The 72,089-nt window shown below is 44.7% G+C and overlaps 1 long non-coding RNA gene across 1 annotated transcript; it reads left to right on the top strand.

The window, feature by feature from the left end:
• Window positions 1-3,716: 3,716 nt before the first annotated feature.
• On the top strand, window positions 3,717-26,259 carry LOC137322551 (uncharacterized). The gene is made up of 3 exons (XR_010963169.1): window positions 3,717-3,835; window positions 24,926-24,983; window positions 26,191-26,259. It is a non-coding gene; the product is annotated as an uncharacterized lncRNA (long non-coding RNA).
• The last annotated feature ends 45,830 nt before the right edge of the window (window positions 26,260-72,089 follow it).

Consider the following 72,089-nt stretch of genomic DNA (forward strand, 5'->3'; position numbering starts at 1 on the left):
AGGAGGCTGTTGTCTAATGAAGGCTGTGCAGAAAGAGGGAAGAAAGGAAGGCTGTGTGAAAGGAAGGAAGTCTGGTTAATTCACCCTACTTCCTTCACCATTGTTCCTCTGTTTCTCTGTCCTTAAATCTCATTGGTTAAGGAGATACACTGTTGGTCCGCTCATTCGCTAATGTCCCAGAATCCCCATCAACCTCGCTATGCTCTTATCAGCTCGCACTTCCAGCAATTTACAGCGCAAAAAATTTCAAGCTGAAGGGTGAGGAAAGATATCTAACAAACAGTGAATGCCACCAGATGCCACACTCCAGCAAATTCAGGGCCATTATCTTTTCTTTGGAAAAATAGACCAAATATGAAGTCACACCCATACTACGCTCCTTTCTCTCATTACAAACCCGCAAGGGCCCACAGGGCATCTGTGTGATAACAGGGAGCCACCACTTAATAGCACCATGCCTTCTAGTCGCCAGCCACATAAGTGCTGGTTCAGAGACACATTCTGCAAGAAATTTAGGTCATAACGAGCAGGAGAAGCTGCAGGGCAAAGCTCAGTTAATCTACTGAAGGAATGCCAGGCACCTGCAGTATCAAGGACCAACACATTCACCAGCCTAGAAGAGCCCATTCCAGATATGGGCCTCTTGGGTCCTTCTTTCAACGGGAGGATTTTGCACCATCAGCAAAGTGTGCACAAATCACTTGTGGCCATGGTCAGTAGGATGCAAGGTCATATGGAAAAGTCTACCAACTGTCTTGTTTCTATTGTAATGGAGCAGGGCTCTCTGAGGAATTCTGCCAGGAGGAGGCAGTCTTACTCCAAGTCAATCTGGAGCCAGGTCAGGCCCTAGCTGTGTTATCTTTTACCCGACAATGTGGAAAATTGCCCAGGTATGTCCTGTCCACAAAAAGCAGGACAAATCCAATCCAGCCAATTACCGCCCCATCAGTCTACTCTCAATCATCAGAAAAGTGATGGAAGGTGTCATCGACAGTGCTATCAAGTGGCACTTACTCACCAATAACCTGCTCACTGATGCTCAGTTTGGGTTCCGCCATGACCACTCGGCTCCAGACCTCTCTACAGCCTTGGTCCAAACATGAACAAAACAGCTGAATTCGAGAGGTGAGGTGAGAGTGACTGCACTTGACATCATGGCAGCATTTGACCGTGTGAGGTATAAAGGAGCCCTAGTAAAATTGAAGTCAATGGGAATCAGGGGGAAAACTCTTCAGTGGCTGGAGTCATCTCTAGCACAAAGGAAGATGGTAGTGGTTGTTGGAGGCCAATCATCTCTGCACCAGGACATTGCTGCAGGACTTCCTCAGGGCAGTGTCCTCGGCCCAATCATCTTCAGCTGCTTCATCAATGACCTTCCCTCCATCATAAGGTCAGAAATGGGTATGTTCGCTGATGATTTCACAGTGTTCAGTTCCATTCACGACCCGTCAGATAATGAAGCAGTCCGTGCCTGCATGCAGCAATACCTGGACAACATGCAGGCTTGGGCTGATAAGTGGCAAGTAACATTCGCGCCAGACAAGTGCCAGGCAATGACCACCTCCCCTTGACATTCAATGGCATTACCATCGCCGAATCCCCCACCATCAACATCCTAGGGGTCACCATTGACCAGAAACTTAACTGGACTAGCCACATAAATACTGTGGCTACAACAGCAGGTCAGAGGCTGGGTATTCTGTGGCGAGTGACTCACCTCCTGACTCCCCAAAGCCTTTCCACTGTCTACAAGGCACAAGATGTGGAGATGCCGGTGATGGACTGGGGTTGACAAATGTAAGGAATCTTACAACACCAGGTTATAGTCCAACTGTTTTATTTGAAAATCACAAGCTTGTGGAGGCTTTCTCCTTCGTTACGTGAGCGAGTGTGGGATTCCATGGAAGATTACCGCATTTATATTCAGAGAACAATACCTGGTGATTACAGATAATCTTTCCAACTGCCCGTTGTCAAGGCAATCAAAGTGTTCAGACAGAGTGATGTTACCTACAGGACCACCGAATACACAAACGGCCAGAACACAAAACAGAGAGAGAGAGGGAGAGAAACATCTGAAAGGAAGAGAAAGACAGAGAATGACCCATTGTGTTAAAAACAGATAACTTTTTTTCGCTGGTGGGGTTACGTGTAGCGTGACATGAACCCAAGATCCCGGTTGAGGCCGTCCTCATGGGTGCGGAACTTGGCTATCAATTTCTGGTCGACGATTTTGCGTTGTGTGTCTCGAAGGACGCCTTGGAGAACGCTTACCCGAAGATCGGTGGCTGAATGTCCTTGACTGCTGAAGTGTTCCCCGACTGGGAGGTTTCTCTCCCTCTCTCTCTCTGTTTTGTGTTCTGGCTGTTTGTGTATTCGGTGGTCCTGTAGGTAACATCACTCTGTCTGAACACTTTGATTGCCTTGACAACGGGCAGTTGGAAAGATTATCTGTAATCACCAGGTATTGTTCTCTGAATATAAATGCGGTAACCTTCCATGGAATCCCACACTCACTCACCTGACGAAGGAGAAAGCCTCCGAAAGCTTGTGATTTTCAAATAAAACAGTTGGACTATAACCTGGTGTTGTAAGATTCCTTACATTTATAAGGCACAAGTCAGGAGTGTGATGGAATACTCTCCACTTGCCTGGATGAGTGCAGCTCCAACAACACTCAAGAAGCTCGACATCATCTAGGACAAAGCAGCCCGCTTGATTGGCATCCCATCCACCACCAAAAAAATTCACTCCCTTCACCACCGGCGCACTGTGGCTGCAGTGTGTACCATCCACAGGATACACTGCAGCAACTTGCCAAGGCTTCTTCGACAGCACTTCCCAAACCCATGACCTCTACCACCTAGAAGGACAAGGGCAGTAGGCACATGGGAACAACACCACCTGCACGTTCCCCTCCAAGTCACACACCATCCCGACTTGGAAATATATCGCCGTTCCTTCATCGTTGCTGGGTCGAAATCCTGGAACTCCCTACCTAACAGCATTGTGGGAGAACCTTCACCACACGGACTGCAGCGGTTCAAGAAGGCGGCTCACCACCACCTTCTCAAGGGCAATTAGGGATGGGCAATAAATGCTGGCCTTGCCAGCGATGCCCACATCCCATGAACGAATAAAAAAAAATGTTGCAAAATTGCAGACATGCTATGAAGTGAAACCACTTCACACTGATGCCACTGTTCGTAGTGTAAATGCAATCACAGTGACATCTGTACTGGATAGTGCTATGACTTACATGTACAGCTTTGTGTCTTGGGAACATTAGCATTGTTACTGAAGGTTTTTGGACTTTTCAATATAGACTTTTAATACTTGTTTTTAAAGAAGGCTAAAAGAATGGACTTGAAATCCTTGATTACTTGGTAACAGAACAAAGAACTGTCAACTTAAGCAAAATCAGAATGCCGGGAAATTAAGCCATTGACATGCCTTGAAAAGGATCATATGATTTTTGTTTACTATAATACTGGCAGAATGCAGTTTTGCTGAGACAGTAGGTAGGACTGACTCTGGTAAAAAGAAACAATGCTGCCAGTTGCAAAAACAGGAAGCAGGGCCTGGAAACTGATAAGAAATTCTTTAGTGATAGAATTAGAAAACAACCCATATATGGTATGATGTTTAACAGCAGATTTTGAAGGGAAAACATATAAAAGCCAATTCTACAAGTGTTTTCAGGCGAACCACTTGCGACATCAGAACAAGATGGTGTAGGAGAGGAACCTTCTTATTTGCCAATCCTGATCAATCCTTTATCTTGAATAATATTCACTAGAAAAAAGTTGAATGAGAAGCTACTACTTTCTTTCAGGTAAAAGCTGTCATGTCTGTGTGTTAATTTAAATTCTTTAAAGTTAGAAAATAACTAGTTTCATGCTTGATCCATGAACTTCTGTATTCTGAACAAGAGAGAGGAGAAATCCTACAATACTGTTGTGCCTTTATAGACAGGGTATCACAGACCTCATAAAAGGCCAAAAACTTTTACTCTGTGAAATCAAAAGCCTTTATAAGGAATTAGCCTCCAGCAAGGGAACATACGTTGGCTTGTAGCATCTGTCACCTACTTCTCTGGTGGGTGGCACTACAATTCCCCTAAGGAAGAGTGCAGAGCTTTTGGATGATGGCCAACATTGCAGGCAAATCTGCAGGTCCCAATGTGACCGCAACATCTGGAGGTGTTGCCGCAATCCAGTGGGACTCAGTAGCAGGTCTTCCAGGCAGTCACACATGAAGTAGATTCCATGGCACTTCTACATGGAGTGCAAAAGGGAGAAATGGTGGGGCGTTAATGTTAAATAACTAAAGGCACTGTACATTGCAAAAATAAACAGGATGTGAAGTACTGAAATGTTGCTTGGATTCTTTATTTACGTATCTAAGTCTCAATACTAAACTATACCAAATGTGCCAGCATGGGCAGGTTTTGCACTTCACTGCAATATGCAAATAATAAACATTGTTTGGTTGCTAACTGGGAAAACAGCAGTTCAGTCAGACAACTGATGAAACTGTGATCAGGAAATAATAGCTGTAGCTACCATAAAACATACTAATGGGATTAAACACTATTTTACAGCTATTTTGTATGAAAGACATATTTCCAAGAGCATTGTGATTACAGGGAGATTGAAAAATCTAGTTTGGATATTTGCATATTTTGAAAGCAATAACAACTGCTTAAAAATTCAACTGTGATGGGAAGCTATATAGTATGTATAGTGAGCTACTGTTAATAGCTGCCGTATCTCTTTGTTTCTCAATTGTGTTTTACAACACAGGGCACATAATTGAATAAGGAAAGAAATCTTTATGTCTTTCTTAGGCCAATAACTCCAACTGCTTTCTCTTGATCATCTTCATAATCTTCCTCATCTGCGTCATGCTCCAGCTACTGTGCTCCCTTCCCACGACCTGTCTGACATGTTTGGGGACATATTTTAAAGTATCTTCTCACTGATTTAGACAGCAGGAAACATTGCTTCAGGACCCTGAAAAGCTGTTCTCTGATAGTCAGCCCTTTGTTTTCATTCCTATTCACAGCCTCAGTATGAGGTTTCTCAGTGGAGACTTGAGCCACACTAACGTAAGCATAACTCTTATTCACCAGAGGTCTTCCTTCCATTCTACCATGCCCACTGAAAAGAAAGGGCGCACAAAATTGATTTAAACAGGACTGAAAGCAAAGATAGTAAAAAATAAATAAATCGCCCAGGGAATGATGGTATTGATCCCAGAGAGTACTAAGAAAGACAAGGGAGGAGATTAGTGAGGCACTGACAGTCATTATGAGGGAATCAAGCACTATGGAGGTCCCAGTGGATTAAAAGTAGGCTAACATGATGCATGCTTTCAGAAACAGTGACAAAGTAGGCACAGGTGACCCATTAGTCTTACTTAAATACAGTGACAAATAATGGGATTACTTCTCAGGGGTAAATTTAAGGACCAGCTGTGTAATAACCTAATAAATTGCAGCCAATGTGAATTTAGAAGGGGAAGATTCTGCTTGGAAAACCTTATGTTAAAGTCTATCTAGTCTTCAAAAACTATTTGACAAAGTTCCTCATAAAAGGCTACAAGTTAAGCACAAAGCAATGGGGATATAGGGTAAAAGGTAGGAATGGATAAGAAATGGGCTAAGCAGCAGGTACCTGTTAAAGCAGTTATATCAGGGTGGGGTAGGGGCTGTTGATTGGGGTTCCCAATGATTGGTGTTGGGTCTCCTAATATTTCTAATTTACATTAACTACTGGATTCAGAAACTCAACAAAAATTAGTCAAATTTGCAGATGATATCAAACTAGACAGAACCGCCGATACTGACAACCTACAAAATGAGTTAGACGAAGTATGTTATGTGGGAGTCAATGGCAGATGAAATTTGATCTGAGCAAATATGACATGCTTACATAAGAAGAAAAAATGGGGAATCTATCTACTCAATGAATGCTGTTGCAGCTTCCTCAAGCATTGCTCCTTTGACACTGGCGATATACCCGCTGGATAGAGTAATTCTAAATGCGGCTGATACGTTTCTGATGGGTGCCTGATTTCATGCTCCCTGAAGCCTCTCCTGCCTCTGCTCTTGCAGCTCAATAAGGAGGCTGGTTCCATGCCTCAGGAAAAACAAAATAAGGGAAACGTACGTAGATTTAAATTAGTAGGGGAAAAGCAAAGGGAGAAAATCCACATAGCGACAGCAAAAATATTCACAGCGAAGAAAAGGCAAACAAATAAAAAGCAGTATATGCTATATTAAGGGAAAAAAGTTAAATTATACAATACTTAAATGATACGCAAATGCCCTTCTGCCAGTTAAAGTCACTCTGCTAGCTATAAACACAGCTCTACAGTCATCTTTTATTGTGAGAGATTCTTGCATGATTTGTTGAGAAGTGGGAATTCCAATGAAGTGTCTGAAATGTCCATCGACTCCATAAACAGTCGGACTTTGTGGCTAATGAAATTAATTTTCTTTAAGTACACCTAGTGACTTTTGGTTTCAGACTATCTGCATTCTGGTTTGGAATTAGTGGGGAATATTGAAGTCAGCAATGTTTAAATCTACAGATTGCTAGTTAGAATACAGTAAGCGTGCATTTCATTTCAATATGAAAGTAATAACTGATCTGCCAGTTTAAAATGCAACCTGTATACTGTTCTGAAGACCAGAGATTACAGATGTCCTTATGCCTCGGGATATGAGCGTATAAAATGAGTGCTGATGATATTACTGTCCAAATGCTTAATGTGTCCGTGTGACATTCTGCAGCCGCTATTTTAATTGATGTATTAACCAATACAAAATAAAGCACATAACGCCTGCCTTAAAGTAGCAGAAAGAGGACTATCAGTTTTAATACATCAGGGAACTCTTTCTGATTATTTGAACGTAAATGAATTTTGCATGGCAACCATATCCTGGAAATCATTGTTAGCGATGTTCTAATTTTGGATTAGTGTGAATATTAAAGTCGGTATTTCTTAAATTTCTACAGTGACGATACTAGCGGTGAGTGCCTAACTGTTTACTCACTAATATCGCCAACAATGATTTCTAGGCTGTGGTTACTATGCAAAATTAATATCCATTCAAAGAATGAAAAACATTTCCCTTGTGTACAAACTGGTACTTTTAAATTAATTTTCCGTGCATAATCAAATAAAAATCTTCTTGCATAACCTCTCACTACTCTCATCAGGACCATCGTATAAATAAACTGAATCTCATATTGTTATTCCCCTTTCTCTCTCTGTAACTCTCTCCCTGTCAATTTCTTTCTATTATTTTTCATCATTTATTCCATTTTATTCTTATGTCTCCATTCGCCTGTTTAATTATGCTGTTTTCCCCCTCTCTTTCTGCTTGGAGCTCAATTCTCTCTTCATGGTTTCTTCCATTTAAAAAGAAAACTTCAACCGCAACAAAGTCCGATTCGGAATCATTAAAATGAGCTTTACACCTCCTTGGTGTCTCAGATGAATTACTACTGCTTTTGGCAAGTTTCCTGAGAACCTCAGAACGCACACTGACTCTTTGTTGCATTGTATGCACCATTAGAACACATTACGGACCAATTTCCCCCCTAAATATAATTGAAACATATGCTAAAGTGGAAAAATGCAGGATAGAATATATGTGATGTGACACATACGCAATACACTTTGCCACAAAAATCTGTATATGCACAAAAAGAATGCAACTTAGCTCAGCGACTCCAACACTGAGAACAAATTTGTTAAACAAGGTCACTTGGCTAATTAACATGTTCATCATAGCCTCTTATAGGAGCAGTAGTTGCTTGTTTAGCTTATGTTAAATCACAGCGCTATTGAACTAATTAGTATAAGATACATCTACTCCCCTTCAACCTATTACCATTCAACTAATGAAATCAATTTTAAATGATCTGTCACCATATTTAAGCTTCTGAAGAAAACAATACTCAACACATTCTGAAAAGCTCCATGAAATTTCCCAGAACTGTTAATCGCAGTACATCATGTACTAAACCTTACTAATCAGTACAAAAATACAAGCAAATGTACCCAGTAAAAATAATACGTTCTAGACTGTGGCGAAGCCAGTTGGTGGCCAGGGGGTCAAAATATCCTCCCCAAATCATTTTGAGGTTGGATAAAGTGGCTCTGGAGGACCACCTCCATTTCACTCCCAGAAGCCTCTGTCACCCATCTTCAACCTCCAGGTGCGGCCTGCAAGTCTGCATGGTTTCCCAGAGCTCAGCTTTCAGACTAGGTAAGTCAGCACTCCCCAATCTTGCGTTTGCCACCCCCCCCAAGTTGGCCAAAAGTAACCGTGCCACTGGCTTTAGACCAAAATCCTTCTTGCTTTATTTTGTAAGATCCTTGTCTTCTCTAGATAGCTTCTTCCTTTCTCTGATTTCATTGAATCTATCTTGAATGTGTTGAAAGAAACCCAGGGTCACAAGTATGCTTTTGTTAGAAGCAAAGATTTCATAAAGTGTGTGGTCTCGTTAGTGATCAAGGAGATGAGTTTTCTAGATCCAGTAATTTTTTATGACTGCCTACAGACAAAGAATCATAGATTTTTACAGCATAAAAGGAAGCCATTCGGTCCATCATGCCTGTGCAGGCTTTCTGAAAGAGCTATCCACTTTGTCCTATTTCCCCTGCCCTTTCTCCATTCCCTTTCACATTTTTCCATTTCAAATATTTATCCACTTCCTTCCTAAAAGCAATTATGGATTCTACTACCACCATTGTTTCTGGAGGGGTATCCCACGTCCTAATAATACTGTACGTAAAAAAAATTCAAATTTCTCCGTTTGTTTTTTTAGTAATGATCCTAAAGTTATGCTCTCTAGTGACCAACTCACTGAGCAGTAGAAATAGTTTTTCTCATTTACCTCATCAACCCCTCACAAATTTGAACATCTCTATCAGATCTCTTCATAAGCATCTTGCTTCTGATAAAAAAGGGACCCAGTTTCTCTAAGCTCTCCTCAAAACTAAAGCTTCTCATCCCAATATTACTTCAGTGAATCTCTTCTGCATCATCTCGATGGCCTTGATAGTCTTCCTAAAGTACAGTTGCCAAAATTGGATACAATATTCTCACTGCAGCCTAACTAATAATTTGTATAAGTTTAGCATTGTATCTTCGCTTTTGCATTCTGTGCCCTTATCTATAAAACCTAAGATCCCATACATTTTTTTTACAGCTTTAAAATCTGGAAATAGCAAATCTATGCTCAGTAAAATAATTGTTCAGTGCAATTCCCATTTCAAATGTGGGTTTCAAATTTTGACATTAGCAGGAGTTAAGGCCATTGTTCAATGTATGAATCCAGTCGATTATAGTCACATTGCAGTTTCCCAGTACTGAAATGGACTGCTTTAAGTGGATCCACAACTATCTTGCATCAGCCAAATGTTTCAATAAACTAGTAGGAGGATTACAACATAACATTAGTTTTATCATGGCTTCCAGTGTTCCATTGTTCTTTTGCTGGCGATACAGGAAAAATGGGATGTCACGGAAAAATCTGACCAGTGCCCACATTAGTTAAGGGAATCTCCCATGCCAAGGTGGAAAATATCATTCACTGGTATGGCTAATTTTAGGTCATATCTACAAACTCATCATTCAAATCTTGCACCCACATGAAAGATTATACATGTACATAGAACTATTGCAGGATAAAATAAATGATCTGCAATAGGACTTTATCTTACTCCTTTCAGTAATCATTCCCATCAACTGAATATACTTTTACCTCTACACCTACTGAAAAGTATATGTAATAAAGAGGATAAAGGCAAAGAAGGTAATATAGACCAATGTATTGATTCTGTGAATGTGTTAAATGTGCCAAATCCCTATGACACCAATGTACTTTTCATCTTGTACCCATGTACCTGTGATGTGTCCTTTATGCCCCCCTTCTGGCAGCAGTATGACTGGTTCATCCAACTGTAAACATGCCATCTGGGGTGAGATGATGATGAAGGGATGTGTTTTGGAATGACACCCCTTTGTTACTTTGATCACTGGAGGATTCCATTACTGCCATCGTGTTGGTTGACATTCTCTCCAGTGTGCACTGCAGTGCTGTCAATTAGTGCTCCAACACATTATGAGGTCAGATGAAAATTTTCATCTCTGAGTTGGATCTTTATGCCCTTTCCAGCCTCTTGCTCATCACTGTGTGAATGGTAATCTTGACAGTATAAATATTTTGTTGGTGGACCAACACCAATCTCACATTGAGGGTGGACATTACTGATCACTACATCTCCTGCTCCTTCTATTTACCCATCAGGTTCATTAGGCCTGCAAGTTCTCTATAGGGATCCTGATACCAAAAGAGAAGCTATATCCTCCGACAGCGATTCACTACGTTATGCTGTTTGTGTGAATGGCTTATGTTTCAATTTGTGGTATGCCATTGCAGATCTTCTCAGATACTCTAGTGTCTTCTGTGGAGAGAACTAAAGGGTAGGTATCAATAGGGTATGACGCAGGTAGACTTTCACAATCAAAGCTATTGCTTATCTGTAAGTACTGAAAAACAGATATGTTTTTTCCAATTGTCACTCTCACCAACCTGCAAAGAGAGCAACTTCTTTGGGATGAGTTTTGGCCTGGCTGCACAAAAATAAAATTAAAAATTTCTTTGACCTTTTTTGAGTGGTTTCCTATGGACAGTCCGCCCATTTGTAACTGAAATTTGCAATCAGGGTCCTACAACTGACATAGGTCTCCTATTTGCATATTTAGGCAGCATCCCTTGGAAAATAGGCAGGTGAGTTACTCACCCATTTGCATCGGGCAGGCAATTTAATTTCTTTTAAATTCCTGTGGCCCTGTGATGTTGGTCCTCTTGGCACTGCCTTCGAAGGCAAGTTTTTGGTAGATTTGCTGACATGAGGAAACCTTCTCCCTATTGCTCGGTGGTAGTGATTGCATTCACCTGGCTTGTTATACCTTCCAAGGCGTGCTGCTTGGGAAGCCAATTGTGGGAGTGATGCTCCCAAGCCAAAGATCGTCACCTTCCTGGACATAACCTCCTGAACAACATGTCCAAGAAGCACAACTTCCTTGATCCGCTGTTCATCAGTTTCCAATCAAAGTTACGATGGGAGTAGGCTGGAATGGCTGTGGATTTTAGGGGCCACTAACTCCAAAGTCTGAAGCATTTACATCAGGTGTTGCATTAACACATAAAGGGATGAGTGAGAGAACACTGCAATTTGCAATAATAAGGAAAATCTGCTTTCTAGTAATTGCCTTCTTTTATTTTGCCTCAAGTAATAACTATTGATTTTCATTGCTGATGTGAGAATGAGAGAACTGACCTCAGTATAGACACGGATTAAATTGAGTGTATAAATTACTGGACAAGCTGTGTGTTAAGAGGTCGGGAGGCTGATCTGTGCTTGTTCATGTGCCAAACTGTGATTGTCATATATGAGCTCTGATTAGATGTTTTAAATTCTCACAAGATGGGTTTCAAACTGCTGCTGATTGGAAATTGCTGCATTCTTGCTGTCGTTTGTACAAACAATATCATCATTAAGGAACATAATGTTCGATACTTGGAAACCTCCCTACCCAAAGAGTCTCTCCTGTCAGTCTTTTCATTGTAATAACTCGACTGAGTGTGAATCAATTCGACCTTGGTTCTGTAGGGAAGCATTCTGTGGAAAAATCAATTAAATTCTTTCTACAAAGAAAGAAAAACCTAGAGGTGAAGAGATCTGAAGAATTTTTAAAAAAATTAAAGCATCCAAGCTAAAGGAATGCATGTATAACTGAATGTCTAATTTAAAACTAAAAACCAACTTCAAAGATCAATGCACAGACAGCTGGAGTGATGAAGGCTTTGACTTGTGCATTTGCTGAGCATGATTGATCTAAGGCCAACAACCTCTGCCATCCCCTTACTGGCCCTGAAAATCCACACTGGGGCGAGATGCGCCCACTGGGAAAATGAAAAGAAAGACTTGCATTTATATAACGCCTTCCATGACCTCAGGATGTCCCAAAGCACTTCACAGCCAATGAATTAATTTTGAAGTGTAGACATTGTTGTAATGAGGGAAACGCGGCAGCCAATTTTTGCACAGCAAGATCCCACAAACAGAAATGAGATAATGACCAGATCATCTCATTTTAGTGATGTTGGTTGAGGGATCAATATTGGCCAGGACATCGGGAAGAAATTCCCTGCTCTTGTTCAGAATAGTATCATGGGATCTTTTATGTCCACCTGAGAGGGCAGACGGGTCTTCGGTTTAATGTCTCATGTGAAAGACTGCACTGGTAGGTCGCAGCCGGGGAGCGGAGAGGAGGGAGGGAGAAATCATGGGTTGGGGGAGATTGTGGAGGTCGGAGGCCTGGGGGAGAGATTGAAGGAGAAATCGTGGAGGCCAAGGGGGAAATTGGAGCTCAGGGGGGCAATCGGAGGTTGGGTGAAGATTGTGGAGGCCAGGAGGATATTATGGATGTCAGGGGGGGAGATCATGGAGGCTGGGGTTAGATCGTATAGTAGGGGGGAGGGAGGATGATCGGGAGGGGGGTCGGTGGAATATGGAGGGCAGGATCAGGATTAATTAATGATCTCAAAGTAAAGGATGCCTTGGGAAGCAGTGATCATAACATGATAGAATTTCACATCCAGTTTGAGAGCGAGGATCTTGGGTCTGAAACTACTGTATTAAACTTAAATAAGGGCAATTATAAAGGATTGAGGGTGGAATTGGCTATAGTGGACTGGGTAAACAGATTAGATGGCATGATGGTGGATAAGCAGTGGCAAACATTTAAAAAGATATTTTATGACTCGCAACAAAAATATATCCCTGTGAGGAGGAAAGACTCCACAAAAAGGGTGAACCAACCGCGGCTAACTAAGGAAGTCAAGGATGGTATCAGGTTAAAAGAAAGAGCATACAACATGGCAAAGATTACTGGTAAGCCCGAAGATTAGGAAAACTTTAAAAACCAGCAAAGGATGACTAAAAGAATAATAAAGCGGGAGAAAATAAATTATGAGAGTAAACTAGCAAGAAATATAAAAACTGACAGTAAAAGCTTCTACAAGTATACAAAAAGGAAGAGCGTAGCTAAAGTAAACATTGGTCCCTTAGAGGATGAGACTGGGGAAATAATAATAGAAAAGGAGGAAATGGCAGAGGAATTTGTATCTGTCTTCACAGTAGAAGACACTAATAATATACCGATAATGGTAGAAAATCAAGGGGCAAAGGGGAGGGAGGAACTAAAAACAATCACGATCACTGGAGAATAAGTACTAGGCAAACTAATGGGTCTAAAGGCTGACAAGTCCCCTGGACCTGATGGCTTGCATCCGAGGGTCTTAAAGGAAGCGGCTACAGAGATAGTGGATGCCTCGGGTGTAATCTTCCAGAATTCACTAGATTCTAGAAAGGTCCCAGCGGATTGGAAAACTGCAAACGTAACACCCCTATTCAAGAAGGGAGTGAGACAGAAAGCAGGTAACTATAGACCAGTTAGCCTAACATCTGTCATTGGGAAAATGCTAGAATTCATTAAGGAAGTAGTAGCAGGACATTTGGAGACTCATAATACAATCAAGGAGAGTCAATATGGTTTTATGAAGGGGAAATCATATCTGACAAATTTATTAGAGCTCTTTGAGGAAGCAACGGGCAGGGTGGATAAAGGGGAACCAATGGATGCAGTATATTTGGATTTCCAAAAGGCATTTGATAAGGTGCCACATAAAAGATTACTGCACAAGATAAGAGCTCATGGTGTTGGGGGTAATATACTGGTATGGATAGAGGATTGGCTAACTAACAGAAAACAAAGAGTCGGGATAAAAAGGTCATTTTCAAAATGGCAATCTGTAACTAGTGGGGTGCCGCAGGGCTCAGTGCTGGGGCCTCAACTACTTAAAATATATATCAATGACTTGGATGAAGGAACAGAGTGTCTTGTGGCCAAATTTTCTGATGATATAAAGATAGGTGGAAAAGCAAGTTGCGATGAGGACACAAAGTGTCTGCAAAGGGATATTGGCAGGTTAAGCGAATGGGCAAAAATTTGGCAGATGGAATATAATGTGGGAAAATGTGAAGTCATCCACTTTGGGAGGAAAAACAAAAAAGCAATATATTATTTGAATGGAGAAATACTACAAAATGCTGCAGTACAGAGGGATCTGGATGTCCTCGTACATGAAACACAAAAAGTCAACATACAGGTGCAGCAGGTAATCCGGAAGGCAAACGGAATATTGGCCTTTATTTCTAGGGGGATGGAGTATAAAAGCAGGGAAGTCATGCTACAACTGTACAGGGTGCTGGTGAGACCACACCTGGTGCACTGCATACACTTCTGATGCCCTTATTTAAGGAAGGACATACTTGCATTGGAGTCAGTTCAGAAAAGGTTCACTGGTTGATTCAGGGCATGGAAGGGTTGTCTTATGAGGAAAGATTGAACAGGTGTGGTCCACACTCATTGGAGTTTAGAAGAATGAGAGGAGATCTTATTGAAACAGACAAGATTCTGAGGGGACTCGATAGGGTAGATGCTGAGAGAATGGGGGAATCTAAAACTAGGGGGCGTAGTCTCAGAATAAGGAGTCGCCCGTTTAAGACGGAAATGAGGAGGAATTTATTCTCCCAGAGGGTCATGAATCTTTGGAATTCTTTACCTCAAAAAGCTTTGGAGGCTGAGTCATTGAATACATTCAAGGCTGAGTTAGACTAATTTTTGATTAGCAAGGGAGTCAATGGATTTGGGGAAAGAGCGGTAAAGTGGAGTTGAGGTAAAAATCAGATCAGCCATGATCTCATTAAATGGCGGAGCAGCCTCGAGGGGCTGAATGGCCTACTCCTGCTCCTATCTCCTATGGATCGCAGGAAGGGAAGCAGGATTGCTAGAGAGGCCAGGGTCGGGGTGGGGTGGGGGCAGGAGATCGTGGAGGCAGGGGAAGAGATCATGGAGGTAGGGGAGGTGATCGTGGAGGTCGGAGGTTGGAGGGGAGATCAGAGGTCGGAGGGGAGATCGGAGGTCGTGGGAAGATCATGGAGGTTGAAGGGGAGATCATGGTGGTCGTGGGGGAGATTGTGGAGGCCGGGGTGGAGATTGGAGGTCGTGGGAAGATCATGGAAGTTGGCGGGGAGATTGTGGAGGTCGGGGGGGGAGATCGTGGAGGCTGGGGTGGAGATCAAATCGTGGGATGGGAGGCCAATCACGGGGAGGGGTCGGCAGGAAGCACACCTGCTCCTCTAGGCCCGCAAGCAGTGCTGGAAAGGCACTTACCTTGTGGATCCGACCGTTCTCACCTCCCTTCAGCTGCCGGGTTTCCTGAGCCCTGGGAAATCCGGCCCGCAGCTGTTAAATGTTAAACTCTGGTAAAATTTGAGGCATGCAGTCTCATTTAACAGATTTAAATAACTGACCCGCCCCTCGAGAGCAGGTTACTCGTCCGCTCTCCCCAACCTGCCTCCGTTAAAACTAAAAGTGAGTGCTTTGGAGGCGGGTTGGGATCGGGTTTCCGATTTTTGAAATTTTATCCTCCCCCCACCCCTCTGCCCATTCCATCCTGAGGTGGGTAAAAATTCCCCCAATAATTTGTACACAAACAAAACAGGTTCTTCCTGGGTTTGCCTCTTGCCCCAACCAGTTAATTGTTTACACCAGAATGAGCTGGCTCATCTTGATCTGAGACCTTGAACTGCAACTCACGTTCACCATTCCGATGCTCACCAGTACATTTATTGAACTTACTCCATTTGTACTGCTGACGATCTCCACCAAATGCTTGCACACTTTTTTTGTTTTCTCTGCCTTTTTACAGAACTTGTTTTGTCATTTTTCCTGCTCTCCTTGAGGGGCATGTTGTCAATTGTCCTCTGGTATCTGCCACAAAGGTCATTCTTCAAGTTAGGTTGGGTCATGACACACCAGTGGACATGTTTTGTTCTTTAGGGATCTTCCCTGACCGAGGTTTCCTTAGGAACTGAACTTTGATTCATCGGGCATAATGCTAGCCTGGAGCCAGGTAGGCTGGGGGGAGCGGCGGTGTATGCTTTTGACGTAAGGACGTCTTTTATTTATTTTTTGATGGCTTCCTGGCCAACAGGCCGGCCTGATTGACAGGCTGGTCTCAGTCGGATGGGAGAAGAGCAAGGAAGTGGTATGTGAACAGGTAAGTCTTAGATTATATGGATGGGGGCAGAGGGCATGGGGGGCATTGAGGGGCATGGCTGGGTATGGAGGGGCATGGGGGTCACCGGTGGACAATTGGTCACCGGTGGGGGGGGGGGTCAGTCATCGGTGGGGTCAGTCATTGGGGTCAGACATCGGGGGGGGGGGTCAGTCAGCGGGTGTCAGTCATCGGTGGAGGGGTCAATCATCGGAGAGTCAGTCATTGGGGTCAGACATCGGGGTTCAGTCAGTGGGGGTCAGTCATCGGGTGAGGGGTCAGTCATCCGGGGGTTCAGTCATCGGGGGGGTCAGTCATTGGGGTTAGACATTGGGGGGGGGGGTCAGTCAGCGGGGGTCAGTCATCGGTGGAGGGGTCAATCATCGGGGAGTCAGTCATTGGGGTCAGACATCGGGGGGTCAGTCAGTGGGGGTCAGTCATCGGGGGAGGGGTCAGTCATCCAGGGGTTCAGTCATTGGGGGTCAGTCATCGGGGGGGTCAATTATTGGGGTCAGACGTCAGGGGGTCAGTCAGTGAGGTTCAGTCATTGGGGGTCAGTTATCGGGGGTCAGTCATCGGGGGGAGGGGTTAGTCATCAGGGATCAGTCACCGAGGGGGGTCAAGATCGGGGTCATCGTGGGGGTCACGATTGTTGGGAGGTGGTCGTGATTGTTGGGGGGGGGTCGCAATGGTTGGGAGGGTCGTGATCATTGGGGTGGGTTGCAGTTGTTGGGTGGGGTCGCGATCGTAGGGGGTGGATACAGGTAGGCTTGTTCGGTCTGGGGGAAGCAGTCCTGCTCCTCCGGGACCACAAGCTGTGCTATAAAGGCACTTACCTGCAGTTTCAGGCCTTCTCCCCTCCTCTCACGCAGCGTGAAGGAGAAAGCTCAGGAATCCTGGGCCGCCGAAGCTAAAATCACAAAATCTGAAGAAATGGAGGCCCGCAGTCTCCTTGAAAGGTTTTTGTGACCAACCCGCCACCTGAGAGCGGATTGGTTTCCTGCCCTGGTGAAAACCGGAAATGGGTAGGTTGGAGGCGGGTCTGAAATTGTCGCAATTTTCAATGCCTCCCCCTCCCCCAACCCACTCATTTTTCCCATTTAAAATCCTGCCCATTGGATTCAAACACAGACCTCGTAGGCTGATAGGACAATACAATAATCCAACTTGTCACCCAGTCCTTGTTTGCTCCATAAGTCATCATCTATTACTTAATCCAGACAACAAGATCATCATGCTTTAAAGGTGTTTTGACCACCCTGTGGGCATTTTTTTATTCTTTACTTACAAAATTCCCTTCACTTTTTTTGAGACCCAAAATGAAAATGCAAATTTTATAAAGAGGATATACTTGCCTTAGAGGAGGTGCAGCCAAGGTTCACTAGATTGATTCCTGGGATGAGAGGGTTGTCCTATGAGGAGAGATTGAGTAGAATGGGCCTATACTCTCTGGAGTTTAGGAGAATGAGAGGTGATCTCAATGAGACTTATAAGATTCTAAGAGGGCTTGACGGTAGATGCTGAGAGGATGTTTCCCCGAGCTGGAGAGTCTAGAACCAGAGGACGTAGTCTCAGGATAAGGGGTTGGACATTTAGGACTGAGATGAGGAGGAATTTCTTCCCTCAGACGATCATGAATATTTGGAATTCTCTACCCCAGAGGGCTGTGGATGTAGAGTATATTCAGGACTGAGATCGATAGATTTTTGGACTCGAGGGGAATCAAGGGATACGGGGACCAGGTGGGAAAGCGGAGTTGAGGTCCAAGATCAGCCATGATCTTATTGAATGGCGGAGCAGGCTTGAGGGGCACTATGGACCACTGCTGCTCCTATTTCTTATGTTCTCATGTTCTTAAACCTGAATTGGGCCATTCAGGTTTCCTCACAAAATGTCTCCTTAGTTTTGTCTAATTCAGACAGCTTTGGGGTGAGTTTCCAGTTTGATAAAAAAAAAATTACAAAGTGCAACTACACAAAATGTTCCTCTGTCTATGCACATCTCTATTTTGTAAATCAGGGATAAGTTTCTTTAGCAGCATGACAAGCAAATGACTGGCATTTGTACTGTTTTAAAAAAGGAAAGAAAGATTTGACAGCCACTTGTGTCCTGATACTGATGACAATGGTGGAGTATAGGTCTAATATTTTTTTATTATTCGTTCATGGGATGTGGGCGTCGCTGGCTAGGCTGGCATTTATTGCCCATCCCTAATTGCCCTTGAGAAGGTGGTGGTGAGCCGCCTTCTTGAACCGCTGCAGTCCGTGTGGTGAAGGTTCTCCCACAGTGCTGTTTGGAAGGGAGTTCCAGGATTTTGACCCAGTGACGATGAAGGAATGGCGATATATTTCCAAGTCGGGATGGTGTGTGACTTGGAGGGGAACGTGCAGGTGGTGTTGTTCCCATGTGCCTGCTGCTCTTGTCCTTCTAGGTGGTAGAGGTCGCGGGTTTGGGAGGTGCTGTTGAATAAACCTTGGCGAGTTGCTGCAGTGCATCCTGTGGATGGTGCACACTGCAGCCACAGTGTGCCGGTGGTGAAAGGAGTGAATGTTTAAGGTGGTGGAAGGGTTGCCAATCAAGCGGGCTGCTTTGTCCTGGATGGTGTCGAGCTTCTTGAGTGTTGTTGGAGCTGCACTCATCCAGGCAAGTGGAGAGTATTCCATCACTTTCCTGACTTGTGCCTTGTAGATGGTGGAAAGGCTTTGGGGAGTCAGGAGGTGAGTCACTCACTGCAGAATACCCAGCCTCTGACCTGCTCTCATAGCCACAGTATTTATGTGGCTGGTCCAGTTAAGCTTCTGGTCAATGGTGACCCCCAAGATGTTGATGGTGGGGGATTCGGCGATGGTAATGCCGTTGAATGTCAAGGGAGGTGGTTAGACTCTCTCTTGTTGGAGATGGTCATTGCCTGGCATTTGTCTGGCGCAAATGTTATTTGCCACTTATCAGCCCAAGCCTGAATGTTGTCCAGGTCTTGCTGCATGCGGGCTCGGACTGCTTCATTATTTGAGGGGTTGCGAATGGAACCCCTCAAATAATGAAGCAGACTGTGCAATCATCAGCGAACATCCCCATTTCTGACCTTATGATGGAGGGAAGATCATTGATGAAGCAGCTGAAGATGGTTGGGCCTAGGACACTGCCCTGAGGAACTCCTGCAGCAATGCCCTGGGGCTGAGATGATTGGCCTCCAACAACCACTACCATCTTCCTTTGTGCTAGGTATGACTCCAGCCACTGGAGAGTTTTCCCCCTGATTCCCATTGACTTCAATTTTTCTAGGGCTCCTTGTCGTGCCACACTCAGTCAAATGCTGCCTTGATGTCAAGGGCAGTCACTCTCACTCACCTCTGGAATTCAGCTCTTTTGTCTATTTTTGGACCAAGGCTGCAATGAGGTCTGGGGCCGAGTGGTTCTGGCGGAACCCAAACTGAGCATCGGTGTGCAGGTTATTGGTGAGTAAATGCCACTTGATAGCACTGTCATCGACACCTTCCATCACTTTGGTGATGATTGAGAGTAGACTGATGGGGCGGCAATTGGCCGGATTGGATTTGTCCTGCTTTTTGTGGACAGGACATACCTGGGCAATTTTCCACATTGTTGGGTAGATGCCAGTGTTGTAGCTGTACTGGAACAGCTTGGCTAGAGGCGCAGCTAGTTCTGGAGCACAAGTCTTCAGCACTACAGCCGGGATGTTGTCGGGGCCCATAGCCTTTGCTGTATCCAATGCACTCAGCCGTTTCTTGATATCACGTGGAGTGAATCGAATTGGCTGAAGATTGGCTTCTGTGATGGTGGGGATATCGGGAGGAGGCCGAGATGGATCATCCACTTGGCACTTCTGGCTGTAAACGCTTCAGCCTTGTCTTTTGCACTCGTGCTGGACTCCACCATCATTGAGGATGTTTACAGAGCCTCCTCCTCCGGTTAGTTGTTTAATTGTCCACCACCATTCACGACTGGATGTGGCAGGACTGCAGAGCTTTGATCTGATCCGTTGGTTGTGGAATCGCTTAGCTCTGTCTATGGCATGTTGCTTCCGCTGTTAAGCATGCATGTAGTCCTGAGTTGTAGCTTCACCAGGTTGGCACCTCATTTTTAGGTACGCCTGGTGCTGCTCCTGGCATGCTCTTCTACACTCCTCATTGAACCAGGGTTGACCCCCTGGCTTGTTGGTAATGGTAGAGTGAGGAATATGCCGGGCCATGAGGTTACAGATTGTGCTGGAATACAATTCTGCTGCTGCTGATGGCCCACAGCGCCTCATGGATGCCCAGTTTTGAGCTGCTAGATCTGTTCTGAATCTATCCCATTTCGCACGGTGGTAGTGCCACACAACACGTTGGATGGTGTCCTCAGTGCGAAGACAGTACTTCATCTCCACGACGACTGTGCGGTAGTCACTCCTACCAATACTATCATGGACAGATGCATTTGCGACAAGTAGATTAGTGAGGACGAGGTCAAGTAAGTTTTTCCCTCGTGTTGGTTTGCTCACCACCTGCCGCAGGCCCAGTCTGGCAGTTATGTCCTTCAGGACTCGGCCAGCTCGGTCAGTAGTGGTGCTACCGAGCCACTCCTGGTGATGGACATTGAAGTCCCCAACCCAGAGTACATTCTGTGCCCTTGCTACCCTCAGTGCTTCCTCCAAGTAATGTTCAACATGGAGGAGGACTGATTCATCAGCTGAGGGAGGGCGGTAGGTGGTAATCAGCAGGAGGTTTCCTTGCCCATGTTTGACCTGATGCCATGAGATTTCATGGGGTTCAGAGTCAATGTTGAGGACTCCCAGGGCCGCTCTCTCCTGACTGTATATCACTGTACCGTCACCTCTGGTGGGTCTGTCGTGCCGGTGGGACAGGACATACCCAGGGATGGTGATGGAAGAGTCTGGGACGTTGGCTGAAAGGTATGATTCTGTAAGTATGGCTATGTCAGGCTGTTGCTTGACTAATCTGTGGGACAGCTCTCCCAATTTTGGCACAAGTCCCCAGATGTTAGTGAGGAGAACTTTGCAGGGTCGACTGGGCTTGGTTTGCCTTTGTCGTGTCCGGTGCCTAGTCGTCTGATGCCGGGTGCTCCATCCGGTTTTATTCTTATTGTGACTTTTTTTTAGTGAGGTTTTACAACTGAGTGGCTTGCTAGGCCATTTCAGAGGGCAATTAAGAGTCAACCACATTGCTGTGGGTCTGGAGTCACATATAGGCCAGACCAGGTAAGGACGGCAGGTTTTCTTCCCTAAAGGACATTAGGCGAGTGGGGTACAGAATCATGATAGTTGTAGTTCAATCAGTCAAATAGGGAGGGCTGTAATGAGTCTTATTCTTGTAGTGTGCCTCTGAGATCTTTCTTCACAAATGTTTCCTCATTCCTGCTCTTAAACAAGAATCAATTGAAACCACTAGGCAACAGAACTGTCCCAGATACCTCTACAATGTGAAACCATTCTCTGCACTCAGTGGGAAAAAGCAGATTTCACAAAGCAGGAAAGAATGGACTCGTCTTGTTGTCCAGGCATCCCTGACTCTTATTGTATGATGAGGAATCATTATACAGTATTATGGCTGATGGAACAGGAGAGGGAGAGATAAGCAGATCGGGCTGGATGTTAAGTAAAGATGGCATGGGAAGATATTTGAGAGTTGATAGGCAGGTAGATAAATAGGACAAGCCCTAGAAGGGCAAGGGCAGCAAGTGCACGGGAACATCATCACTTCCACGTTGCCCTCCAAGTCACATACTATTATCATAAAACTACATATAATAAATGAAAGTTGCATAATCGTCTCCAGCAGGCTGAAAATAAAGGCTATTAATTTACACCTTGTTAAAGACCACAGAGAGAAGAACAGATCACCATAGTAACTTGCAGAGCCTGACTCCAGATCGTCCGGAGATCTATTTAACATAGCGCCATGAACGACGCTGAAAGAAAACAAATGGAGTGTCAATCAATTCTGGGATTGTACTTAAAGAAGTATATTGTTGGCAAGCAATCACCCCAGAGCTGTGGTTCAAAATGAAAAGGACTAAAAACCCAATCATTTAAAGGAAGGTTCGCTTTCTCACTGCTCTGCTTCATCACTGTTTTGCTACCTCACTGCTTTCTACCTAGATGGAGGTTTACAAATTGCTTCTGGAATGGCTGACCTGACTACAAGAGAAAACCATGTGTTACACCACAACCCATGTCCATCAAAATATTTAGAGGACCGCAATAAGCCTGAGCCAATCATGCGTATAAACTTTTGTTAAGAGGTTAGTCTAAGATAGACATTGGGGCAGAAATCACTCCCACAATAACGGAGAGCTCTCCGTTGTTAGTGGCAAAATGGAGGAGCAAGTTCCGGCATTCACACATGTGCAGTGAAACACAGAAATTCGGAACTTGCTCCCCACTGGTTCGCCGGCGAAATGACAGCTTCAAATTAAAGGGACATCGCACACTTCAAGCAGAGAAATCATTGAAAAAATGCTAACTTGCTTATCTGCCCAGCTGGAAAGTAACTAATGACGCAAATAGGTATGCTTAAAAATATAGGTCTAAACTAAGTTTTAATAGGGTAGTAAGTCTTAATGACTGCCAAACAACTAAAAATTCACCTTAAAAAATGTGGAGTCTCATTACTCCTTATTTAATAGTTTTTGATCATAAAAAACATTTCAAAAATTAAAAAATTTATAATTTTTGTTTTACTTTTCCTTTCTGCCTCTTTGATTTAATTCAATTATTTCTTATCCTCTCTTTTTTCGCTATCAATAACTGTTCTTACATTGATTTAGACTGTTGTATCTTTCACTTCCTGGTTTAATGCTACAAGCCTGCAGAGACAGTGAACGCAGCGGTCAAAAATGCTGCAATCTGATTGTTTGAGGGGAGAGATCGCTCCTCTCGCTTCTCCCAGGGTGCAAGCTTCACCTGAACTGACGCTGGGCTCTTCTCCGCTTCCTATTCGAGGTGGTGAGTTAGTATAAATCTATGGAGCGGCGAGGAGTGTTGGTTCCAGCGATTTCTATCCCATTAGCTTTCTAAAAGGGTATGCATTTTAGGGAGTCAGAAGGTGTTGCTTTTTATTGTTGTTAAAAGCAATTATAAATTGTGCATAAACCGAAGATGTTGTTTAATTCTAATGTCGATTTTCTAGTATATAATAAATGATTGTTTTCTTTACAAAGCCACGGTTTATGCTTGAAGTTTCTTTAGGAACAAGAGCCCATTAAGTTAAATAGAAAATTAAACCGTGTGGAGATAAAAAGGCATTTCCCCAAATTAAATAACAACACATTGCACCTTTTGACCCTACATCATCCCAACTTGGACATATATCGCATTTCCTTCATTGTCGCTGGGTCAAATTCCTGGAACTCCCTACGTAACAGCACTGTGGGAGTACCTTCATCACATGGGCTGCAGCAGTTCAAGAAGAAGGCCCACCACCACCTTCTCAAGGACAACTCGGGATGGGCAACAAATGCCCATATCCCAAGAACAAATAACATTTTTAAGAGCAAACAGTAAGCTGAGATACCATAGCCTCAAATAAAATAATCAATTCCAGTATGAACATAAGTAAAACACAACAAGAGAGTCATGGAAACAGTTTCATTCTGTCTCTTTTAGTACATTCACACGTTCAGCAAATATCTAGTAAAACAGAATAGGAAAACGGGGGTGATTGGGACGGAGGGATGGGGAGCAGGGAAGGTAGTGTGATCAGGAACGTTGTGGCTGCCTTATGGCTGGGATGCTACCAATCCACAGACCATAAACCATTTCCATTTGGTTTCACAAATACATAGGAATTGCAAGATGAAAAAAAACCAAGGTCCACCTAATTCGCTTTCTACCTTCCTGGTAGTTGCATGATACAACAATAATGATATTGTTGACAAATCACTTAATTAATTGGCACTTGGAAAAAATTGGGTTAATAAATGAAAGCCAGCACGGATTTGTTAAAGGCAAATCATGTTTGACTAACTTTACGCAGAGAGTTGTAATGATCTGGAATGCACTGCCAGATTCAGTAACAACTTTTAAAAAGGTATTCTTGAAGAGGAAAAATTTGCAGGACTATGGGGAAAGAGCAGGGGAGTGGGACTAATTGGATAGCTCTTTCAAAGAGCCAGCACAGGCACGATGGGCACAATGGCCTCCTTCTGTGCTGCATCATTCTTGATTCTATGATTCAATCAATTAGTCTACAACAGGCGTAGAAATGACCCAAGGAAAACCCCAGTGGTGGATGACTTTGGGAACCATAGATCCAAAGTCACCTGTTGCTCCCAAGCATGCTATATTTACCACATTTCATGTTTCAAATTATTTATGTGCTGTATCCCAAAATGTTATTTTCTGAAAGAAATCTATCTAATTTGCATTTGAATGAACTAATACTAACTGCTTCCACTGTCTCCCTAGGAAGCCTGTTCCATAGGTTGACCACTCGCTCACTGAAATCCAGAGGGAATTCTAACCATCAAGATCGGGTGGGTTAGGGTGGGTGAGTAGTTAAAATAATCGATTTTTGGAGCACGGCCGCAACCCGGCTCCACGGACCCACTTCCAGGTTTAACGGAGGCACGTTTGGATGCGGGGAGTAACCTGCTTGCCGGAGGGGGGGCCTTAATTATTTCATACGGGTAGTTAAGGGAACAATTAACGTGATTATGTGGTGTTAAGTAGATGTTTTTATATTGAATTTCAGACATGTTCAAATTTAACGCCTCCAGCACGGGTTTCCTGGGATGCGGGAATCATGGCAGGTAAAAGACGGCGGGAAGGGCTAGATCTATGATGTAAGTGCTTTTATTGCATAGCTTGTGGACCAGGAGGATCAGGAGTGCTTCCCTGTGGCTCGCCAAGCTTCCCTGCCGCAATCAGACCCTCACGATCATCCAACACCCCCCCTCCCCACCATGGTCGTCGATCCCCTCCCTGATATCCGTCCCCCCTCCCTACCTCCGATGCCCAACTCTTCTCCTGACCTCCGATATCCAACTCTTCTCCTGACCTCCGATGTCCAACTCTTCTCACGATCTCTGTTGTCTAACTCTTCTCACAACCTCCTAAGTCCAACTTCTCCCCCACCCCCAATATCCTCTCGGCATAAACCCCCCCTTGCCCCTCACACCCTTATCTCCACCTCCTGGCCCGTGATCTACTCCCTGGCCTCCCCCAGCCCCCGTGATATCCTCCACGGGCCCCCTCCCCCCATATCCTCCACAGCATCAAACTCCCCACCACCCCATGTCCTCCACAGCCCACTATCTACCCCTTCCTCCCTTCCTCCCTCCCTCCCTCCTCTCCGATCCCCAGCTGCAGCCTGCCACAGGCCTTCCCACCCGACAGCCAGCCAGCCTGTCAATCTGCGGGCGGGAAACCGATTTGGAAAATTTAAAACAGGACCTACCATCCTCTGGTTCTACTGTTCTAGACAAGATGAAATAGTTTGTCATGGTCTACATCATCTAGCCCCTTTAGAATCCTAAAAACAGCAATCATATCACCTCTCATCCTCCTCTTTTCCAGTGAAAACATGCCCAATATACATAATCTCCCCTCATAATCCAATCCCTCCATCTCCTCAATCATTCGGGCTATGGGCGTCACTAGCAAGGCCAGCATTTTTTGTCCATCCCTAGTTGTCCTTGAGAAAGTGATGGTGAACCTTCTTCTTGAACCACAGCAGTCCATTGGTGAAGGTACTCCCACAGTGATGTTAAGTAGGGAGTTCCAGGATTTTGACCCAGTGACAATCAAGGACCGGCAATTGGGGTGTTTATTATGTTAAATGCAAGTCACTGCTGTTTTGATTTCAAGAACTATGGTTCTGTTAAAGTAGAAATGTCGTAAGGCATTGCAACAGCCAGCACGTTGCCTATACTCATTTGCAAAAAGCTAAATATTTTATTTCCTTTACTAAATGCTCCCGTCCCTTCTGTCCCTGAAAGACTCTACTCTTTGTTGCAGATGAAGAAAGAAAGAAAGAAATAACTATAGCATCTTTCACAACCTCAAGACGTCCCAAAGCACTTTACAGCCAATTAAGTACTTTTGAAGTGTAGTCACTGTTGTAATATAGGAAACGTGACAGCTAATTTGTGCTCAGCAAGGTCCCACAAACAGCAATGAAATAAATGCCCAGATCATCTGATTTTTAAGTTTTGGTTGAGGGATAAATGTTGACCAGGACAATCTGAGAAGTCCCCTGCTCTTCCCTGAATAGTGCTGTGGGATCTTTTATATTCACGTAAGAGGGCCTCTGTTTAACACCTCATGTGAAAGACAGCACCTCCGACAGTGCAGTGCTCTCTCAGTACTGCACTGAAGTGCCAGCCTAGATTATATGCTGAAGTGTCTGGAGTGAGACTCGAACTCAAAACCTTTTGACTGAGAGGCAAAAGTTCCTAATCAGGAAAGAGAAGACTTGTCGATTTTCCCTTCTCTAATCGAGGGCATTGAGGCTAAACCTTCCATTGACTCTAGGTAAGATCAATTAGCTCAACACAGACCAGGGATTGAAACTGGGTCATCCTGGTCTATGTGGCTCAACTACTCACTGAATAAACTCATTGAACAATTAACGGAGCCTTGGGTTGAAGTAATTCTTGCAGTAGTCCCTTTCAGCAGCTTATGCCTACAAATCCCACAAATGCACAAATGTCAGAGTAGATAATATTGTTGACAATTGTTCATCAATCTCTGCAACAAAGTACCTGTGTCTTGGAAATTAATGTACTCAAAGCAGCTTAAAGCAATTTTACCTTCCATGTGCATCCCACGCTGTTCGTAGTAAGAACATTTTCAGTGAATGATTATATTTTAGATGAATTACAGAGATGTCAATGTGACACATCTAATCTGTGAAAATATGTAGGGAATAATTAAATTGAACTGTATGTTCTATTTTACATGTTGTCTTTTACTGTGTCTCATAGTTTGAGAACACCACCGTTAGAGGAGTAAATAAGTTAGAGAACACATTTTTTCAGTAGATGGTAATAAGATGGCTTAATGTTTCCCGAGGATAGTTCAGATTGTTTTTAACTTCTCTTCCTGATCGTTTTTCAAGCTAGGCATCTAGTCTCATATAGGACATGCTACCATTTTAAATATTCCATCATAAAATCAGAAAACTGGAGGTATCCTGAGGTATATGGTGGAATATCTAAGCCCCTGAGCTTCTTCTGACTTTTTTACCTTGGGTTTCTTTGTCAGAAATGGTGGAGGGGCTCCACACGGAAACCAGCAGGGGCGAAATGTGCTGTTATGAGGGAAGGTGCAGTCAAGCTTGAAGAGCATCATAATGATGTGCTCCAAACATAAAATTCAGTGTTTTTCTGCTCTTCAACTTGTGTGAATAGCCAGGGTAGTTTTGTGTTTTTTTTCTGAATCCCCTGTTAGAAAAGAGAAAGAAAGATTCCACAGACAGCAAAGAAAGAAAGAAAGATTTACATTTATATAGCTCCTTTCACGACATCATGACGTCCCAAAGCACTTTACAGCCAATGAAGTACGGTCGCTGTTGTAATGTAGGGAAATGCGGCAGCCAATATGCACACAGCAAGGTCCCACAAACAGCTTTACGATAATAACCAGATAATCTGTTTATAGTGATGTTGGTTGAGGGATAAATATTGGCCAGGACACCGGGGAGAATTTTTCTGCTCTTTGGAATAGTGCCATGAGACCTTTTATATCCACTTGAGAGGCCAGATGGAACCTCGGTTTAACGTCTCATCTGAAAGACAGCATCTCCGACTGTGCAGCGCTCCCTCAGCACTGCACTGGATTGTCAGCCTGGATTTTGTGCTCAAATCTCTGGAGTAGGACTTGAATCCACAACCTTCTGACACAGAGGTGAGAGTGTTACCACTGAGCTACGGCTGACACGTAGCAATCTTAGAAAAATGTCCAACTAATCTGTTTTTGGTGGTTTTGTTTGAGGGGGAAATGTTGGCCAGGACATTGGAAGAATTCCCTGATCTTATTTGAATCGCGCCATGTGATCTTTTCACATTCACATGAACCACTTGTGATCTCTGACTTACATCAGAACGACGCCACATCTGACACTACAACATTCTCTTACTTGTGCACTAGAGTGGCAGCTTAGATAATGTGTTCAAGTCCTGGAGTGGAGTTTTGAGGGGCAATACTCGGCCTGCGTAACTCATGCAATCACACAAGACCCAGAGCCAGTCAGAGGCCCTGTGCCGATCCAGTCCCTGCCGCTGGCAGCATTGGCCAATTCAGGCATGCTGAGCTCCCAGCCTAACATATGTAACCATTTTCCCCATCACCGGCTAAGTGTGCGGTGGTGCAGGGAGCCCTGAATGGATGCAGTCCTCAAAGAGAACCTTTTCACGTAGCCCTCGCAAGGCACCCACGACCTTCTGCCTCAGAAACAAAAGTGCTACTAAAAGCCACATTGACAAATAATTCCAGAACAAAGAATATCCATTCAGGGGTGCCTGACTGTTATTCCACTGTATATCTGGTCCAGACATTATAGGGGTCATTTTAACCTAACTCGAAGAATGCAAAACTAACAGGATCAGGTGGAACGCATTGACAATGGAGAGTAAAATCGGGCGGTGTGTAAAACCAGCGTTACACCCAATCCCGTCAGTTTTTTGACAGGCGGGTTAGATTAAAATTGCCCCCTTTATATATCTTGTGGCAAGGGGGGCGAAATTGTACACAGATTGTGTAGAACTGCACTGACTGTGGAATCGGTCGGCTGTCTGCAATTTGCTCATGTGATTGGATAGTAGGAGGATATGAGGGACATGTAATGAGGTTTCATATTTGATTACTCATAGAGTGATTGATGCTTGCAGCAAAATTGCAAACTTGCTTATAAAGAACTGGTTTATGATTTCACTACTCCCAACACACAGGGGAAATTTTCACCCAGGTTTGTGCCCGTTTTCAATATTTTGTCTCCTGAGGCAAAATATTGACAGCCAATTTCGAATGGCAAGTATGATACTGAAGTGCGAGATAGCAATTAGTCACCCAAAACAGTAACTTTACTTTCACTTTCAGAGGCTCTCTGACCTAATGTGTATTTCCAATATGTTATACATAGAAACATAGAAAACAGGAGCAGGAGTAGGCCACTCGGCCCTTCAAGCCTGCTCTGCCATTCAATATGATCATGGCTGATCCTCTATCTCAATACCATATTCTCGCTCTTTCCCCATACCCTTTGATGCCTTTTGTGTCTAGAAATCTATAAGAACATAAGAACATAAGAAATAGGAGCAGGAGTAGGCCAATCGGCCCCTCGAGCCTGCTCCACCATTCAATAAGATCATGGCTGATCTGATCCTAACCTCAAATCTAAATTCATGTCCAATTTCCTGCCCGCTCCCCGTAACCCCTAATTCCTCAAGTATCTCGCTCCTTCTTAAATATATTCAGTGACTTGGCCTCCACAGCCTTCTGTGGTAGAGAATTCCACAGGTTCACCACCTCTGAGTGAAGAAATTTCTGTTCATCTCAGTCCAAAATGTCCTACCCTGTATCCTGAGACTGTGACCCCTCATTCTAGACACCCCAGCCAGGGGAAACATTCTTCCTCCATCCAGTCTGTCTAGCCCTGTCAGAATTCTATATGTTTCAATTAGATCCCCTCTCATTCTTCTAAACTCAAGTGAATACGGGCCAAGTCGACCCAATCCCTCCTCACACGACAGGAATCAGTCTGGTGAACCATCGCTGCACTCCCTCTATGACAAGTATATCCTTTCTCAGGTAAGGAGACCAAAACTGCACACAATACTCCAGGTGTGGTCTCACCAAGGTCCTGTATAACTGCAGTAAGACATCCTTACTCCTGTACTCAAATCCTCTGGCAATGAAGGTTAGCATACCATTTTCCTTCCTAACTGCTTGCAGCACCTGCATGTTTGCTTTCAGTGACTGGTGTACAAGGACACCCAGGTTCCTTAATACATCAACATTTCCCAATCTATCACCATTTAAATAATACTCTGCCATTCTGTTTTTCCTTTCGAGGTGGATAACTTCACATTTATCCACATTATACTGCATCTTTTTTTTATTTATTCGTTCATGGGATGTGCGCATCGCTGGTGAGGCCGGCATTTAATGCCCATCCATAATTGCCCTTGAGAAGGTGGTGATGAGCCGCCTTCTTGAACTGCTGCAGTCCGTGTGTGACTTGGAGGGGAACGTGCAGGTGGTGTTGTTCCCATGTGCCTGCTGCTCTTGTCCTTCTAGGTGGTAGAGGTCGCGGGTTTGGGAGGTGCTGTCGAAGGAGCCTTGGCGAGTTGCTGCAGTGCATCCTGTGGATGGTACACACTGCAGCCACAGTGCGCCGGTGGTGAAGGGAGTGAATGTTTAGGGTGGTGGATGGGGTGCCAATCAAGTGGGCTGCTTTATCTTGGATGGTGTCAAGCTTCTTGAGTGTTGTTGGAGCTGCACTCATCCAAGCAAGTGAAGAGCATTCCATCACACTCCTGACTTGTGCCTTGTAGATGGTGGATAGGCTTTGGGGAGTCAGGAGGTGAGTCACTTGCCGCAGAATACCCAGTCTCTGACAGTATTTATATGGCTGGTCCAGTTAAGTTTCTGGTCAATGGTGACCCCCAGGATGTTGATGGTGGGGGATTCGTAGATGGAAATGCCGTTGAATGTCAAGGGGAGGTGGTTAGACTCTCTCTTGTTGGAGATGGTCATTGCCTGGCACTTATCTGGCGCGAATGTTACTTGCCACTTATCAGCCCAAGCCTGGATGTTGTCCAGGTCTTGCTGCATGCAGGCTCGGACTGCTTCATTATTTGAGGGGTTGTGAATGGAACTGAACACTGTGCAATCATCAGCGAACGTCCCCATTTCTGACCTTATGATGGAGGGAAGGTCATTGATGAAGCAGCTGAAGATGGTTGGGCCTAGGACACTGCCCTGAGGAACTCCTGCAGCAATGTTCTGGGGCTGAGATGATTGGCCTCCAACAACCACTACCATCTTCCTTTGTGCTAGGTATGACTCCAGCCACTGGAGAGTTTTCCCCCTGATTCCCATTGACTTCAATTTTACTAGGGCTCCTTGGTGCCACACTCGGTCAAATGCTGCCTTGATGTCAAGGGCAGTCACTCTCACCTCACCTCTGGAATTCAGCTCTTTTGTCCATGTTTGGACCAAGGCTGTAATGAGGTCTGGAGCCGAGTGGTCCTGGCGGAACCCAAACTGAGCATCGGTGAGAAGGTTATTGGTGAGTAAGTGCCGCTTGATAGCACTGTCGACAACACCTTCCATCACTATGCTGATGATTGAGAGTAGACTGATGGGGCGATAATTGACCAGATTGGATTTGTCCTGCTTTTTGTGGACAGGACATACCTGGGCAATTTTCCACATTGTCGGGTAGATGCCAGTGTTGTAGCTGTACTGGAACAGCTTGGCTAGAGGCGCAGCTAGTTCTGGGGCACAAGTCTCCAGCACTACAGCCGGGATGTTGTCGGGGCCCATAGCCTTTGCATGTATTTGCCCACTTACTCAACTTGTCTAAATCGCCTGAAGCCTCTTTGCATCCTTCTCATAACTCACGATCCCACCTAGTTTTATGTTGTCAGCAAACTTGGAAATATTACATTTGGCTCCCTCATCCGAATCATTGATATATATTGTAAATAGCTAGGGTCCAAGCACTGATCCCTGCGGTACCCCATTAGTCACTGCCTGCCCCCCGAAAAAGACCCATTTATTCCTACTCTCTGTTTGCTGTCCGTTAACCAATTTTCAATCCATGCCAGTATATTACCCCCAATCCCATGTACTTTAATTTTGCACACTAACCTCTTATGTGGGACTTTATCAAAGGCCTTCTGAAATCATTAAGCATGACATTGACCAAATTAAAGTCACCACCTGGTGAAATGACCTCTGGAATTTGGGACTGAATATACAGATCCATCCTTGGATTAGATTAATTTCATATGTATTAGTCGTAGTGCAGTTTGTTGTAATGTGCTTCTTGATTTTCATTGCATGTAATAAATGTAAGTAGAGGATGAAGGGTTTGGCAAAGATAGTAAAACAGAGCCTGGGTGAGAATGTCCCCATTGTCTCTGTGGTTTCAACTAAGAACACATCTTAATGGTACTGGGAGTAGCACCTGCTGGGGTAAGGTGCATGTAAAAGGGAAGACAATTATAGTTTGATAGGATTATCAGATGCTCTGCCTCTCTTCCACCCGGACTGGTGGCCAACACGAAGGGAACCTGGTTAAGATGAGGTACAGCATCTAATGGGATATTGTAGGGAGAATTTGGATTAAGGGATATAATGGGGAGGGCACCAATTCACAGGTGTAAAATGGTCTGAAAGGTACCATTCAGTCTAGTTAGGCTGGAAACAAAATATAAATCACCATAGGATATTTGACTATGTTAGCCTTTTCAAATTAACATGAATAGGTTTAGCTGACCAAGGACATTCGCAGCTTACTTGAGAGATGTTTAGAAGGAGTCTGTTCCTGAGAACAGATAAGAATACAAAGGCGTATTGATGAAACATGTCTGTGTTCCATTGGGACTTCTCCAGTTCAAGGGCTAGTCATATTCATTGTTATAATTCTTATAGTTTATTGCTTACTTAAATGTTGCTGCACTGCAGAACCTGCAGAACCAGTGAGCACCGTAATAATTGGTTATCATAAAATGATAAAAGGGGGGAATGAGAATCCCTACGTGGTCAGTTTTCGGTAAAATATTAAGATGCCTACGTGGCAAAGAAGCAGAATGCAAAATGGTTAGAAAGGGTTAATTAGTTAGTAACTGAGATTGATACAAGTGGCCTGGCCCTCCTGCTGGGCCATATGTTTGCTTAGTCAGCAGGCCTGCATTGTCTTATCAATGATAGGTCTTTGATGTGAGTCAAGGACTGGTCTGAATGTCTCCATGTTTATGGCAGATCAATATAGGGAACGAGCTTAGCCAAAGTTGAAAGACATTCCAGGTTGGGAGATAAGGAACAGAAGGAACAGGGAAGAACATTCCAAGTTGGAAAGTGAGGAAGTTATCCCCTTTGATGTCTAACAGCAGCATGATCAGCACATGATTATTTATGATTGGCCGGAAATAATGTAACCTCGCATGGCAACCTATGCCCGGCTTATGATTGGTGTTGACCCTCGTTAAGTATGTTCCAACCCTATTGATTTGTATAAAAACGTGTGGATTTCTGTATGTTTCTTGTTCTTGCTCTGCCAGCATAGAGGGACTCTATCAGGAGTCCAAATCAATGCTGCAGACTAAGAACCCTGCTATTAAAGATGTGTTGGACTTTAAAATGTATTCGACTTCAGTTATTACTGAACCAGACTGAGGGGAAAGAATCCGGATCGTCAGTTACATCCTTAAAAAACTCCAGTAGGTTTGTCAAACATGATTTCCCTTTCATAAATCCATGTTGACTTTGTCTAATCCCATTGATATTTTCTAAGTGTCCTGTTATCACATCCTTTATAATAGATTCTAGCATTTTCCCTACTACTGATGTTAGGCTAACTAGTCTGTAGTTCCCTGTTTTCTCTCTCCCTCCTTTTTTAAATAGTGGGGTTACATTTGCCACCTTCCAATCTGCAGGAACTGTTCCATAATCTATAGAATTTTGGAAGATGACAACTAATGCATCCACTATTTCCATGGCTACCTCTTTTAGTACTCTGGGATGCAGATTATCAGGCCCTAGGGATTTATCGGCTTTCAGTCCCATTAATTTCTCCAGGTCTATTTTTTTACTAATACTAAGTTCCTTTAATTCCTCCTTCTTACTAGTCCATTGGTTCCCTAGCATTTCTGGGAAGTTATTTGTGTCCTCTTCCGTGAAGACAGAACCAATTTATTTGTTTAATTGCTCTGCCTTTTCTTTGTTCCCCATTATAAATTCTCCCATTTCTGACTGTAAGGGACCTACATTTGTCTTCACTAATCTTTTTCTTTTTACATACTTGTAGAAGCTTTTACAGTCCACTTTTATGTTTACTCTCATACTCTATTTTTCCCCTCTTAATCAATCACTTGGTCCTTTTTTGCTGAATTTTAAACTGCTCCCAATCCTCAGGCTTGCTACTTTTTCTGGTAACTTTATGATTCCTCTTTGGATCTAATACTATCCTTAATTTCTTTTGTTAGCCATGGTTGGGCTGCTTTTCCTTTTGTGTTTTTGTGCCAGAAAGGAATGTATAATTGTTGCAATTCATGCATTTGTTCCTTAAATGTTAGCCATTTCCACCGTCATGCCTTTTAATGAAACTTCCCAATCTATCAAAGCCAACTCACTCTTCATACCTTCGTAGTTTCCTTTGTTTAGATTTAGGACCCTAGTTTCAGATTGGACTTCTTCACTTTCCATCTTAATGAAAAATTCTATCATGTTATGGTCACTCCTCCGTAAAGGACCACGTACAACAAGATTATTAATTAACCCCTTCTCATTGCACAATACTCAATCTAGGATAGCCTGTTCCCTAGTTGGCTCCTCAACGTACTGCTCTAAAAAACCATCTCGTACACACTCCAGGAATTCATCCTCCACAGTATTATTGCTAATTTGGTTTGGCCAGTCTATATGTAGATTAAATTCAACCATGATTACTGTAATATCCTTGTTACATGCATCTCTAATTTCCTGTTTGATGCTGTCCCCTACATTACCACTACTGTTTGGACAACTCCCACCAGTGTTTTCTGCCCCTTGGTGCTCCTTATCTCCACCCAGACTGATTCTACATCTTGATTTTCTGAGCCAATATCCTTTCTCACTATTGCTTTGATTTCATCCTTTACTAACAATGCCACCCCACCCCCTTTTCCATTTTGCCTGTCCTTCCTAAATATCGAATACCCTTGGATATTCAGCTCCCAGCCTTGGTCACACTGCAGCCATGTCTGTAATTGCAACTAGATCATATCCATTTACATCTATTTGCGCTGTTAATTCATCTACCTTATTACAAATGCTTCGTGCATTCAGGTACAGTGCCTTTAGATTTGTCTTTTTAACATTTTTAGACATCTTAACATTTTTTTGTACTATGGCCCTATTTGTCTTATTACTATTTTTTCTTACCTGGACCCTATTTGTTAGTACACTTTTTTGTTTGTACGCTCTTCCTGACACAATCTGGTTATCCTTACCCCAGTCACTTTCCTGCACTGCTTCCTTGTCTTTTCTCTTTAGCATTCTAGATTTCTCTCCACCGGGACCCTCCCCCCTTTATTTAGTTTAAAGCCCTATCTACTTCCCTAGTTATTCGATTCGCTAGAACACTGGTCCCAGCATGGTTCAGGTGTAGTCCATCCCAACGGAACAGCTCTCTCTTTCCCCACTACTGGTGCCAGTGCCCCACAAATTGAAACCCACTTCTCCCACACCAATCTTTGAGCCACGCATTAATCTCTCTGATCTTATTTACCCAATGCCAATTTGCTTGTGGCTCAGGTAGTAATCCAGAGATTATTACCTTTGTGGTTCTGCTTTTTAATTTAGTCCCTAGCTGCTCAAACTCTCTCAGCAGAACCTTTTTTGTAGTCCTACCTATGTCGTTGGTACCTACATGGACCACAACAACTGGATCCTCCCCCTCCCACTCCATGTTCTTCTCCAGCCTGGAGGAGATGTCCTTAACCCTGGCACCAGGTAGGCAACATAGCCTTCGGGACTCATGCTCCTGGCTGCAGAGAACAATGTCTATCCCCCTAACTATACTGTCGCCTACTACAACCACCTTCCTTTTTGCTCCCCCCACTTGAACGGCTTCCTGTACCATGGTGCTGTGGTCAGTTTGCTCGTCCTCCCCGCAGTCCTCGCACTTGTCCACAAGGGTTGCAAGAACCTCAAATCTATTGGACAAGCGCAGGGACTGAGGTTCCTGCAATACGACCCTCCTGGGTCCCCGTACCTGCCTCACTCGCAGTCACACCCTCCTGTCCCTGACCACATGTCAATTCTGAAGTATTTAATCTAAGGGGTGTGGCTGTCTCCTGGAGCAAAAGGTCCAGGTAGCTTTCTCCCTCCCTGATGTCTCGCAATGTCCGCAGCTTGGACTCCAGCTCCTCAACTCAGAGCCGAAGTTCCTCGAGCCGCAGACACTTACTGCAAATGTAGCCATCCTGGACAAAAATGTCCACAACTTCCACATATTGCAGCAGCAACACATCTCCTGTTCTCCCATTATGTAATTTATTTAATTAATTAACTTAGTGTTAATCAAATTATTTACTTTGTTTAATTTATTAGATTAATTAAATTAAGTTTAGTCTTTAAAATTTAGTTATATGCTATTTGTTAAGTTAAAACTTAGCCCACAGTCACTACCAATCACTTACCTGTCTCACCTATGACGTCTCACAGCAGTTTTCTCTTGTTGCAGGTCTGCTGCTGCTTTTATCCCCACTCGCACTCTGCTGCTGCTCAGGTCCACCTCCGCTCTGCGGCCCAGCCTCTGCCTGTTTTGTCTTTATTTCAGAATTCAAGCATTTTGTGGTTGAATTTGTGAAAATGCAAATTTTTGGTTAAACTGCAAAAACAGGAAGTTTTTAAGAAGGCTGCAAAATTGTATCACTGGAGTCTGCCAAACTTCTGCTTATTTTACTTTTAAATACAAGGGATTTCTTACCTTAGGGGTTATTATTTTAATTTGGGACGTGTTTGTTTTTTTTTATGTTCCTAAGATCTCTGACCTCACATCAATCCGTAATAACTCTTTAATTTGGGATATCAAAGACGCTTTGAAGTTCTGACATGTCTGATGAAAATTTATCAAACAGATCAGTTAGAATCATTGCTGCACAATTTTCTTCACAGAGAGAAAAGAAACAATTTCATTACTGATAATATCATTGGTGATAAGGGGCTGATGCTGAGTGTTGGTGCTGAGCTTTCTGTTCCATTAGCTTCAAAGGATATCCAGCCTCTGCCTGGCAAGCAAGTTCCCAGTCAGCACCCACATTGCTTTACACTACCATAGGCACGTCAAATTAATTGAGAGTAGGCTGCTAGTAATTGGAACACACTCTTTACTTACTGCTGCTGGATCTGGAGCAGCGTCAACCTGAACATAACAAAAACTTGCATTTATATAGCGTCTTTAATGTAGTAAAATGTCCCAAGGCGCTTCACAGGAACATTATCAAACAAAATTTGACACCGAGCCACATAGGAACAGAGGAACATAGGAACAGGAGAATTGAGCTAGTATCAATTGCCGTTTGCGGAAGAGAGTTCCAAACTTCTACAACCCTTTGTGTGTAGAAATGTTTTCTAATCTTGCTCCTGAAAAGGTCTGGCTCTAATTTTTAGACTGTGCCCCCTACTCCTAAAATCCCCATCCAGCGGAAATAGTTTCTCTCGATCCACCCTATCCGTTCCCCTTAATATTTTTAAACTTCGATCAGATCACCCCTTAACCTTCGAAACTCTAGAGAATACGACCCCAATTTGCATAATCTCTCCTCGTAACTTAACCCTTGAAGTCCGGGTATCATTCTAGTAAACCTACGCTGCACTCCCTCCAAGGCCAATATGTCCTACCGAAGGTGCGGTGCCCAGAACTGCTCACAGTACTCCAGGTGCGGTCTAACCAGGGTTTTGTATAGCTGCAGCATAACTTCTGCCCCCTTGTATTCCAGTCCTCTAGATATAAAGGCCAGCATTCCATTTGCCTTCTTGATTATTTTCTGCACCTGTTCATGACACTTCAATGATCTATGTACCTGAACCCCTAAGTCCCTTTGGACATCCACTGTTTTTAACTTTTTACCATTTAGAAAGCACCCTGTTCTATCCTTTTTTGATCCAAAGTGGATGACCTCACATTTGTCGACATTGAATTCCATTTGCCACAGTTTTGCCCATTCACCTAATCTATCAATATCGCTTTGTAATTTTATGTTTTCATCTACACTGCTTACAATGCCACCAATCTTTGTGTCATCGGCAAACTTAGATATGAGACTTTCTATGCCTTCATCTAAGTCGTTAATAAATATTGTGAATAATTGAGGCCCCAAGACAGATGCCTGCCGGACTCCACTAGTCACATCCTGCCAATGTGAGTACCTTCCCATTATCCCTACTCCCTGTCGCCTTTCACTCAGCCAACTTCCTAACCAAGTCCGTACTTTTCCCTCTATTCCATGGGCTTCTATCTTAACTAACAGTCTCTTATGTGGGACCTTATCAAATGCCTTCTGGAAGTCCATATAAATAACATCCATTGACATTCCCCTGTCCACTACTTTAGTCACCTCTTCAAAAAATTCAATCAGGTTTGTCAGGCACGACCTACCTTTCACAAATCCATGCTGGCTCTCTCTGATTAACTGAAAATTCTCGAGGTGTTCAGTCACCCTATCCTTAATTATAGACTCCAGCATTTTCCCCACAACAGATGTTAGGCTAACTGGTCTATAATTCCCCGGTTTCCCTCTCTCTCCTTTCTTTAAAAGCGGAGTGACATGTGCAATTTTCCAATCTAGAGGGACAGTTCCTGAATCTAGAGAACTTTGAAACTTTAAGACTGGTGACAAAGAGGTAGGTTTTAAGGACCGTCTTAAAGGAGGAGAGAGAGGTGGAGAGGTTTAGGGAGGGAATTCCAGAGCTTAATGTGAAGGCAGATGAAGGCACGGCTGCCAATGGTAGGGCAATGGAAACCGGTTATGCCTTAAAGGCCAGAATTGGAGAAGCGCATAGATCTCAGAGGATTGTAGGGCTGGAGGAAGTTACAGAGATAGGGAGGGGTGACGCCATGGAGGGATTTGAAAACAACAATATAGCCCTTAACAGCCAAACAATTCAAGTTTAAGAGAAGAAGGAGGGTAAAGAAGGCCGTGGCAAATGGCTGGAGTTGTGTTTCAATGGGACAGGACTCCAGCTTTGCGCTTTCCATCGATCAGGGCATTTTTCTTTTTAATCCATTCAGACCAGTGCTCACTTTCAGTGTTGGCAGCGATTACATTTTAAGACAGAAATCGAGTGGTGGTGGTAGTGCTGAATCAAAATCTTTCAACCAGTGCGACTTTATCACACAACAGGAAATATCAGAAGTCAGAGACTCAGACCACTTTACAATGGCGGGGATATATCATGTTCACATGGCTGGAAATTGCCCGCCAATTTGTTTAACCTCATTCAACAATTCCCTCCCCCTCTCCCATCTCATCCTAACACCGTAAGCAAACCAACTTATTAAAGAACATCCACCAACACTCCATGCACAGGTTAATGAATTCTTCAAGCTCTATCATCTCTTAAAAGCTTTTATATATGCCTACTCTTTCCACATTTGTTCAAACGTTACAGAGCAGAATATTATATGTGAATTTTCTTGTCAATCTTGATAAAGAAGTCCCTAAGCCGAGTGATATCTATTTGCTGAAAGCACCTTGTGATAATAGCCTGTCAAAAGCCCACAGAGCAGGAAAGTATTAATAAAATAATTATACTTCAGATAAATCATAAAAATTATGATTGTTTCCAAGGCACTAGGCATCAATGTGTGTTAAAATATCAATCTTATTTAGTGCCCTTCCACCTCTTACCAGTTCTCAGTCAGCAACCGCATCGTTTAACACTCTCATGGGTTGACGTTGATCAGGAGTATGTGTTCTGTCCAACTCATTGAAGCCTTTAACAGTGCTTAAAAAGAGAGAACAGAGCTTGGTAATGGTTGAATTCTTGTTGGGAAAGTGATATCAAAGTAAAAACTCAACAAGGCCTGAATACCTGAAATAAATAGACTGCAGAGCGAATATATTTCACAATAGGAAATTTTCTTTCAGACAAGTATGTAAATACTTCATTTACATTTGTTTTAATTTCTGTGATGTTTTTTCTTTTCTTCTGTTCCCAGTGATACAACTGGGTAAACGGATTCCAGTTGTACAATAGCACCACTGCAGCATATTCTAAATAAAAGACATAGGCTTCAAAAATCTGTGGTCCGGCGCATCTCAGCATATAGGCTGAGGTGCACTTGCCCCGGACAACTTCCACTGGCCTAGCCAAAGTACATGGAGTTCAAGAGGACCCTTTATTTGACTACCATTGGCGGGCGCCCGTGCTACTTAGGGGCATATTTGGAGTGCCTGACATTGCAGTAATGCATAAAATCTGGCAGAGATGGTTGCCCCCTTCTTCACCTGGAAACAAAGTCTAGTTGCCCCCCAGTGGCTCCCTTACCAAGGAGGCTATTTAAAAAAAAAATGTTTTAATTCTGAGCCTGATCTTTGAGGATGCACTAAAGATCCCAGCTTGGACCCCCAAGTGGTCCCTACAACACACAACATACGGTGTCCCCACTGTTAGGGAATGAATGCCCTTACTTATAAATTTATAAGTTATTCCAAAAGATAACAGGATTTAAAGGCATTTATTGGCTTTCATAGGAATTAAGCATACAATGATAACTATTGTTACCAACAATTACACATATACAATGATAACCATTACTAATAATAAGCACAGATATACTTGAGACACTTACGGTAAAATGAATTATCGGAGAATTCATCGCGTTACAGGTTTCGAGCTCGAGGAGATCAGCTGGCTAAGCCTTGCCATATTCTGAAGTATCTATTCTAACGTCCCTCTCCTTATACCTTTCTTTCACTCTAGCTACATGAGAATCCATATGTTTCAAAGTATTACCTCATCCAATTAGCTGAACTTCAGTTTTAACAAGAATCACTCCCATAACTTAACACACTCCTTAATTTTCCAGATCTATGGCAGGTGCCTTTTCAAGGCTAGAGCTAACAAAGTTTGTTGCCTCACTAAATCTCTTATCAGCAAAGACTGTCCCTGCTTGTTCTGTGTCTGTGCAGTAATGTGTTATCAGCTAAAACTCTCTCATTGGAATTCTGTTCAATTTAAACTGTTCTTTTAATTGAAACTTACTTAACAGGCAAAAGCTAAAAGTTAATATTTAAGAATTAACCATTTCCTTACACTCACCCCCAGTCTCAGTCCCGGCCCCCCTAATAGCAGTGGCCTTGTAAGGGACAGGCAACAGCTCTGCCCTCGAGGCCATTCTGGATTCTTCAGAGCTGGGTTGTCTGCTGGTGTATTCAGGTTCCACCCTAGTTTTCAGCCGTACTGACAGACTTCGACTGAATTTACAATGGGAGTACAATCAACTGCAGATCTTCAATCCTGTTGAGTTTTTTTTTCGAAGATTATGATTTTACAAACACCTAATGAACTGTATCATCCTATTAAGGTTTGACTTCATTGTTAGATTTTAATTACTTTTCTCTTGGTTAATTTTCCTTTAAAAATATCACTTCTTCTTAGATTGCTCCATAGTTTCTTCCTCTTCAGTTTCTTCCCATGATCTCTTGATAGCATATCTTTCTTTGTCAGCTTGGCTCAGTGGTAGCACTCGCACCTCCGAGTCAGAAGGTTGTGTGTTCAAGCTCCACTGCAGAGACTTGAACACATAATCCAGGCTGATGCTTCTATGCAGTACTGAGGGAGTGCTGCACTGTTGGAGGTGCCATCCTTCGGATGAGACGTTAAATTGCCTCTCAGGTGGGCATAAAAGATCTAATGGCATTATTTGAAGAAGAGCAGAAGACTGCTCACAATGTCCTGGTCAACATTTATCTGTCAGCCAAAATCACTAAAACAGTTTATCTGATCATTTATCTCATTGCTGTTTGTGGGACTTTGCTGTACACAAATTGGCTGCCACATTTACCTACATGACAACAGTAATTACACTTGAAAAGTATTTTGTTGGCTATGAAACTCTTTCAGAAAATCTATTCTAATTTCTGTTCTTTCTCAATAATTGTACTGTGCATCCTAATTTTTGTTTCTGATGAATATGAACTAGATTTTCCTCCATGGCACAATTATTGAAAGAAGTGTGCTGGGACTGCCCTTCTGCCTGCCAATGTGATCTTGATACAACCCCATAAAATGTCCCACATTCAACTTGATTTTAACATTGTGGGTGAGCTCTTGGCTCTAATAGAAGTACACATTGGGGGGAGGGGGGAGTAGGAGGAGGGAAATCCGGTGTTGCTGTAGCTGCAGCATCTTAAGGGGATATGGCAGCCATTTTATTGTTTGAAACATTTTGGACCACTACTACAATGTCTGAGGCTGGTGCTTCTAGAGGGTACCAAGCTCCCAAATTTACAGACTCTTTGGTTGAGGAGGACCCATCTTTTTGCACCAAGGGAAGGAAGCCCATGAAGGTCATGATCCAGAGTCTTGGCACCTCCAGAAACTCCCACACAGCTATTCAATGCTGGAAGAATCTCCATAACATTACCAGGTTATCCAGATATAACTTGAACCAATGCAATGTTAGAAACATGTTTCCTAATTTCCACTGCCTTCACTGTCTTGAATACCATGTATTACTTCCCTGAAATATCCACAAGGGATGACAGGACTCTTCCAGCCCTATTTTTTTCCTGTAACTGTTCCTTCACTCACAGCTTAAAATGGAGGGATGCAGTGAAAGACTCATATATGTACTTGCTTGTTTCTTGCACCCATTAACAATCCCATTAAGTCATGCTTACCCTCACCCAGAGTGCTTTCTAGAAGATGGCAAGCGAGTTCCTTCATGCTCTTAAATTTCTTCTTTAAAAAGAAAATGGGCCACAACTAAAGAGAACAAATTATCACCTCTTTCCCCAAAGGCTCCTGCTGGAAAGCAACATCCAACCACTTCAGAAACTCCTGCCACTGGGGGTGCACCAAGGAGAAGAAAAGGTTGGGAGTGAAAGGGATGGCAATTGCAGGCATCAATGGAAGGAACGGTGGTAAGAAACAGTAGGAAGGCACATGGATTTGACTTCATTAAGATGTGTTGATCATCGATGGAAAATGTGAAAAACGATTTGGGATAAGGTGAGGGAATGCCTGTGAGAAGGATGAGCAGAATGTTTTCCAAATAGGAATCTTGTTAATTGTGGAGGAGAGCTACATATCAGCAACAGAATAAGGTGATATCGCTGCCAAACAGAAATCATGATGGCAGAGCTGATTTAGCTGAAGGTGTCCCTTATGAGCTGTGGAACAGTTGTCTGGCAACTGGCAAAGGATCCTCCAGTATGTGTTTTTCCGAATGGTTGATTCTTAACTGCCCTCTGAAATGGCCTAGCAAGCCACTCAGTTGTACAACCCCGCTACAAAAAGACATAATAAGAATAAAACCGGACGGACCACCAGGCATCGGACCATTAGGCACCGGACACGACAAAGACAAACCAAGCCCAGTCGACCCTGCAAAGTCCTCCTCACTAATATCTGGGGACTTGTGCTAAAATTGGGAGAGCTGTCCCACAGATTAGTCAAGCAACAGCCTGACAGAGCCATACTCACAGAATCATACCTTTCTGACAACTTCCCAGACTCCTCCATCACCATCCCTGGGTAGGCCCAGTCCTGGCCGAGTCCTGAAGGACATAGCTGCCGGACTGGGCTTGCGGCAGGTGGTGAGAGAACCAACATGAGGGAAAAACCTACTTGATATCGTCCTCACCAATCTAACTGTCACAGATGCATCTGTCCATGACAGTATTGGTAGGAGAGACCACCGCACAGTCCTTGTGGAGACGAAGTCCCGTCTTCACACTGAGGACACCGTCCATCGTGTTGTGTGGCACTATCATCGTGCTAAATGGGATAGATTCAGAAGAGATCTAGCAGCTTCAAACTGGGCATCCATGAGGCGCTGTGGGTCATCATCAGCAGCAGAATTGTATTCCACCACAATCTGTAAAGTCATGAACCGGCATATCCCTCACTCTACCATTACCATCAAGCCAGGTGATCAACCCTGGTTTAATGAGGAGTGTAGAAGAGCATGCCAGGAGCAGCACCAGGCGTACCTAAAAATGAGATGCCAACCTGGTGAAGCTACAGGACTAAACAGCGGAAGCAGCATGCTAAACAACGGAAGAAGCACGCTATGGACAGAGCTAAGCGATCCACCAAACAATGGATCAGATTAAAGCTCTGCAGTCCTGCCACATCCAGTCGTGAATGGTGGCGGACAATTAAACAACTAACGGGAGGAGGAGGCTCCATGAATATCCCCATCCTCAGTGATGGCAGAGCGCAGCACGTGAGTGCAAAAGGCAAGGCTGAAGTGTTTGCAACCATCTTCAGTCAGAAGTACCGAGTGCATGATCCATCTCAGCCTCCTCCCGAGAACCCCACCGTCACAGAAGCCAGTCTTCGGCCAATTCGATTCACTTCACGTGATATCAAGAAACGGCTGAGTTCACTGGATACAACAAAGGCTATTGGCCCCAACAATATCCCAGCTGTAGTGCTGAAGACTTGTGCTCCAGAACTAGCCGCGCCTCTCGTCAAGCTGTTCCAGTACAGCTACAACACTGGCATCTACCCGACAAAGTGGAAAATTGCCCAGGTATGTCCTGTCCACAAAAAGCAGGACAAATCCAATCCGGTCAATTACTGCCCCATCAGTCTACTCTCAATCATCAGCAAAGTGATGGAAGGTGTTGTCGACAGTTACTCACCAATAACCTACTCACTGATGCTCAGTTTGGGTTCCGCTAGGACTACTCAGCTCCAGACCTCATTACAGCCTTGGCCGAAAAATGGACAATAACGTTGAATTCCAGAGGTGAGGTGAGAGTGACTGCTCTTGACATCAAGGCAACATTTCATCGAGTGTGGCATCAAGGAGCCCTAGTAAAATTGAAGTCAATGGGAATTAGGAGGAAAACTCTTCAGTGGCTGGAGTCAAACCTAGCACAAAGGAAGGCAGTAGTGGTTGTTGCAGGCCAATCATCTCAGCCCCGGGAAAATGCTGCCGAAGGTCCTTAGAGCACCTTCAGCTGCTTCATCAATGACCTTCCCTCCATCATAAGGTCAGAAGTGGGGATGTTCGCTGATGATTGCATAGTATTCTGGTCCATTCACAACCCCTCAGATAATGAAGCAGTCCGTGCCCGAATACAGCAAGATCTGGACAACCTGCAGGCTCGGGCTGATAAGTGGCAAGTAACATTTGCGCCAGACAAGTGCCAGCAATGACCATCTCCAACAAAATAGAGTCTAACCACCTCCCCTTGACATTCAATGGCATTACCATCGCCGAATCCCCCACCATCAACATCCTGGAGGTCACCATTGACCAGAAACTTAACTGGACTAGCCACATAAATACTGTGGCTACAAGTGCAGATCAGAGGCTGGGTATTCTGCGGCGAGTAACTCTCCTCCTGACTCCCCAAAGCCTTTCCACCATCTACAAGGCACAATCAGGAGTGTGATGGAATACTCTCCACTTGCCTGAATGAGTGCAGCTCCAACAACACTCAAGAAGCTCGACACCATCCAGGACAAAGCAGCCCACTTGATTGGCACCCCATCCACCACCTTAAACATTCACTCCCTTCACCACCGGTGCACCGTGGCTGCAGTGTGTACCATCCACAGGATGCACTGCATCAACTCGCCAAGGCTTCTTCGACAGCACCTCTCAAACCAGTGACCTCTACTACCTAGAAGGACAGGGGCAACAGGTACATGGGAACAACACCACCTGCACGTTCCCCTCCAAGTCACACACTATCCTGACTTGCAAATATATCGCCATTCCTTCATCGTCGCTGGGTCAAAATCCTATAATTCCCTCCCTAACAGCACTGTGGGAGAACCTTCACTACACGGACTGCAGCGGTTCAAGAAATTGGCTCACCACCACTTTCTCAAGGGCAATTAGGGATGGGCAATAAATGCTGGCCTTGCCAATGGTGCCCACATCCCATGAACAAGTAAAAAAAAGGCTCAGCTGCCAGCTGTCTCTGATGGTCTTGGTTACCTTCCTCTTCATTCTTCAAGACATTAATCAGCGGTGCTTTGCAGATGGCAAAATTGTGCAATGTACAGCAGACCTCAACAAGTAGGACTGAACTGGAACGCTCCCCCAGATCTGTCTGGCCCTGAAGTGTGCCTTCAGAATCTCTCAATGGCAATCTTGGTGGCACTATGATCCTCCTTGTATCAGTGTTCCTTGAGGTCAAAGCAAAATTAAGTTACAATTAAGAAAAACAAGAAACAAAAAAAATAGAAAAACAAGCAAGATGAAAAGATTATATGAAGAGGACAAGCTAAAGAGCGAAGATTTGAAATGAGGAGAGGAAAAGGTGTAATTTCAAAATGAGTGATGAAGAGATCACCCTGCCCTAGCACTGAACTCACATCTTTCTCTAGTTACTCTCCTATCTCCCCTCATGTCTTCTCTGAGCTCATCTTGTCCATGAAGCCAACCTCCTGCTCCCTCGACCCTATTCCTACCAACCTGCTGACCACCCAACTTCCCTTCCTGGCCCTCATGTTAGCTGATATTGTTAACACTTCCCTCTCTTCAGGCATTGTTCCCCTCTCCTTCAAATCTGCCGTCATCACCCACTTCCTCAAAAAAACCACCCTTGACCCCTCTGTCCTTGCAAACTACCCCCCCCCCCCCCATCTCCAACCTCTCTTTCCTCTCCAAATCCGTGCCCATCTTTCCTGCAACTCCATGTTTGACCCCCTCCAATCAGGTTTCCGCCCCTGCCACAACACTGAAACGGCCCCTATCAAAGTCACAAATGACTTTAATTAAGGTAATTAGCAAAAGAACCAGAGACGAGATGAGGGGAATTTTTTTTTTTACGCAGCGAGTTGTTATGATCTGGCATGCACTGCTTGAAGGTTGGTGGAAGCACTTTAAATAATAACTTTCAAGAGGAAATTGGATAAATACTTGAAGGGGAAAAATTTGCAGGGGAGTGGGACTAATTGGATAGCTCTTTCAAAGAGCTGGCACAGGCATGATGGGCTGAATGGTCTCCTTCTGTGCTGTATTATTCTATGATGCTATGACATCCTATGTGACTGTGACGATGGGAAACTATCCCTCCTCATCCATCTCGACCCGTCTGCAGCCTTTGACATGGTTGACCACACCATCCACCCCCAACGCCTCCCCTCCATTGTCCAGATGGGCGGGACTTCCCTCGCCTGGTATCATTCCTATCTACTCAGGTGTAGCCAGAGAATCACCTGCAATGGCTTCTCTTCCCATTCCCACACTGTTACTGCTGGAGTCCCTCGAGGATCAATCCTTGGACCCCTCCTTTTCCTCGTCTATATGCTGCCCCTTGGCGACATCTTCCGTAAACACAATGTCAGGTTCCACATGTATGTTGACGACACCTAGCTCTACCTCACCACCGCCTCTCTCTCAGCTGGAGCTGATTTTAACTTTTTATTTAAAAAATACCAAATATAATACTAACATTTTGCATATTAGTGTTAATGGACAAACAAAATGCTGCAGATTAATTCTTTGCTGAGGTTAACAGAACAGGCTGCTGCTGATTGGAAACAGAGCTGGGTGATACTTTCAGAATGAGGCCTGTTGGGGGAGGGGATGCCAAATGAACCGGGGGCTACTGTCGGGCACTGAATTCAAAGGGGGAGCTCCAATTTCTTAAAGGCAGTCTGTTAGAAATCTCTTAAAGGTAGCTGATAGCTGATAGATTTGCTGAATATAACAGCCTGCTGTCTGCACTGAGTCTGAACGGAGATCAGACATCACACACATAAAGTGCAGATACAGGTCCCATCCCTATGTTTACATACTGATGAGTTATGTTAAAACATTGAATAAAGGTTGCGCACCACTAAATCCCACATCCTCCAATCCGCACGCCAGACCTCACCAATCTGCCGATCTGAAAGTCCATGCACCAAGGTTCTCTGCTGATGCACCAAAGGCCTTGGTGCAAGAGGTGGACAGAAGGAGGGACATCCTATATCCACAGTGGGTGGGGGGGAGCAAGATGCCCTCCAGACACACACTCAAAAGGCAGTGGGAGGCAGTAGGGGTTGAAGTCAATGCCAGGCACACAGCATCATGAACATGGATGCAGTACAGGAAGAAGTTCAATGCTTTGACATGAGTGGTCAAGGTGAGTGAGGTCAACTGTCAAGTGGCATCTCCTACCAACTGCACCATTAGCCACATCCACTCCTTCACGCACTAAACTCCTCAACACCCACCTACCAACATACTCTTTCCATCAGAACTCTACTCTTCCAATCAGATGCTTCCTTTCACCCTCACACATTACCACTGTTGCAAGCCGCTGAACCACAACTCACAGGCCACACACACTGGCAGCTATTCATACATGACAGGCACATTGCCTAGGCACACGTCCTGCTTTCTTGCAGGAGAAGGTAGTGCATATCAGTAGGCAGCAAGAGGCAGTGGCATTCAGCCCCTCGAGCCTGTTCCGCCATTCAATGAGATCATGAGCTGTGACCTAATTCCATATTTCCACCTTAGCCCCATGTCCCTTAATATCCTTGGTTCACAGAAATCTATCAATCTCAGATTTAGAATTCACAATTGAGCTAGCATCAACTGCCATTTGCAGAAGAGCTTCCTAAACTTCTTTCAACCTTTTCATGTAGAAGCATTTCCTAACTTCACTCCTGCACTTCCTGGCTCTAAATATTAGGCTATGTCCCTGCATCCTCGTATTCAAGTGTAGGAGACCTCCAAAAACAATTGTAAATGTGTGGGCAGCCAGAAGCTATAATCGAGCCACTAACCTGTAAATCCTGCATAGTCCCTTTAAATAGCGCTGGTAGGAGGTTCTCCAGGCACTTTAAGACACGTTCAGATGATTGGGGTTAAGACTGTGTGTTGAGTTGAGCGTTCAGTCCCAAAATGGTGTCTATCACTTTAAATCAGCGTTGTACACTGATTGAAGCCATTTTCTCCCTACTTTACATGATTCCAGCATTTGTTACCTGCGCCTGCGCTAACAAGATGGCGACTGGCGCACGTCACGCGGGAAACATGCGTGCACATCCAAGACGCTATCTTGGATGTTGGAGAGGCCGTGTAGTGCTGAAACAACTGGCGCTACACAGCCCAATTTAGCGCCCATCGTCTCTTCCTCCTCCCATAGAATTAAATAGAATGTACAGCACAGTAACAGGCCATTTAGCCTAACAGGTCCATGCTGGTGTTTATGTTCCACACAAGCCTCCTCCACCCCTTCTTCATCTAACCCAATCAGCATATCCCTCTATTCCTTTCTCCCCCATTTGTTTATCTAGCTTCCCTTTAAATGCATCTATGCTAGTCGCCTCAATTACTACTTGTGGTAGTGAGTTCCACATTCTAACCACTCTCTGGGTAAAGAGGTTTCTCCTGAATTCCCCATTGGATTTATTAGTGATTATCTTATATTTATGGCCTCTAGTTCTGGTCTGCCCCGCAAGTGGAAACATCTTCTCTATGTCTACTCTTAAAGACCTGTATCAGGTCACCCCTCAGCCTTCTCTTTTCTAGAGAAAAAAGCCCCGGCCAGTTCAATTGTTCCTGGTAGGTATAACCTCTTAGTTCTCTCCGACCTCACCCCAGTTTAGATGCTGTCCTATTTCAGATGTTAAAATATGAGGACATTCACTATATTTCCCAATCCATAAACAACCCAACAATGTGAGGTTTTAAACATCTTTTGGTGTTACACTTCATACTTCAAGTATAGATTGCAGACTTGAAAAATACTTCCCTGTAAAAATCTGTTCCATGTAACAATTAAAATATTGTATTTACCTACTTGCTGTACAATGTTTCCATTTCAAAATTTCATCTCATCAACTCATGTAAATAAGGAGCCTTGTGTGAGTGTGACTGAGCGATCTGATTGGTCCATGCAATATGAGATCAATAATGATGTCTCAGGGCTCCTTCCTGAGGAATGTTTTCAACAAGTGTCACTTTGGAAAGTGATGTCCATCTGGTCATTGTGTTCTGCCCCAGGAAAGTTCCTAACGCAAGTCTCACACACGAGATTCTTGAGCCACTTACTAGGGAAGAGTAGCTGAGCTGGTTTCCCGTTGCCTTCCTCATGATTTCTACCTTTGTAGTATCTTTTCCTAGGTGGGCTGCAATCAAGGCTAAAGAAGCCCACCTACCCTTTATGAGGGGGGGCATCTGCACCCATCGGATGCAAGTACTCCTGCTCAACATCAACCCAGTATTCAGAGCCAGTGTTCCGCTCTGCTCGCTGGGGCTGACTGGTATGGGGCCGAAACCCACCCTTCTGACTCAGGCAGGAATATTATCACTGAGCCAGTGGTCACTCTGTCCAAATGTGAGTACCCCGTTGGATGTCAACCCAGTATTTAGAGACCATATTCTAGTCTCCACTCACTAGGGCTGTCAGCAGTGGGGCTCGAATTCTTCATCTTCTGACTCAGAGGCAGAAATGGTTGAACTAAGCCAAAGGGCCCGATATTACCAGGGTGGCAGGTTCGCGGCGGGGATGGGGGGGGGGGGGCGATTGGGTGCGTGGGTAACGCGCCTGGTGAAATCAGTCTGCCCCGCGCGCAATCGCAGGCTGATTGGATCCACTTACCTGTTCTTCCAGGTTCCCCACTGCTGATCTGCACGTCGGGCGGGCTGCGCATGTGCAGTAAGATCTGTCAGCTGGAGGAGCTCTATTTAAAGGGGCAGTCCTCCACTGACTGATGCTGCAAGAAATAGGAAAAATTACAGCATGGAGCAGCCCAGGGGGAAGGCTGCTCCCAGGTTTAATGATGCCTCACTCCAGGTATCAATACATGGGGTGAGGAGGAGGGGGAGGACAGAGATCTTCCCCCCAGCGGGCGGGAGGAAGCGGCCTGCCTCTGCCACCAGGAAGGCCTGGCTCGAGGTGGCAGAGGAGGTCACCTGCACCACCAACGTGCATACAGTGCAGGAGGTGCTGCAATGACCTAAGTAGGTCAGCCAAAGTCATGTCACTTACTCATTCCCCTACACTCCGTCTGCCACATCACCGCCCCCACCCCATACCTCCTTCTGTACTGCCAACACTACTCTGTCACATCACCCCTCACACCCACTCAAACCTCATCCTCATCTTACCTGCACTTACTCACCTCGCCAGTACTCATCCCGCCACTACCACTCAACCCAATCCTCATACAATCTCATGGCTCTATTTCATACTCACCCTCTCATGCATCTCTTTCACGGTCAGCCTCACTCAACCTGCCAATACCTGTGCTGCAGCCACAGGGCATGCATCACATATGTGCAGTGGGAAGCGTAAGGCAAATGTGTCGTGAGCATGAAGGGGATGCACAAGGGTGTTTGAGCGTTTGTCATGGTTGTTACTTATATTTAATTTCTGATCAACTCACATTACATATTATATTGGCACCACTACTGCCATGTCTTTGCGAATCTTGTCTGGTTTGTGCAATAATGCCCTTTCCTGAGGATCATAATGAAGACCCACACCTGATGCCACCCATTGTGTCACTGCAAAGTGGGTGTAGGTGTATTTGCAGGGCTCTTTTGTGCAGAAGACTGAGAGACGTCGGCGATGTCCCCGGTGGCACCCTGGAAGGATGCGGAGGAGAAGTTGTTGAGGGCAGTGGTGACTTTGACAGCGACAGGTAAGAAGATGGTGCTCGGGCCAGCTGGGAGCAGCTTGGCATGAAGGAGGCTGCAGATGCCCACGGCTACATGTCGAGTGACTCTGAGCCTCCGTGTGCACTGCTGCTCAGAGGTCCAGGAAGCTGAGCCTCGGTCTGTGGACCCTGTGGCGAGGGTAGTGCCCTCTGCGACGCATCTCCCTCTGCCATTGCCCTCCCTCCTGCTGTGCAGGTGAATGTGCCACAGCACTGTGTTGTGGAGCTCCACGTGTCAGAGGTAGACGGCGTGGCCGGCGAGGCTGGTGATGCTGTTCGCCTTCCGAGGAGGTCATGACTGCAGCTACGGCGGCCCCCATACGGAAGATGTACATCTGAGGGGGTCTGTAAAGTGGGTAAATGTGTCTGGACACCGGGGTAAGTGTGCAAGTTGGTGAATTTGATTGTTCGGAGGAGGGTGGTGGAGGCCAAACTTTGTCCAAAGTGACAGAGTGGCCTCCTGCAATGAGTGAGGGTCTTCCCCCAACACCTGTCAAACGGACCTTTGCAGCTGCCACAGGCTGATGGCTGCAACACGTCCATTTGAACTGGGAGTGTTTCCCCCAGTACGGGAAACAGTCCCAGTTGTTTGCAAAATCCCACCCCATGTAAAATATCTCCTTAATCAGGTCTGTAAATGACCTGAAATACCTAAATAAATACTTTAAGTGGCACCCCGCCGGCTTTAATTGCCTGCAGGAGTCCCACATGCGGGGGCTGCGCGTGCATGTCAGCGCATCTGTGGGAAACCCGGAAGTGGGCGGGTTGGAGCCGGGCTCCCGACCCGCCCCGGGAATCCCCGATTTTCGGAGCCCCCCCCCCGCCAGGAATGCACCCGATCGTGGGTGCTAAAATCGACCCCAAACATTCACTCCAGAAAGTGATGTATAAAACAAATTTAGTCATCAGAAAATCATCATAGAATAGAAAGATCCCTGTTTGCAATCAGTTGCCACAAGCTGCTGCTGCTACACAGGGACTAATGGCGGCTGCTGAAGGTTTTTACCTGATTAAATGATTTATCAATTTTCAGCTTTGAAGTTTCTCCAAGCTTCAGTTTACAAAATACATAAACGAGGACAATGTGCCCAAATCCTGTAAAAAGATTGACGTCCCAGTCTTATTCTGTGCGCAGGCAGCCATTAAGGTAAATAATGATGGAGACTGGAGAGGGCGGCCTTTTCTTCACCTACCCACACTGATCACAAGATCCTTACGGATGAGGAAGGCCATTCTGCCCATCTTAATTCATCCATCCAGAACAACCCTAGACTGCCCCCCGTTACTGGATCCAATTGTTTCCTAAATGATTCCAGGGTTTTCATCTCCACCATCTCTGCCTAAAAGTCCATTCTCTTGATATCAGTCCTAAAAAGTTAACTTTTACTCGTTTGACCTTGTGCCCCTTGTCCCTACTCCCACAGTTTAATTTAAAATAGTATTCCACACAAGTTACTATATTGTATGTCTGTATAAGATCATCTCTCAGATGCCTCCCTTCCAGGCTGAAAAGTCCAAGTCTCTGACTGCACGCTGCTCTCCCAGGTGAGTTGCACTATTCCACGGGGTAACAATACATCGTTGCATGTTATTTGCCTGTCCATGGGGGAGTAGAATATTCTGCAGTCACTTGTAGGATTACATGCCTCTCTCAGTAATAAAGCTGGAATTTGCACAACTGATTGTTATTTGAAGCCTTGTTACTGCTCAGACGAGGAGGAACGCGATGGACACCTACAGACGCTGAAAGACGCCCTAGTAAGAACGGGATATGACGCTCGACTCATCGATCGACAGTTCCGACGGGCCACAGCAAAAAATCGCATAGACCTCCTCAGGAGACTAACACGGGACGCAACCAACAGAGTACCCTTTGTCGTCCAGTACTTCCCCGGAGCGGAGAAACTACGCCATGTTCTCCGCAGCCTTCAACATGTCATCAATGAGGACAAACACCTCGCTATGGCCATCCCCACACCTCCACTACTCGCCTTTAAACAGCCACCCAACCTCAAACAGACCATCGTTCGCAGCAAACTACCTCGCTTTCAAGAGAACAGCGTCCACGACGCCACACAACCCTGCCACGGTAACCTCTGCAAGACATGCCAGATCATCGACACAGATACCACCATCACACGAGATGACACCACCCACCAGGTGCATGGTTCATACTCCTGTGACTCGGCCAACGTTGTCTACCTCATACGTTGCAGGAAAGGATGCCCCAGAGCATGGTACATTGGCGAGACCATGCAGACGCTGCGACAACGGATGAACGGACACCGCGCAACAATCGCCAAACAGGAGGGTTCCCTCCCAGTCGGGGAACACTTCAGCAGTCATGGACATTCATCCACCGACCTTCGGGTAAGCGTACTCCAAGGCGGCCTTCGAGACACACGACAATGCAAAATCGTCGAGCAGAAATTGATAGCCAAGTTCCGCACCCATGAGGACGGCCTCAACCGGGATCTTGGGTTCATGTCACGCTACACGTTACCCCACCAGCGAACAAATGTTATCTGTTTTTAATATAATGGGTCATTTGCTGGCTCTCTCTGCCTTCCGGATGTTTCTGCCTCTCTCTGTGTTTTTTTTTCTCTGTTTTTTTTCCCTGTTTGTTTTTTTGTTGAATGTGTATTCGGGGGTTCTGCAGGTGACACCTCTCTGTCTGAACACGGTGATTGCCTTGGCAACGGGCAGTTGCAGGGGCAGTCTGTAAACACCATGTATTGTTCAATATGTATAAATGCGTAGGCTTCAAGGAGCTCTTGAAACATTTGCCTGAGGAAGGAGAAAATCTCCGAAAGCTTGTGAATTTAAAATAAAATTGCTGGACTATAACTTGGTGTTGTAAAATTGTTTACAATTGTGATAGGGCAGTAATGAATGATTAGGCAGATCCCTCTCAGGGGTATTACCACCAACTGAAACTAAAGAATTCTCAACGGCCATTAGGGAAAGAAACTCTTGTTGCTTGAGAACGCTGGTGTTTGGAGGTTGCGACCCAGGCCTTTCTCTTATTGTTGTATCTTCTGATGTTTGGAACTGGTGAGTCTGATTGTACATCAGTACCAGGATGAGTCATATCCAATGTCGGGAGGCTCATTGAGGCAATTACTTTCCAGCTGTAAAGCACAATTATATGGCGCTGGAACCCTGTATAAATTCTATTACAGTATAACTACGTAAGATTCCAGTGCTTGGATTGTTCAATGAGCAGTCAAATCTCAGAAATATACAGGACATTGCACATCAAGGAGCTGGGTCAACAACAACAACTTGCATTTATAGAGTGCCTTTAATGTAGCAAAGCGTCCCAAGGCACTTCATAGGAGTGTTATCAAACCAAATTTGACACTGAGCCACATAAGGAGATATTAGGACAGGTGACCAAAAGCTTGGTCAAAGAGGTAGCTTTTAAGGAGCGTATTAAAGGAAGAGAGAGCGGTAGAGGGGCAGAGAGGGTTCGGGAGGGATTTGCAGAGCTTAGGGCCTAGGCAGCTGAAAGCTCGGTCGCCAATGGTGGAGCAATTAAAATCGGGGATGCGCAAGAAGGCAGATTTGGAGGAGCACAGAGATCTCAGAGGGTTCTAGGGCTGGAGGAGCTAAAATAGATGGTGAGAGGGCGAGGCCATGGAGGAATTTGAAAACAAGGATGAGAACATTAAAATTGAGGCACTGCCAGACCGGGAGCCAATGTAGGTCAGCGAGCACATGGTTGATGGGTGAACGAGACGTGGTGCAAGTTGGATATGGGCAGCAGAGTTTTGGATGAGCTCAAATTTACAGAGGGTGCAAGATGGGAGACCGGCCAGAAGAGCATTGGAATAGTCAAGTCTAGAGGTAAGAAAGGAATAGATGAAAGTTTCAGGAGCAGATGAGCTGGGCAGAGTCAGGCAATGTTACGGAGGTGGAAGTAGGCGGTCTTGGTGATGCAGCAGATATGGCATCAGGCAGACAAAAAGGAGTTCCATCTCTACAGGGCCCCTCACTTACAGAAAACACCTCCCATGGTTTACAGTCTGCAGGAGACAAAGAAAACTGGGACATAAACTTGGGAATTATATAAGTCTCATTCACAACCAGAAACAACCTATTGACCGGCTTCCTGTGCAGTCCCCGAATTATATATGGGATGTGTTCCAGTCTCTTGTTCTGTTAATTTAAAACAAAACCCATCTCACTTTCCGTAGTTGGATCTGTGATGTGGGTGTGGTAGTGTAATGGTTATGTTACTAGACCAGCCCTTCAGAGGCCTGGAATGAACATGCAGAGAACATGAGTTCAAATCCCACCATAGCAGCTTGAGAATTTGAGTTCAGTTTAAAAATCCTAGAAGTAAAAAGCAGGTATCAGTAAAAGTGTCCATGAAGCTGTTGGATTGTCATAAATACCCAACTGGTTCATTAATGTCCTTTAGGGAAAGAAATCTGCTGTCCTTACACAATCTGGCCCATATGCGACTCTAGTCCCATGCCCAACATGGTTGTCTATTAATTTCCCTCTAAAGTGGACTTGCAAACTGCTACAATGAATGGTCTGCAACAGTACAAGAAGAAGGTCCACCACCATCTTCTCAGGGCAACTATGGATGGGTAATGAATGCTGGCCCACATCCTGAGGATGAACAGTAATTAACACTTATCACAAGATTTAACTTTCTGTGACAAGTTTAGTTCCTATCTACCACGCAAATAAAGCAACTTCACGCCATTCAATGCCTTTCAATGGTGAGGCAGACAGCAAGATGCCGTTTTCACAAAGCTAATGGCCGAGCGGTGCATTTCGGAAAGCAACTTGGATATCCAAGTTTAACCACGTCTCTGCCCCATCACTTGAAGTTGCTGTACCATTTTGCATAAATAATAGCGAATGCCATTATCCTCACTGTACGGATATAGAGGAGCAAATTTGCAGGTGCAAGAACTGTAGAGTAGTGATAATGGGGGACTTCAACCATCCTAATATAGACTGGGATAGTAATAGTGTAAAGAGCAAAGAGGGAGAGGAATTTCTGAAGTGTATTCAGGGGAATTTTCTCAAGCACTACGTTTCCAGCCCAATGAGGAAGGAGGCATTGCTGGATCTAGTTCTGGTGAATGAAGTAAGTCAAGTGAAGCAAGTGTCAGTGGAGGAACATTTAGGGAACAGTGATCATAGTATCATAAGGTTTAGAATAGTTATGGAAAAGGACAAGGAGCACTCAAGGATGAAAATACTTAATTGGAGGAGGGCCAATTTCAGTGCATTGAGAATGGATCTGGCCCGGGTAAATTGGAATCAAAGATTGTCAGGCAAAACTGTAATCGAACAATGGGTGGCCTTTAAAGAGGAGATGGTTTAGGTGCAGTCTGGGTACATTGCCACGAGGAGAACAGGTAGGGCAACCAAAGCCAGAGCTCGCTGGATGGACTAAAAATTGATAAAGAGGACGTACTAGAAAGGCTGGCTGTACTTAAAGTAGATAAGTCACCTGGTCCAGATGGGATGCATCGTAGGTTGCTGAGGGAAGTAAGGGTGGAAATTGCAGAGGTACTGGCCATAATCTTCCAATCCTCCTTAGATATGGGGATAGTGCTAGAGGACTGGAGAATTGCAATTTCAAAAAAGGGTGTAAGGATAAACCCGGCAACTACAGGCCAATGCGGTTGATGTTATGTATATGGACTTTCAAAAGGCGTTTGATAAAGTGCCACATAATAGGCTTGTCAGCAAAATTGAAGCCTATTGAAGGAATTGAAGGAATAAAAGGGGCAGTGGCAGCATGGATATGAAATTGGCTAAGTGACAGGAAACAGAGAGTAGTGGTGAACAGTTGTTTTTCGGACTGGAGGAAGTTCCCCAGGGATCGATACTAGGACCATTGCTTTTTTTGATATATATTAATGACTTGGACTTGGGTGTACATGGCACAATTTCAAAATTTGCAGATGACATAAAACTTGTAAGGGTAGCAAACAGTGAGGAGGATAGTAATTGGACTCAAGAGGACATAGAGAGGCTGGTGGAATAGGCGGACACATGGCAGATAAAATTTAATGCAGAGAAGTGCAAAGTGATACATTTTGGCAGGAAGAATGAGCAGAGGCAATATAAACTAAATGGTACAATTCAAAAGGGGTGCCGGAACAGAGAGCCCTGGGAGTATATGTACACACATCTTTGAAGGTGGCAGGACAGGTTGAGAAAACGGTTAAAAAAGCTTACGGGATCCTGGGCTTTATAAATAGACACATAGATTATAAAAACAAGGAAGTTATGTTGAACCTTTATAAAACACTGGTTTGGCCACAACTGGTGTATTGTGTCTAATTATGGGCACCGCACTTTTGGAAAGGATGTCAAGGCCTTAGAGAGGGTTCAGTAAAGATTTATTAGAATGGTTCCAGGGATGAGGGACTTCAGTTACGTGGATAGACTGGAGAAGCTGGGGTTGTTCTCCTTAGAGCAGAGAAGGTTGAGAGGAGATTTGATCGAATTGTTCAAAATCATGAAGGGTTTAGATAAAGTAAATAAAGAGAAACTGTTCCCATTGGCGGATGGGTCGAGAACCAGAGGACACAGTTTAAGGTGATTGGCAAAAGAACCAAAGGCAACTTGAGGAAAAACTTTTTTACGCGGCGAGTGGTGATGATCTGGAATGTGTTGCCTGAAAGGGTGGTGGAAGCAGATTTAATCGTGGCTTTCAAAAAGGAATTGGATAAATACTTGAAGGGAAAAAATTTGCAGGGCTACAGGGAAAGAGCGGGGGAATGGGACTAACTGGATTGCTCTTACAAAGACCTGACACAGGCTCGATGGACCGAATGGCCTCCTTCTGTGCTGTAACCATCCTATGATTCTATGATTTTGACAGCAAATTCTGGCTTCGTCAAAACTTTATCCTGAACAATTAATGACCCTGATAGCAGATGAGCGCATGTTCTCAGAGCTTGGTTTGGGAAACTAGTTGTTCCCTTCACTCATCCAGTTCAACAGTCTCTAACTAGAGTTGGCCTGCCTGATAGCAAGGCAGAAAATTCCATTCCTGTACAGAAGAACAGATCAAAGGTGAATCCCATTAACGACAAATCAGTGTCCTCCGTTGACAGAATCTAGTTTTAAGTGGAAGAGGGTTTTTAAGTTATGCAAAGGCAAAACATGGGGATTGGAAAAAAAACAGAGCAGCAGACTATCTTCTTGTAAAGAATGAATCAGCTCTGATTATGTGTCCTGGCCCAGGAAAATAGCTCTTTTCTCTAGGGAGTTTGGTTGTCAAAACAAGTAGTCCTCGACCCTTGTCAACAGCTGAGAGCTGACACTAATAGCAGTGAAAGTGACATCTGATCTAACCTTCTATACTTCTGGTATCTGTCGAACCTTGTAGATGATATTATCGGCCTCAGCTAGCCTACCATATCTAATTGCGTACACCAGGTGGCTGCTAGTTGCATTTGGTGTCAGATTGACACAAGAAAGTAGCAACAAAAATGCTAATAGATTTTCAAGTGAAAGTTGGCCTCGCCGAGGTTCTAGGAGTCATAGTTTGTAGGCACTTTAAAAACACAGTTTCTTCACAGAATACAATCCAATTCTGCAGTCAGTAAAGTGAGTGTTCACTGGTCACTCACAGGATTAATAATGACATGCTGCTCCATTTCCTGGCATCCTGTCATGATGCATTCATTCTATTCGAGTTGACACATCTCAGGAATTCTGAGGCACATGGCAGCTTGTAGAACTGGCTGCCAGCTGAGTTTGTCTGCCTTCATGTAAATTAATATGCATGACCAGAATTCTTTGCTTTTATTTATATGGGTGAGAGTTGGTGCAGCCTGAAACTCTAGCTGTTGATAAACTAATACTGCTGCTGATGAAAACGATATGGGAAAAGGTTTGCTCTGTGCACTGTGTGCAATGAACCTGTAAACCCATTTATAAAGATTGCTTTTACAATTTTTGCTACACACAGCGTAGAGGGAATCTGCCTCTATTGAAGCATGCAATGCCAATAGCAGCAATTCAGAGTACATTTTTTTTTCATTCTCAAGATGGTATTTCATTGTCTTGATGTAGAATATATTACTCATTTTTTTTTGCATGCCATGTACTGCATAATAGCAGAATATGCTATGGAACATGGGAACAGAAGTAGGCGATTCAGCCCCTCGAGCCTGCTCCACCATTCAATTAGATCATGGCTGATCTTCACCTCAACTCCATTTACCTGCCTTAGGTCCATACCCCGTGTCACCCTAACCTAACAAAAATCTATCGATCGCAGTCTTGAAAGTTCCAATTGTCCCAGCATCCACAGCCTTTTGGGGGAGAGTGTTCCAGATTTCTATTACGCTTTGTGTGAAAAGGTTTCTCTCCTAAATGGCCTAGTTCTAATTTTAAGATTATGTCCCCGCATTCTTGATTCCCCCTTCAGAGGAAATAATTTCTCATGTAACTACCCTAGTGAATCCTTTTAACATTTTAAACATCTTGATCAGATCACTCCTCAGTCCTCTGTACTCAAGATTTATATCCTTTCGTAAAAGCCAGGAGGAGAAATTTCACAATCAAGTATACTGCTACTACTAGTTATGTTGGGGCAGAAATGGCAGGGCTGAACAGATTACTTTGAATTTGTCACCCCAGCATCTATTTTCATCCAAATTTGGAGTGATAAGTTTTATCGGGTAAATTCAGTGAGGCTGCATTCCAAAGTGAGCCTTTGCTATATGGCAGCCTGGTTGGAGAATCCACTTCTGGAGCAGATCCATGCTAGATGGGACTGTGGATTGGAGAGCACATTCCAGGAGTGTGGCCTCTCCAAATCTGGCCTCATGTTTAAAGTGGCTTTTGGTCTCTGCTAATTTTAACCGTTATTCTACGATATACATATCTAAGCTGTAAGTTCTATTTACTGTGTGGCCAGGAAGCAGCCTAGCATAATACATTTTTTCACATTGTCCTTAACAACAATTCAAGAATATCTCCAGAGGTTTCATAGGCCACACTGGTTCTCTGGTACAATGGGTGAAATGGGAGGTCACACATCTTATAACACACCTAACAAATTGATTCTACTGTGAGACATCTATTGGTTATTTCATAAGATAAATACAAATGAGAGGCCGGAATTTTTTTTCCCAAAATCATGATTTCCCTCGATAATGTCATCTTGAATTAATGTAAGGTTTTTGCCTCCACCCTGATCCAGAAGACCATTCCAAGTATTGATCTCTCTCTACAAGAAGATGTTCGTCTTTACATTGTCCTAAATTTGTTTTAGTATTCTGGCTTACCTTAAAGTAGTTTCCATTAAACCTTATCCATGCCATTTAATATTTGGTGTATTTCTGCAAGGTCTCTGCTCAGTCACCTCCTTTCAAAGGTAAAGAGCACCAATTTCTCCATTTTGTTTTCCTTTTTTATTCAATCTTTTGACACTAGGAATCAGCCTTATGCTTCTTCTCTGCACAGCCTCTATGATTGATGACCAAAATTGAATACGATACACAAGGTAGTCGGCCAGGGCTCTGTACAGTTTTGGTATGACATCTTCTGACTTCTACTCAACTTTCTTTATTGTTGTCTCAATGGTGATTTGACATACTAAGCGTCAAATCTACTTGTGCAGCCAGATCTCTTTCCACTTCACCTTTAGCTATTTCTACACCATGATGTTATACTTATGACATCCATTTTTCCTTTCAATATGCAGTAATTTGCATTTGTCTGTATTGAATTTCACCTGCAATTCCTTATCTGCACCGAGTTTTTTAATGTTTAATTGCCACTACTTTAAGTTTCAGTTACAGCCTTTTGTTAGGAAATTTAACAAAGGCTTTTGGAAATCGAAGTGCACCATACCAAATGGTTTTCTACTGCCCACTTGAGATGTCATTCTCTGAAACAAGGCTTGGAGGTTAGTCATGTTGTATAGTCATGTTGGCTGCTATTTACTAGATTATTTTCATACAACTAGCCCTGAAGCTCACTCCTGGTGATCAACTCCATTATTCTATAATAGATATTAATGTTAGAAGGTTGGGTGTGTAGTTGTATGCATCGGATTTGACCCCTTTCTTGAACATAGGTACTGTTAGCCTATTTCCGATCAAGTGGTACCCAGTGTCCCATAGGCAATGATAAATGTTGATTCGTAATTTAAAAATATCGTCCATTTTCTCAACTACATAACTGAAGTCACTGTACATCTCCAGAAACCTCTGGCATTACCGCCATCTTGCTGAGGGCTTTGTTGTTGGTGCAAATTAGGGCAATGAGGGATGGGCAATAAATGCTGGCCTTGCCAGCGACACCCACATCCCATGAATGAATAAAAAAATGAATGGAATCCAGGTTGCTCATTCCATTCCATCGCAGATGACACTTCTTGTGTATGAACATGAGTGACTTCCTTTGGATTCAACTATATTATTCTCCTCGTCACCATTCTCTGATTCGGAATGTTCATCATTCCCACCACTAAAATCAACTCGAGCTTTCTCTCCCCATAGTTGTTTTCATTCAAGGACATAAGAGTTGGCCCTTCCTTGGAAGCTAATGGATAGAAATTTTAACTGCAGCATTTGGAGGAAGCATCGTTACTTTGTGCACAGAAGAGGAAGAACAGCTAAATTTATCTGACTCTTGATTTGTATCAATAGAGAACTAATTAATTACAACCTTCCGGACTCAACATTGATTTCAATAACTTCAGATCATAACCACTGCTCCCATTTCTTCCGGATGTTTCTATGTTTCTGCCTTTCTCTCTCTTTTTTTTTGGTTGTTTGTATATTCGGTGGCATTGCAGGTAACACCTCTCTGTCTGCACAGTGTGATTGCCTTGGCAACGGGCAGTTGGAAAGACTATCTGTAATCACCAGGTATTGTTCTGTGATTTATAAATGCGAAGGGTTCGAGGATTTCATTTCCACAACATTCACCTGAGGAAGGAGGAAGCCTGCGAAAGCTTGTGAATTTCAAATAAAATTGTTGGACTATAACTTGGTGTTGTAAAATTGTTTACAATTGTCAACCCCAGTCCATCACCGGCATCTCCACATCATGGCTACCATCGACACCACAAAATGCCGGCTCACAGTGGAAAGGATATCCAAGAAGATCGCACATATAGACACAGACATCAAGTTTTTACAGAGCTGCAAGAAAGCAGACAAGATCCCGAAAGGACTACAGATCACGAACCCACTCAAGTCCACATACAACTCGGATTACGCTGAGAGACTCTGCTGTCGTACCTCTCGCACACTCCGCAACCATCTCGTACACCAACTCTACAGCAGACGCCGCAACCTCGAAACTAAGATAGAGTCCATACTCTCAACCTGTACTCAGGACAAAGCAGACCAGCTACGAGATACCGCCAAACAGACGAGGCAACGGAACTAGGCTAGCTACATGAAAACCAAGAGCAGGAAGCTTGAGAAACTTGGCATCACCACCAGCATCGACCAAGCTTCCCCTGGTACCACGGTTGCAACCACAGGGAAGTCTATCGTCAATTTGTCCGACCACACCCTTCAACCAGACGAAATCGAAGTTCTCAGCCGAGGGCTCAATTTCTGCCCCACTACCAAAATGGACCCCATTAGTCTCGCGGCGGACACAGAGGAATTCATCAGGAGAATGAGGCTCCGGGAATTCTTCCACAAACCCCAAGATTTCAGCAGCGAACCCAATGAGACAATCAACGATCCGGAACAGCAGACAGAGGGATCCGCGGTACAGCAGCCGAAGAGGAAAGAGTCACACTGGACTCCTCCGGAGGGTCGCTGCCCTCAGCTGGACGTGTATGCTCAAGCTGTCAGGAAATGGTTCAATGCCAGATTCATCAGCCGCACTCAGAAGACAGTCCAGAATGTCACCCGAGCACAACGCAACGCCATCAACGCTCTCAAGACCAACCGCAACATCGTCATCAAACCAGCGGACAAAGGAGGAGCCATCGTCATACAGAACAGAACGGACTATTGCAAAGAAGCATACCGACAACTGGACAACCAGGAACACTACAGACGGTTACCCGCAGATCCGACCAAAGAACACACCCACCAGCTCAACAAACTGATCAAGACCTTCGATCCAGACCTTCAAAGCATCCTACGCGCTCTCATCCCACGTACTCCCCGCGTGGGAGACTTCTACTGCCTCCCAAAGATACACAAAGCCAACACACCCGGACGTCCTATCGTATCAGGCAATGGATCCCTGTGTGAGAACCTCTCTGGATACATCGAGGGCATCCTGAAACCCATCGTACAGGGAACCTCCAGCTTCTGTCGCGAAACTACAGACTTCCTACAAAAACTCAGTACCCACGGGCCAGTTGAACCAGGAACACTTCTCACCACGATGGACGTCTCTGCACTCTACACCAGTATCCCCCACGATGACGGCATCGCTGCGACAGCATCAATACTCAACACCAACAAGAGCCAATCTCCAGACGCCATCCTACAACTCATCCGCTTCATCCTGGATCACAATGTCTTCACCTTCGATAACCAGTTCTTTACCCAAACACACGGAATAGCCATGGGGACCAAACTTGCACCCCAATACACCAACATTTTCATGCACAAGTTCGAGCAGGACTTCTTCACTGCACAGGACCTCCAACCAACACTATACACCAGATACATCGACGACATTTTCTTTCTATGGACCCACGGCGAGGAATCACTAAAGAGACTACACGATAACAACAACAAGTTCCATCCCACCATCAAGCTCACCATGGACTACTCCTCAGAATCAGTTTCTTTCTTGGACACATGAATCTCCATCAAAGACGGGCACCTCAGCACCTCACTCTACCGCAAGCCCACAGACAACCTCACGATGCTCCACTTTTCCAGCTTCCACCCTAACCACGTCAAAGAGGCCATCCCCTATGGACAGGCCCTGCGAATACACAGGGTCTGCTCAGACGAGGAGGAACGCGATGGACACCTACAGACGCTGAAAGACGCCCTAGTAAGAACGGGATATGACGCTCGACTCATCGATTGACAGTTCCGATGGGCCACAGCGAAAATTCGCAAAGACCTCCTCAGAAGACTAACATGGGACGCAACCAACAGAGTACCCTTCGTCGTCCAGTACTTCCCCGGAGCGGAGAAACTACGCCATGTTCTCCACAGCCTTCAACATGTCATCAATGACGACGAACACCTCACTATGGCCATCCCCACAACTCCACTACTCGCCTTTAAACAACCACCCAACCTCAAACAGACCATCGTTCGCAGCAAATTACCCAGCTTTCAGGAGAACAGCGTCCACAATACCACACAACCCTGCCACGGTAAACTCTGCAAGACATGCCAGATCATCGCACAGATAGCACCATCACACGAGAAGACACCACCCACCAGGTGCATGGTTCATACTCCTGTGACTCGGCCAACGTTGTCTACCTCATACGTTGCAGGAAAGGATGCCCCAGAGCATGGTACATTGGCGAGACCATGCAGACGCTGCGACAACGGATGAACGGACACCGCGCAACAATCGCCAGACAGGAGGGTTCCCTCCCAGTCGGGGAACACTTCAGCAGTCAAGGACATTCAGACACCGACCTTCGGGTAAGCATACTCCAAGGCGGCCTTCGAGACACACGACAACGCAAAATCGTCGAGCAGAAATTGATAGCCAAGTTCCGCACCCATGAGGACGGCCTCAACCGGGATCTTGGGTTCATGTCACGCTACACGTAACCCCACCAGCGAACAAATGTTATCTGTTTTTAATATAACGGGTCATTTGCTGTCTTTCTCTTCCTTCCGGATGTTTCTATGTTTCTGCCTCTCTCTCTCTCTGTTTTTTTTTGGTTGTTTGTATATTCGGTGGCCTTGTAGGTAACACCTCTCTGTCTGCACACTGTGATTGCCTTGGCAACAGGCAGTTGGAAAGACTATCTGTAATCACCAGGTATTGTTCTGTGATTTATAAATGCGAAGGGTTCGAGGATTTAATTTCCACAACATTCACCTGAGGAAGGAGGAAGCCTGCGAAAGCTTCTGAATTTCAAATAAAATTGTTGGACTACAACTTGGTGTTGTAAAATTGTTTACAGTTGTCAACCCCAGTCCATCACCGGCATCTCCACATCACCCCATTTTTTCAGACAGCAGGTGCTGGTAATGTATTCTGCTGTTGCCATTTACACCTCCTCTGGACCCATCTTTTGTTTCTTTATTGTCCAATTATCACTCCCTTTTGTCTTGCATCATCATCCCTTTTGTCATTTAATCACTCCTGTCCTCCACTCTATCACAGACCTTCCCTTTTATTCTTTCCTCCTCTCCCCCCCCACCCCAACGCCACTTTCCCTGGCTCTGTACTTGCTTAAAAGCTGTTAAATCCCCAACTTCTTCCAGCTCTGACGAAAGGTCATCGACCCGAAATGTTAACTCCTTTTCTCTCTCCACAGATGCTGCCTGACTTGCTGAGTATTTCCAGCGCTTTCTGTTTTTGTTTCAGATTTCCAGCATCTGCAGTACTTTGCTTTTGATTAATAATCTATTGGCTGTTTAATAACTGTAAACAATTTTACAACACCAAGTTATAGTCCAGCAATTTTATTTTAAATTCACAAGCTTTCGGAGGCTTCCTCCTTCCTCAGGTGAATGTTGTGGAAATGAAATCCTCGAAATGAAATTACATTTATAAATCACAGAACAATGCTTGGTGATTACAGACAGTTTTTTCAACTGCCCGTTGCCAAGGCAATCAGTGTGCAGACAGACAGGTGTTACCTACAAGGTCTCCGAATATACAAATCACCAAAAAAAAACAGAGATAGAGAGGTAGAAACATAGAAAAGACAGCAACTGACCCGTTATATTAAAAACAGATAACATTTGTTCGCTGGTGGGGTAACGTGTAGCATGACATGAACCCAAGATCCCGGTTGAGGCCGTCCTCATGGGTGCGGAACTTGGCAATCAATTTCTGCTCGACGATTTTGCGTTGTCGTGTGTCTCGAAGGCCGCCTTGGAGTACGCTTACCCGAAGGTCGGTGTCTGAATGTCCTTGACTGCTGAAGTGTTCCCCGACTGGAAGGGAACCCTCCTGTTTGGTGATTGTTGCGCGGTGTCCGTTCATCCGTTGTCGCAGCGTCTGCATGGTCTCGCCAATGTACCATGCTCTGGGGCATCCTTTCCTGCAACGTATGAGGTAGACAACGTTGGCCGAGTCACAGAAGTATGAACCATGCACCTGGTGGGTGGTGTCCTCTCGTGTGATGGTGGTATCTGTGCGATGATCTGGCATGTTTTGCAGAGGTTACCGTGGCAGGGTTGTGTGGTGTCGTGGACGCTGTTCTCTTGAAAGCTAGGTAATTTGCTGTGAACAATGGTCTGTTTGAGGTTGGGTGGCTGTTTAAAGGCGAGTAGTGGAGGTGTGGGGATGGCCATAGCGAGGTGTTCGTCGTCATTGATGACATGGTGAAGGCTGCGGAGAACATGGCGTAGTTTCTCCGCTCCGGGGAAGTACTGGACGACAAAGGGTACTCTGTTGGTTGCGTCCCGTGTTAGTCTCCTGAGGAGGTCTATGCGATTTTTCGCTGTGGCCCGTCGGAACTGTCGATCGATGAGTCGAGCGTCATATCCCGTTCTTACGAGGGCGTCTTTCAGCGTCTGTAGGTGTCCATCACGTTCCTCCTCGTCTGAGCAGACCCTGTGTATTCGCAGGGCCTGTCCATAGGGGATGGCCTCTTTGACGTGGTTAGGGTGGAAGCTGGAAAAGTGGAGCATCGTGAGGTTGTCCGTGGGCTTGCGGTAGAGTGAGGTGCTGAGGTGCCCGTCTTTGATGGAGATTCGTGTGTCCAAGAAAGAAACTGATTCTGAGGAGTAGTCCATGGTGAGCTTGATGGTGGGATGGAACTTGTTGATGTTATCGTGTAGTCTCTTTAGTGATTCCTCGCCGTGGGTCCATAGAAAGAAAATGTCGTCGATGTATCTGGTGAATAGTGTAGGTTGGAGGTCCTGTGCAGTGAAGAAGTCCTGCTCGAACTTGTGCATGAAAATGTTGGCGTATTGGGGTGCGAATTTGGTCCCCATGGCTGTTCCGTGTGTTTGGGTAAAGAACTGGTTATCGAAGGTGAAGACATTGTGATCCAGGATGAAGCGGATGAGTTGTAGGATGGCGTCTGGAGATTGGCTGTTGTTGGTGTTGAGTATTGATGCTGTCGCAGCGATGCCGTCATCGTGGGGGATACTGGTGTAGAGTGCCGAGACGTCCATCGTGGTGAGAAGTGTTCCTGGTTCAATTGGTCCGTGGGTACTGAGTTTTTGTAGGAAGTCTGTAGTGTCGCGACAGAAGCTGGGGGTTCCCTGTACGATGGGTTTCAGGATGCCCTCGATGTATCCAGAGAGGTTCTCACACAGGGTTCCGTTGCCTGATATGATAGGACGTCCGGGTGAATTGGCTTTGTGTATCTTTGGGAGGCAGTAGAAGTCTCCCACGCGGGGAGTACGTGGGATGAGAGTGCGTAGGATGCTTTGAAGGTCTGGATCGAAGGTCTTGATCAGTTTGTTGAGCTGGTGGGTGTGTTCTTTGGTCGGTTCTGCGGGTAACCGTCTGTAGTGTTCCTGGTTGTCCAGTTGTCGGTATGCTTCTTTGCAATAGTCCGTTCTGTTCTGTATGACGATGGCTCCTCCTTTGTCCGCTGGTTTGATGATGATGTTGCGGTTGGTCTTGAGAGCGTTGATGGCGTTGCGTTGTGCTCAGGTGACATTCTGGACTGTCTTCTGAGTGCGGCTGATGAATCTGGCATTGACGCATTTCCTGACAGCTTGAGCATACATGTCCAGCTGAGGGCAGCGACCCTCCGGAGGAGTCCAGTGTGACTCTTTCCTCTTTGGTTACTGTACCACGGATCCCTCTGTCTGCTGTTCCGGATCGTTGATTGTCTCATTGGGTTCGCTGCTGAAATCTTGGGGTTTGTGGAAGTATTCCCGGAGCCTCATTCTCCTGATGAATTCCTCTGTGTCCGCCGCGAGACAAGTGGGGTCCATTTTGGTAGTGGGGCAGAAATTGAGCCCTCGGCTGAGAACTTCGATTTCGTCTGGTTGAAGGGTGTGGTCGGACAAATTGACGATAGACTTCCCTGTGGTTGCAACCGTGGTACCAGGGGAAGCTTGGTCGATGCTGGTGGTGATGCCGAGTTTCTCAAGCTTCCTGTTCTTGGTTTTCATGTAGGCAGCGTAGTTCCATTGCCTCGTCTGTTTGGCGGTATCTCGTAGCTGGTCTGCTGTGTCCTGAGTACAGGTTGAGAGTATGGACTCTATCTTGGTTTCGAGGTTGTGGCGTCTGCTGTAGAGTTGGTGTATGAGATGGTTGCGGAGTGTGCGAGAGGTACGGCGGCAGAGTCTCTCAGCGTAATCCGAGTTGTATGTGGACTTGAGTGGGTTCGTGATCTGTCGTCCTTTCGGGATCTTGTCCGCTTTCTTGCAGCTCTGTAAAAACTTGATGTCTGTGTCTATATGCGCGATCTTCTTGGATATCCATTCCACTGTGAGCCGGCATTTAGTGCTGTCGATGGTAGCCATGATGTGGAGATGCCGGTGATGGACTGGGGTTGACAATTGTAAACAATTTTACAACACCAAGTTATAGTCCAGCAATTTTATTTGAAATTCACAAGCTTTTGGAGGCTTCCTCCTTCCTCAGGTGAACGTTGTCGGAAATGAAATCCTCGAAATGAAATCGCATTTATAAATCACAGAACAATGCTTGGTGATTACAGACAGTTTTTTCAACTGTTCCCTCCCAGTCGGGGAACACTTCAGCAGTCAAGGACATTCAGCGTACTCCAAAGTGGCCTTCGAGACACATGACAACGCAAAATCGTCGAGCAGAAATTGATAGCCAAGTTCCGCACCCATGAGGACGGCCTCAACCGGGATCTTGGGTTCATGTCATGCTACACGTTACCCCACCAGCGAACAAATGTTATCTGTTTTTAATATAACGGGTCAGTTGCTGTCTTTTCTATGTTTCTACCTCTCTATCTGTTTTTTTTTGGTGATTTGTATATTCGGAGACCTTGTAGGTAACACCTGTCTGTCTGCACACTGATTGCCTTGGCAACGGGCAGTTGAAAAAACTGTCTGTAATCACCAAGCATTGTTCTGTGATTTATAAATGCGATTTCATTTCGAGGATTTCATTTCCAACAACGTTCACCTGAGGAAGGAGGAAGCCTCCGAAAGCTTGTGAATTTAAAATAAAATTGCTGGACTTGGTGTTGTAAAATTGTTTACAATTGTCAACCCCAGTCCATCACCGGCATCTCCACATCCTGTTTAATAAAATGATTGAAAAGCTGCTGTACTCTTGTAATAATTAAAAGTAATGTCTTAATGATAGTCAAGTTCCATTTTGGGTCAGACTTTCATTTATTTTTCAAATCAATTCGAACTGCACCCAAATCAAACCAGCTTTGGAATCAAACTTTGAGTTTGATTTCTCAGGGACCTTTTGTTTAGTGCCCTATTTTTGGGCATTTTGTTTTTGTCCCATATTTAGAATGCTTTCCGTCTATCCTTGCTTTGCATCTTCTGAGAAAGGTTGCACTCATCAAGGTGAGAAATATTACAGTGCATTTCCACTCCACAAATTTAGCATTGAGGTGAAGTTGAGGCTAAACATATGTAGTGCAAATTGAAGGCCAGATTGACTCCGAGGCAAAACGCAGTGAGACTCCCTCCTTCGGGGAGTCTCACATCACTTCGCTCCAGTGTCAGGTTCTGACACTACCTTAAGGCTGCATATACACTATAACTTAAACAGATGTAGTGTAAGTAGACCCTTAGAGTTACCTCAGGTTAGCACAGCCAAAGGATATGTAAAGCTCCCGTTACTCTGCCCAGAAATGTGCCTTAAACCTAACCTCAGAAGGTCGCCCCCTAAAACACCAGCTAAAATTTTTACAATTCCCACTTTAGCTACCCTCATGGTCTCTGAATGAGGCTGTAATTTTAATCCTGAATTGTGCCGAACTGTGGACAGTTGTGCTTTGTGGGTCTGCACCTAGGAAGACCTATAATTGGCACAACAATGGACTCATCAGCTCCACCAGCATCAAAAACTAAGTCCTAGAGATGAAAATGCAGTGTCTAGTCCTCCTACTTTTGCTTACATGCTGTGATAAAAACACATCCAATCCCTTTTTTTTAATAGGAGTCTGCCTACAGCAATGGATGGAACAGTGGGTAGAAACAAATGCAGGTTCTGTGACTTTTGACCTCAGCTATCCCCAGGGACCACTTTTAAGTGTTACTCGCAATGCTATATTGTTAATCCTTTTTCTGTACTGGGGTGTCGTTTCTTGTGTTATTGCAGTTTTATGTTGGTAACGAGCCATGTTATGAAATTGCTCCAATGGGCTAAATCAGCTGTGATCATGAAAACTGGCAGCTGCAGATCATCTGCCCGTTATACACACCGCCCACTTTCTATTTCCACCGAAGCCAAAAGGAAAATTGTGCGGAGTCTATAACGGGCAGCTGATCCACAGCCACCCATTTTCCACCTCTGTCCAAAGTAAAAATTTCTCCTCCATATATGTTTCATGCATCAAAAAGCAACACTGAAGTGTTCAGCAATGCAACTGCAACTTTTGAATTGAACCATCTCATGTGCTTTACTCCTGGCATTAAGTGGTGATTTTTCAAAAGCTCCACTGTTCACCAGTGGTGAGCGCCGGTTGACGATTTGGGGCTGTCATGGGAAATTTCCTAACATAGCATAGCCAGTGTAGGACTTTGCGTGACAGGAACACATACTGCAATCTCAGGTAGAGAGTCATGCCCCATACAATTTTCCATCTATTAATGTTAACAACAGGACAATCCTCTGGGCACAAATCGGGCATGCTGATTTCATTGTCTGAATTGCCAGTATGAGTTTCCATTGTGTTTGCCGGAAGCAGTAACTCATAAATTGACGCCATGGGCCTGGTGTTTCCATTAGGGACGCAATTGGCAAATTGTGCCCAAAATACGGCCGACACTGCGCTAGTTTTGCCGAAGTGAAATTGTGCCCAAGTTTCAATACAAACTCATTAGCATAAGCCCGAGCATAACATCCCCCATGAATCAGGGCAATCAAGCAACGTAAGGAGATGTAGAATAATGAGAGGAGTGGGATTGCCAGGAAATGAGTCATTCTTCAACTTTTTAAACTAATTGATGATTTATGCAGCAGCAGACTGGGCAGACCTGTGGCTTCAATTGACTGCTGCTCAGGTGATTAACATTGGATTAATGTGACCACGGGTGTGATGAACCCCCACCCCCCGCTGAATGAGCGAATCGGCGGAATCTCACCTT

Source organism: Heptranchias perlo, chromosome 6 (assembly GCF_035084215.1).
Source record: "Heptranchias perlo isolate sHepPer1 chromosome 6, sHepPer1.hap1, whole genome shotgun sequence".
NCBI lineage: Eukaryota > Metazoa > Chordata > Chondrichthyes > Hexanchiformes > Hexanchidae > Heptranchias > Heptranchias perlo.